Raw genomic sequence first — 72089 nt, 5'->3', positions numbered from 1 at the left:
TTTCTTACAATTATATAGCCTAAATTATCTTTGATTTAACTCTACTATATTGCGTTCCAATACTTTATAAACTACCTCATCTTTCATTTACAAATACAGCATTCCCTTACTATTACATATTCTACCTTTCGCTTAAATGTGCCACATTATGCATGCACTATACAGTGTAAATTACTTTTTATTTACCTGTTCTTATTAAATTATACTTGCCTCACCTTTCACTACTCCATATACCACATGCAACAAACAAATAAATATTTGACATGCTGAATCATTTCCATACAAATGTTCATTTGTAGAAACAATATTTTGATTGGCACATGCAGAGGCTTTCATTTCTGAATGTTAACTGCCCCTACATCATTTTTTGGCTATTTCTGCATAGCAACGCACTTTTCATACTATTGTAGTATATCTACACAAAAGCACTGAAAAAATCCACCAAGAAAGATAGTCCTAATTAAACAATATGACAGAAATTGGTATGTTAAGAGGCCAGGATTGACGCCCTAGTCTTTTGACTATTGACTTTTGAAAATTTCACGGTTATGTTACCTTGTCCCCTCCAAATTGTGACACCAGGTACCGGAAGTAGATTCCCAGCATCGTAAGTTTCTAGAAGTTCGTACAGCTCTGTGTGATCCGGTTGGGTATAACATGATCCCATCTCATGAACTACATCTCGGTAAGTAAGAGTCTTCGACTTTCCGCCTACTTTATCTTCCTTCTCAAACACTACAACGTTTCGGAATCCTGCCCTCTGAATAATATAAAACCATGAAATTGTATCATTTCAACGACTTTTTAGTTAATTTAAGCATACAAAAACTTTAAATCAACAAATGAGATAAAACTTAGCAATGCAACACATGTCTTATCGGTTGCTTATGCTTACAGCAAATAACCAACCACCACGACCCGTTCGGAAGTGATCGTCCGAACGAGAAAGGAGGGCCACTCCTTTATTTGAGTAAATAACAAATAGGTATCGAAGAGCTGTCTCCCATGCATAAAAGCTAGGGATAGGAAGAGTTACACGCCTTGATTTAAAAGCAGAGGATTGTGGGTAATCTGCATTGAGGGCGCCATTGATAAAAAATTGTAAACAGCGCGCCATTGTAAACATTTGTAAACAAAAAGGTCACACAGTACAGAACTATTGTGTTAACCATTCACCTAGTCTGGTATACCTTGGGTATTATTTGTTTGAAAATATATTAAAAGTCACCATACGGTGACCTTTTTCACTCATATATTCTTTTGGTTGTTTATGTGACATGCCGGAAAGTGCATAAAGTATATCAAACCTACAACTCTAGCGAGATTTAGACATTGTGGTATATTTGATCTTTCCATGCTTTGGCTTGTTAACGCTTTGGTGTGTGTTGTGTCACAGTATGCTGAGGTTGTGAATGTGGTATTCTACATGTATGTGTTGTGTCACAGTATGCTGGGGTTGTGAATGTGGTATTCTACATGTATGTGTTGTGTCATTGTATGCTGAGGTTGTGAATGTGGTAATTTACATGTATGTGTTGTGTCACTGTATTCTGAGGTTGTGAATGTGGTATTCTACATGTATGTGTTGTGTCACAGTATGCTGAGGTTCTGAATGTGGTATTCTACATGTATGTGTTGTGTCACAGTATGCTGGGGTTGTGAATGTGGTATTCTACATGTATGTGCTGTGGCACTGTATGCTGAGGTTGTGAATGTGGTATTCTACATGTATGTGTTTGTGTTCTAGAATGTGGTTTATTTCGTCCTTGTTTTGGAAATTTTGGAAAAACAACACCTCACGTGGGCTACATTTGACAAAGTATTTAATACTGGTCTGTTTAAATTAAAATACAGATTTCTAATAGACGACTTATAAAGTATATTTTCGCTTTTCAATCGAAAACATATTTCTCATGAATGCCATTAGGATGGAAATGTTACATTGAAATTCTCAGATTTGGCCTCGTAATTGCCAATTAAATAAACATGTTTTAAGTGTTTTTTGTCAACGCTTTAGATGTTCAACATTTTTTAATAATAAATAAGATGACTAATGATATTGTAATAAGCTGTAAGATAGCGGGACGAATTCACCGGTTGTAAATTTTATTTCGCTTGATAAATACATACATATGATGTTGGTATGTTGCGGTTGATTTGGTATTCAATAGCCTGCTCCGAATAACATGGTTTCTGTGAAAGAGGTCGACTGCTGTAGGACAAACTTACAACACAGTGTTTTGAAGATTCTTGTTTATGAAGACTATGGGCAAGCTTTATGATTGCCATCATGATCATTTGGAAAACATGGTTTTTCATGTGATATTAAGGCGGATTGTTTTATTTAATTCATTAACTTGCCTTGCGGTGTTTCTGTCGCTTACTCCACTTCCCCTATCAGCGGTATGATAACGTGAATTTGTTTCGATTTGAAATATATATAGATGGCGGGGGTCGTCGATAAAGCGAAGTACGCTTACCCTTTCAGAACACATGGCCCTTATATTTTCGTACTTTTTCAAGCATTTCCGTGTAAATATTTTCTTAGCTCATATTTTGCAATAGTAGTACTGATTTGAGTTCGAATTTTGGTTTTGCAGATTCTTAGGAATACTTGTTTTTTTGTGGGTTATTTTTAGGAATCTTTTGAGACATGGAATCCGGTTTAGTCGTCAATACAGATACTTACGATCGTGTGACCAGTTATCTCTAATCTATCTACATGTATTCATCATATTATCTTTCTTTTCCTTTTTCGAGTTCACAGTTTTAGTTAATATTTCTTTAGTTTTTGCGTTTTCGGTTGGAACAGTTCAGGTGGAACATACTTGGACTGAAGGTGGTTCACTGTACAACGGAAAAGGTATGCTAAAATAAGCACAATTTCGACTTCTATGCATTTGTGGGTCGTTATTCATATTTAATAATCGAGCTTGTTTGATTAAGAAACGCTGCCAATCAGCAATAATCAGCCATTAGTTATCGGCCAGGCACATCTAGATCCCTAACAGGCACATCTGGACCACTAACAGGCACATCTAGACCCCTGACAGGCACATCTAGACCCCTTACAGGTAAATCTAGACCCCTAACAGGCACATATAGACCCCTAACAGGCACACCTAGACCCCTACCAGGCACATGTAGACCCCTAATAGGAACATCTAGACCCCTGACAGGCACTCTAGACCCCTGACAGGCACATCTAGACTCCTAACAGGCACATCTAGACCCCTAACAGGCACATCTAGACCTCTAGCAGGCACATCTAGACCCCTAACATGCACATCTAGACACCTAACAGGAACATCAAGACCCCTAACAGACACATTAAGACCACTTACAGGCACATCTAGACCCCTAACAGGCACATTTAGACCTCTAGCAGGCACATATAGACCCCTAACAGGCATATCTAGACCCCTACCAGGCACATCTAGACTCCTAACAGGCACATCTAGACCCCTAACATGCACATCTAGACACCTAACAGGCACATCTAGACACCTAACAGGCACATCTAGACCTCTAACAGGCACATCTAGACCCCTAACAGGCATATATAGACCCCTAACAGGCATATCTAGACCCCTACCAGGCACATCTAGACTCCTAACAGGCACATCTTGACCCCTAACATGCACATCTAGACACCTAACAGGGACATCAAAACCCCTAACAGGCACAAATAGACCCCTAACAGGTACTGGCCGGATTTCCAAAAAGTCAATCTCTCTTTTCATCTGTGCCAACCGTTTTATTTCAGGTTCAATCATTTGAAAATGTTGAACAGGATAAACAAATTCGTCCATAATGGTAGAGAGATTTCATAGTCGGTTTTTATGCTAAAAAAAGAATCCCGCCATGTATTACATACATTTGAATCGGACTCTGTAAAAAGTGGTAATTTGAATTGTTCCTAACTATGACGTTACTATAGTAAGAATGATCTTTAAAATCAATGAAAGACTTAAATCTATATTTCTAAATCAACTTATCCTTTTCGGTTTGTTATTTAATATAAGTGTGCTATTGTTTTGGTCTGGTTATATTCATTCAATATTTTTCATTAAATGTTAAAATTTTCTATTTCGTTGATATAGTGTCATTTCTTTTAAAAGTTGATTCCGTTTAATGGGAGATTTGAAATCATTAAGTTCGTTTCTATTTTAATCAATTGTCATCTCTCCTATTCCATGGTACATGTACAAGCGATATTGTAAGACTATTCATCGTGAAACAGAGCCAGGTGAAGTTTTCGGGTAATAATAAAATAATAATAATTCTTATGTACCGCTTTATCTCAACCTAGTTCGTAGGGCGTATCAGAACGATTCACTTATTATTATCCGTGGTTATAGGGCCTTTGCACCCAGCCAATATCTTTCTCAACTCCCAGGGGAGCATTCGGCCGGTGCTGCCTTTTCGGCGCTCACAGGTAGCATTCATTTATTCTAGCACTGCCCAACCACGTACTTATTTACAGCTGAGTAGACTTGAACAAGAGAAGTACAGTATCTTGCTCAATCATACAACACAGTGCCGTGCCGTGACTCGAACCCACAACACTTCGGTCACGATCTCTCGGCGTCCTACCACTAGACTACCGTGCCTCCCTATAATCGATGACAGGAGGATCTCAATCATTCCTAGGATATGATGAAAGTGCCTTGCGGGGCCCACCTTGTTCCCACGGATCCATGTTTCACCAATTACTAATTGAACATATCCACACAAAACGACCATTTCGTGACAGTCGTACCATCCCAGGTATACAGATTGTTAAAGGTTATTTAAGATGTATTTGATGAAACTGATGAACCTTAAACTACTTGGTACCTAGTATAACAACGATTTATATCCATTTGACCTAGTACGTTTACATATACCTCTGTGCATTACTGAATGTAGAGTATACTAAAATCAATATAAACTAAAAACTGATTATATCTTGTTTACTGGAAACCTAGAGTAGAAAACGTTCTATATATCAATTTAAAATGTTATATCGTAGAAATATAGGTAATTGACGATAATGCGTAGCAGTTCCACTACTTGAACATTCTGATATCACTTTTACATTTGCTGTGAACATACAGGTTTATTCAGGCGATAGAGATTGAAGTTGGTAAACACTTACTTAGTCATCAGAATGATATTCATGGGAAGTTTCACATCAAAATACACAGCCTTTTAAATGAATATACGGCGATATGAAATTGACGACAGTGCAAAATAATGATGAGAACTGATCAGAAGAATTTGAATGCCCCATACTCTCTAGGACAGGGCATAACATCAATGACCGACTGAAGTTATACAATATCAAAAACAGGTTTTAACTAATCATCATATGACCACAGAATCTGTTGAAATGTTCTATTTCGTTGATATAGTGTCATTCCTTTTAAGAGTTGATTCCGTTTAATGGGAGGTTTGAAATCATTAAGTTCGTTTCTATTTCAATCAATTGTCATCTCTCCTATTCCAACATACATGTACAAGCGATATTGTAAGACTGTTCATCGTGAAACAGAGCCAGGTGAAGTTTTCGGGTAATAATAAAATAATAATAATTCTTATGTACCGCTTTATCTCAACCTAGTTCGAAGGGCGTAGCAAAGTGATTCACTAATTATTATCCGTGGTTATAGGGCCTTTGCACCCAGCCAATATCTTTCTCAACTCCCAGGGAAGCATTCGGCCGGTGCTGCCATTTCGGCGCTCACAGGTAGCATTCATTAATTCTAGCACTGCCCAACCACGTACTTATTTACAGCTGAGTAGACTTGAACAAGAGAAGTACAGTATCTTGCTCAATCATACAACACAGTGCCGTGCCGTGACTCGAACCCGCAACCCTTCGGTCACGATCTCTCGGCGTCCTACCACTAGACTACCGTGCCTCCCTATAACCGATGACAGGAGGATCTCAATCATTCCTAGGATATGATGAAAGTGCCTTGCGTACCTTGTTCCCACGGATCCGTGTTTATCCAATTATAAATTGAACATATCCACACAAAACGACCATTTCGTGACTTGACGTACCATCCCATGCATACAGATTGTTAAAGGTTATTTAAGATGTATTTGATGAAACCGTTGAACCTTAAACTACTTGATACCTAGTATAACAACGATTTATATCCATTTGGCCTAGTACGTTTATATATACCCTTGTGCAATACTTAATGTAGAGTATACTAAAATCAATATCAATTAAAAACTGATTATATCTTGTTTACTGGAAACCTAGAGTAGAAAACGTTCTATATATCAATTTAAAATGTTATATCGTAGAAATATAGGTAATTGACGATAATGCGTAGCAGTTCCACTTCTTGAACGCACTGATATCAATTTTAAATTTGCTGTGAACATACAGGTTTATTCAGGCGATAGAGATTGAAGTTGGTAAACACTTACTTAGTCATCAGAATGATATTCATAGGAAGTTTTACGTTAAAATACACAGCCTTTTAAATGAATATACGCCTATATGAAATTGACGACAGTTGATCACAAGAATGTGAATGCTCCATACTCTCTAGGACAGGGCATAATATCATTGACCGATTGAAGTCATACAATATCAATAAAAGGATTTAACTAATCATCATATGACCATTTTCATATTCTACTGTGTATCAGCCCTACACCTCCATATTAGTTCGAATGTTGATATGGGTCGATGTTTGACCACAGATTCTGAGGAGATACCAAAACATACGAAAAGACAACAAGAACAATTTTCATTTAGGTGTTTAAGCACCAACCGTATCACTAGAATAATGAAATAATCGGACGTAGGTCTTGTTAGAATTTGAAAGTGGTTGGATATGAATGTTGTGTTGTTGTTAACCTGTTGTTTCAGTATATGATTGTATACATCTTCTTGTTTATCTGTTGTGTCTTTATCTGATTTTATATATTATCTTGTTAATCTGTTGTTCCTGTATATGATTTTGTATATTTTCTGAATTATCTATTGTTTCTTAATTTGATTTTATATATCTTCTTGTTAACCTGTTAATTCTGTATCTGATTTTGTATATTTTCATGTTTACCTGTTGTTTCTGTATATGATTTTATATCTTTTCTTGTTAACCTGTTGTTTCAGTATATGATTGTATACATCTTCTTGCTTATCTGTTGTGTCTTTATCTGATTTTATATATTGTCCTGTTAACCTGTTGTTTCTGTATGTGATTTTATATATCTTCTTGTTAACCTGTTGTTTATGTATCAGACTTTATATATTGTCTTGTTAACCTGTTGTTATATGATTTTGTATATTTTCTTAATTATCTATTGTTTCTTAATTTGATTTTGTATATTTTCTTGTTAACCTGTTGCTTCTATATATGCTTTTGCATATTTTCTTGTTAACTTGTTGTTTCTGTATATGATTGTGTATATTTTGCTATTAACCTGTTGTGACTGTATATGATTGTGTATATTTTCTTGCTAACCAGTTGTTTCAATATATGATTTTATATATCTTCTTAATTATCTTTTGTTTCTTAATTTGATTTTGTATATTTTCTTGTTAACCTGTTTTTTTTGTATGTGATTTTATATATTTTCTTGTTAACCTGTTGTTTCTGTATGTGATTTTATATATTTACTTGTTAACCTGTTTTTTCTATATTTGCCTTGGTATATTTTCTTGTTAACCTCTTGCTTCTGTATATGTTTTTTATATTGTCTTGTTAACCAGTTGTTTCTGTATCTGATTTTATATATTGTCTTGTTAACCTGTTCTTTCTGTATATGATTTTGCAAATTTTCTTAAATATCTATTGTTTCTTTATATGATTTTGTATATTTTCTTGTTAACCTGTTTTTCTGTATATGATTGCATATATTTTCTTGTTAACCTGTTGTTTTGTATATAATTTTGTATATTTTCTTGTTTACCTGTTGTTTCTGTATATGATTTTGTATATTTTCTTGTTTACCTGTTGTTTCAGTATATGATTGTATACATCTTCTTGTTTATCTGTTGTGTCTTTATCTGATTTTATATATTGTCTTGTTAACCTGTTGTTTCTGTATGTGATTTTATATATCTTTTCTCGTTAACCTGTTGTTTATGTATCAGATTTTATATATTGTCTTGTTAACCTGTTGTTTCTGTATATGATTTTGTATATTTTCTTAATTATCTATTGTTTCTTTAAATGATTTTGTATATTTTCTTGTTAACCTTTTTTCTGTATCTGATTTTATATATTGTCTTGTTAACCTGTTGCTTCTATATATGCTTTTGTATATTTTCTTGTTAACCTGTTTTTTCTGTATATGATTGCATATATTTTCTTGTTAACCTGTTGTTTCTGTATATACTTTTGTATATTTTCTTGTTTACCTGTTGTTTCTGTATATGATTTTATATCTCTTCTTGTTAACCTGTTGTTTCAGTATATGATTGTATACATCTTCTTGTTAACCTGTTGTTTATGTATCTGATTTTGTATATTTTCTTGTTTACCTGTTGTTTCAGTATATGATTGTATACATCTTCTTGCTATCTGTTGTGTCTTTATCTGATTTTATATATTGTCTTGTTAACCTGTTGTTTCTGTATGTGATTTTATATATCTTTTCTTGTTAACCTGTTGTTTATGTATCAGATTTTATATATTGTCTTGTTAACCTGTTGTTTCTGTATATGATTTTGTATATTTTCTTAATTATCTATTGTTTCTTTAAATGATTTTGTATATTTTCTTGTTAACCTTTTTTTCTGTATGTGATTTTATATATTTTCTTGTTAACCTGTTGTTTCTGTATGTGATCTTATATATTTTCTTGTTAACCTGTTGTTTTTGTATATGATTGTGTATATTTTGCTATTAACCTGTTGTTACTGTATATGATTGTATATATTTTCTTGTTAACCTGTTGTTTCTGTATGTGATTTTATATATCTTTTCTTGTTAACCTGTTGTTTATGTATCAGATTTTATATATTGTCGTGTTAACCTGTTGTTTCTGTATATGATTTTGTATATTTTCTTAATTATCTATTGTTTCTTTAAATGATTTTGTATCTTTTCTTGTTAACCTTTTTTTCTGTATGTGATTTTATATATTTCTTGTTAACCTGTTGTCTATGTATCTGATTTTGTATATTTTCTTGTTTACCTGTTGTTTCTGTATATGATGTTATATATTTTCTTAATTATCTATTGTTTCTTAATTTGATTTTATGTATCTTTTTGTTAATCTGTTGTTTCTGTATATGATTTTATCCATCTTCTTGTTAACCTGTGGATTCAGTAAAGAATTTAATATATCTTCTTGTTAACCTGTTGTTTCAGTATATGATTTTACATATCTTCTTGTTAACCTCTTGTTTCAGTATATGATTGTAGACATCTTATTGTTTACATGTTGTGTCGGTATCTGATTTTGTATGTTTTCTTATAAACCTGAGGTTTCTGTATGTGATTTCATATATTGTCTTGTTAACCTGTTGTTTCTGTATCTGATTTTATATATTGTCTTGTTAACCTGTTGTTTCTGTATATGATTTTGCATATTTTCTTAATTATTTATTGTTTCTTTGTATGATTTTGTATATTTTCTTGTTAACCTGTTTTTTTCTGTATATGATACATATATTTTCCCCTTAGCCTGTTGTTTCTGTATGTGATTTTATATATTTTTCTTGTAAACCTGTTTTTTCTATATATGCCTTAGTATATTTTCTTGTTAACATGTTGTTTCTGTATATGATTGTATATATTTTGCTATTAACCTGTTGTTACTGTATATGACTGTGTATGTTTTCCTATCAACCTGTTGTTGGTGTATATAATTTTGTATATTTTCTGATAAACCTGTCATTTCTGTATGTGATTTTATATATTTTCTTGTTAACCTGTTTTTTCTATATATGCCTTGGTATATTTTCTTGTTAACATGTTGTTTCTGTATATGATTGTATATATTTTGCTATTAACCTGTTGTTACTGTATATGACTGTGTATGTTTTCCTATCAACCTGTTGTTGGTGTATATAATCTTGTATATTTTCTTATAAACCTGTCGTTTATGTATGTGATTTTATATATTTTCTTGTTAACTTGTTATTTCTGTATAAGAATTTATACATTTTCATGTTATCCTGTTGTTTCTGTATATGATTTGTATATTTGTTCATGTTGTTTTGACGATGTCTCACTTTCCAAGATACAAATTCATTCCGTTTTTCGGATATTTTTTTACATTAATTAACAGTGTAATCCGACAATCTTAAAAGTGTAAAAAAATACGATAGCCTTATGTTTAAAAAGTAGGTACGTGAACATACATATATAGAGTTATACCCTGTTACAGTGCAAAACCAACCTTCAGTTTCAAAGCCATGTGAACACCAGCAGGTCCAGCCCCTACAATGGCGATCCTATCATCGAAACTTTCAGGCCCTAAGATAGAGGGAAATCCCGGCTCCGAAATTTCTATTTCTTCTTCTGAGGACGATGAGGACGACGAGGACGATGAACTTGAATCGTGATTTTGATTATGCTTACGACCTCTTGCGACTATAAACGAAATATATTCAAACAGAATAGGTTATATACAAAAAACAGAAATACTCATAATGAGGTAGTTAAAGGAAATACACAGTTTTAGACAGACTTAAAAATCCAATTCATAATAAAATATTATTAATTCTTATTAAAGATCGTAACATAATTTTTCTTCTGACACCTTCACTATACTTATAATCTAACTATTTAGCGTTACTAGTAACATAACAACACTAAACAATTAAATATCTAAATTATTAAATCACTCAACACTTTTCTATTAAAGGGACATCACGTGAAAAGGCGTTTTTTTTTTTAATGAATGTATGTATTGTATGCACTTCCACTTATGTTACCTCGCTATCCCCATATTCATAGTCCGTTCCAAATGTCCAGTTTGACCACTTGAATTGTTCGGGAAAGCCCTGCTAAAAATAGCGCCGATAACGTCACCTGACTAGGCAGTTAGTTGAGCGATATGAAACGCTTTCCAAAGGGGCCCCCAGAGAGGGGCCGCCAGGCAACTGCAACTTCTTACCGCACTATGAAACCAAGTTATATCATTTCTAAGTCCGTATTCAAACTTATTGAACAGTAATTATTCATCATTAGAAGTTAATTGCACACTTGCCAATGAATTTAAATGTATTTAGCTTTAAACATAAATGTGTTGCCAATAACATTAAACAAGGGATGGGGCACAAGTTTTCACAATTTATCACAGCCTTCTCCCGTCATACATTTACAATTAAATGTCAACAATGATAATAGGCATAAACATAAAGTAGATATATTTAAATATATATTGAATTTAGTACCGGAATGTGGCCGGTACAGCTGTGCGGGGCTAAACAAAGGGACAAACTTTCTGATTTTTTTTTATATATTGCCGGGGCAGAGGAGGCCGGGTTTTCATATTAGTACTAATTTAAATCTTGAATGTAAAAACAAAAATAATCGTTTAATTCAGCAATATAATTAAATCATACCATTTTATTGAACCCGGTAATATTATAAATTATGTAAATCCGGTGACCCAGAAAATACGCCGTGGGCCATCTCAACAGTTATCCCTTGGAGGGCCTCATGGCAAAATCAAACTAACCAGTCACTTATCCCTTCCTTTCGCATAAACCACTGTATGATTATAGAAACACAAAGTAAACTCTCTCCAATACATGCCCATTAACATATTAAACTAAGTTCATCTATGTTCAAACTCAGACAAAGATACTAGCGAGCTTAATAGTGTTAGATATTTATTCATAACATAAACAGCGCTAGCATTTCTGTCGATTCCATTTCAGCTTAACCGGCTATCCGGAAGAATACATGCACCGTACTAACTGCTACGGCAGTTATTTTCTCCTTTGAATACTGCCCACCTGCAATAATGATTCCGTAACGTACTCCTTGCGCTATCTTTTGACCATTTGGCAACTTTTCGTTTCGTAGCTGACACGGTACAACACTTTTCTTTCGCTTACTTCACACGGCCAGTCATTTTGTTTACAAAGAAATGGTGTGTTATGCGCATGCGCTAGTAGAGGGAAATCCCTGAACAAAACGTTGGTCAGACAGGTAGAAATACCGATAATTTTCTTAGATTTAATCATTTTTATGAATCTATTTCAGCAAAATCCGATCGTTATTTTCCATAAGGAGTCTCACTTGATATGTTGACGTAGTATTTGAAAAAAAGACAAAAAATAAAGTTACTTCACCGTGATGCCCCTTTAACATATTTAAAAGTTGGTTTTTAGATCTTCTATGCTTAATTAGCGACTGAGCATATAGTTCAATTAAAAAGACGATATGGTACAGACAAAATGAGGTAAATCGTAAATTAAAAAAGGCTTATATGGTACAATTGATAAGACACATACAAATGTATGGTAAAATAAAAAGACGTTAATGGTACAATTAAGAGGACATTAGTGTAAAATAGGTATCGGTCGATACTACGTTCTCTGGACCATATAATCACTTACTCACCTCAACAAAAGTCCATAGTATATAAGTATTTCATACAATATTCGATGTTTTCTGATTTTATTGAGCTTTAACACTTTGTCTTAAAACTACCTTCCAAATACATGTTCGCTAAGACGTTTGAAATAGTGAATACAATATAGTGAATATAGACTTACTTTCCAACAACTCAATGAGATCTCGCTCTAAAGGTGGCATCCCTCCAATCGCCTATACAATAATAACAAAAAATGTCTAAATAAAATCATAATTAAGAAAGTGATATAACCATATATCTGAAACTATAATACTAAACGCTTTTTTTAATAATCGTCCATTTCTTCAAAAACTTAAGTTTCAAAATAATAAAGGAGAAATCAATTACTCATAATAGAAAATAGAAAAAAGTATTATAATTAAATATACAGATATTAAAAATTCATTGTATATTATAGAATAACGGGCAAATAATAATGATAAGCTTTATGCAAAAAAGCAAACACAATAACCTGATGCTGTTTCATATAAAATTGTTAACAAAATGTAACAGTTTGATAATTTAACGATACCAGAGCATAAAATAACGATAAATATGTACAGTATATGTGAACCTACCTGAAAACACCCGACTAGGATACACATCAGCATCACAAGCGTCCCCATCATGCTGTTGTGTGCGCCGTGTCAAGAAGTTGAAATAAACTTGTTAAACCAGTACGCATCTAGATATAATGTCTTTAAAGGGCGTGTTGATATCCACTTAGGCGTCAACTGTTTACCTGTTGACATTTGCGAAATGTTGTTTATATGAACACACACGCTAATTTCTAGAGTTCATCTATTCATACGCATCGGGATAGAATTCCCGTACTTTTGTGTTATTATTTTAAAGTTGGCTATGAACACTCTGAACCTTATTTTTCAGTTGTATTACATAATAGGATTGGAAATGACTTCAGAAAGATTCAGTTAATAAGATTACATTTGAGTTTTGTTTCTTTTTGCTGCTGTTCTATCCACGTGTTTATCAGGTATTCAAGGTCTTGGTATGAATATTACGATCATTGTGATGGATTTCAACGGCTGACGGATATATTAACAACAAAAGATTTCGTGAGATGCAGGTTGATGAAAACTATTGTCTCAATAATTATCTGAAAGAAAAATAATATATTTGCTTCAATGAAATTAGATCTTAGTGTTATAGTATGCTCATTAGTATGAGTTGGGGTTTCTTTATTACTAGCATCACTTTGATTTCATCTAGATTAACATGGCGGGTATCTTCAATGAAGAAGGAAACGCTGACCATTCCGAAACACTTGGTCTTAATATCCTTGACCTTGGTCTTGATATTCTATCATTTGTGCATATTCTGCACTACTTTTATGGATTTTGGGTTTGAATTCCAACAAATTTATTCACTTTCCAAATACAAAGTTATCTTAACAGAACGTAGGTTTTAAGAATTACGTGTAATACGAAATGTACCGTTAGTTTAAATTATATTGCCAATATATTACAATAGAAATAATAATAAACATAATACCAGGCTTCGAAAAAATTACAGATTACTAACATTTATCCGTCTTCTTACATTCGTTAAACGGCCATAGGACGGCATTGAGTGTTGTTGCATTAATACTTACAGGAAAAGAAGAGAAGGGATTCAAGACAGTTAGAAAATAGAGTTGGCTGAGGGGAGCGAATATATATCATGGTTACGCTATGGCGCTGTACAAACAGAATGTGTCAAAACATTTCCAATCGTCCATACAGTGTACCGTACAAAAGTACAGCGTACTTAAGTGGTGCTTGTCATGTGTGTGACCCTTTACTACTCCGATATATCGGAAAAAACTAATTTATTGCAATCTCCATTTTTGAAAAAGAATCAGATAACAAACCTGAGGGGGCCTAGTAATTTGTAAGAACCTGTGTCATATCCCTTTGACAGTTAAATGTCAATAAAATATGTATGTATGAACTAGCCCGTCACCCTGTCTATTAAGGCCGACTAGTCGTGACACAAGGGTATCAGACCGGACAAGCTCATCTGAATATAACATAAAAGCAAATATTAGCACTAGAAAACTATTTTTTTAAATAGTTTCGAGTTACCTATTAAATGTTGGACACAGTAAAAAGTATTCTCATTATACTGAATTGACACATTCGTACTACCATATGGTAGAATATTAACATTTTTGTCGTTGTATAGGTTACCTGGGATTACTAAACCATGGTAGTACTGGTTCTTTTTATCCTCAAGGTCCTGTGCCTGTAGTTTATATCTAATGATTAATATATGCTTTGCATTATCAATAAGCAAGAAATAACAGTCACAAACCTTAACACATGGTACAGATATGTATGATATATTAGCGATAGCATGTAGATACTATCGGTCTGATTCAGTAGAGTAGCCATCTTTGATTGCTGTTTACATTCACACAATAAAGGAGTGTCATAATATCTGATAAATATGCTAATGCTTTTGCTAAAATTGTCTTTCTCTGCAAAATTGATCCCGAGTTTGTTCGTAAAAAAATAGTAAATATTAAACAACAGTAGAGACAAACGACGTTGAGAAAGGAATTATGACGTCACGATACCATAGTAAGAAAGGTTCTTAATATATGCATTCTTACAGTCTATAATGATGTTGGGTATGTAGCATGTACAGTAGCGAGAAGTTAGGTGTTCTGATAGAGGAAAATGTTATAAGGAACGATGCTCTAAATGAGGGGTTTCATTTTACGACCTTTTGGTGGTTATTTGCGTCAAGTGTAATTGCTTGCATATATATACATTTAGGTCAAGTTATAACGACATGACTTAAAATTAAGATCGGTTAGAGAGGTTAAAATGGTGGACCAAACTCGTATTTGTTGGGTTTTTTGACAAACCACGTTACATTTTAAACTTCCTTCATAATTCATAAATGTGACGTTTTGTGAAATACTCAATTTGTATATCATTAGAATGACAAGCACATACAGCGTAGTTGAACAAAAGGTCACTGTGATATTGTTATATATAGGTCAATAGAACAATAGGTCACTGTGATAATGTTATCTATCGGCTTCAACAAAGAATGTATTTATAGGTATCTTAACCAAGAGAAATCGGGGTTGGTGGGAGCGCATTGCTTTCTCTATACTTTGTTTTCATCATTTTCATAATTGGTATATGTATTATATGTACACTTGCTTCTAAGACAGTTTTTAAGAATGGGAAATGGTATCTATTCTTTTGCACAATTAACAGCCATTGACTAGAAAGCAGGCGATTTACTCTTTAGTTCAGAGATACAATAATGCAAGTCTGATTGTCATGTATTATAAGTCATTACTATTTCATGGACTATGGGGCAAGTGTAAACATGTATAAGGAATGCACGGCAATTTTACGGCGTATACGGTAGTATGAAAGCAGTTGGCAACAAACATATTCTACGGTGCACGTAAGAATTTGCTTAGCTGAGGAAGGGAGGGATATAAGTATTTCTCTTTGACGGTAACGACATTCGACCGCGCTACTCCATGAACCATGTGTCAATGCGCGTTCATGAGGACTGTTATAAACAAAATACAATTGTTCGAAGGGCTTCTCCCATTACTTAATTTGAAATTCAAGTGCTATAACAGGAAGAAAAATAGTGTCGTATACTGTGGATTTTTTTTAATTTACTCTTTTATCGATGTAGATTCACTGTAACTATATTATCCTGACAACCACGGCTACCGAAGTTACCTTCGTATCAACCCGCTTCGACTGTGTTGTCTAGGTTTTGTAGCATTTAACATGTTCTGGGTGTAAATATAAGGATTGACCTTGAATTTGACGACGTATCATAGAATATACTCTTCGCCACCCGCGTTCACACTACTGTATACGCAGTAAAAATGAAGGTCAATCCTTATTTGCATGTGCATCCATGTAAAAACAGTTTGCAAGCATCCCTTTGTTTTATTATTAGACATAATGGATTCCGAATATGTTATATGCATTTAGATGTTGAATGAACCAACCAAATTGTCATCGGACTGTTACATTTATCTTGTTGAAGCATGAACGCAGCTATCTTTGAAACAAGTATCAATCCATCGAGCCCTTTTTCACTGCGTATACGCTACTTTATACGAAGTCAGAGTTTACTAACAGTGTAAGCTGAAGAAGGGAGAGACGTAAATATATAGGTATGTCAACAACCCACTCACAGATATTAGGACAATATAGATATGTTTTTCATTTACTGATGCAACCTCCTCCACACGCTCACTTCAAATATCTGTATCGAAATATGGTATGCTGTAAATAAGAAACTGTAAAATCAAAGTAGTCATACTATTTTTTATCAATTTGAAAGCATTGATAGGGTGTTACTTTCTGAATCATTATTTATAAATTTACTGATCGCAATAAGTATTGTTTTTATATGGCACTGATAAACTGATAGTACTGTCATATATTCTGTAACATAACAAGCAATAGCCTTGTAGAATTCTCAAAACCCCCGAAGGATCTGCAGGTTGAATATGTACAATTATTTGTACATAAATAAATTAAAATAATCTAAATTTTGTAAGTCTTGTAGGTACCCGAATTGGCATTATAATTCAATGTAAAATATAAAAGTTTGAAATATTGAATTGTGTTTTATGAATAGACTATAATTTCAATACAACGTTTATCATATCTTTACGTTATTAAATACATGTATCCATGATAAATTTAAAGCCACATATTGCAAAAGACAGCAGAATTTATAAAGGAAGTATGGATTAAAAGTACACCCTGTGAATTAAAGGTAAAAATGGGCAATGCTATAATACCATGTACATACCTAAAATAGCGCCACAACGTTAACTTTGGTCCTTTTTTTACAACAACCCACAAGGCTTTTGCGATAAAGCCGACATGTACCGGAGGGACCAAGTGATCAGTTCGTAAAGAAACGAATAAGCCGATCGAGGTGTTTACATATATTTACAATTGTTTCATACGTGTAGGCGCTTTTGAATATCACTCTTCCTTGAACAGTTAGTATTTTAATAGCACAGATAGAATAAATTTCACAGGCTTAATTGACATCAATTTAGGTTTAGCAGAATTATCGAAAGTTGTCGAGAGATACCCATTGATGAATTCAGCCACGAAATCATGCATGCCATATTGAATATGCATTTTTATTCTGCAGTGATACATAACTGCGTTGTCGGGATAGGGAGGAGTGAAGCGGTAGAAAGGTCGTTGACATAGGAGAAAATCCAGTAGTATTATACATGTATGTAATATTCGTCCTCTCCTAGGTAAACACGCTGGCTTGTTTTGTAAGCTTCCAAGCATGCGAGACAAGTACGCCAGAGATCATACGACCCGACTATCAAGTTTACATATTATTACTTTTATATTTCCACTTTGATGAAAGTCAGGTTTAATATCGGCTTTAACGAAATGTTCCTAACTTAATATGCTATAAAGAAATATCCAAACTCAAAAATAAATGCACATTTATTGAATTTTGTCAACTTGCGTCCGCTTATGTGGCATTACTAATCTAACTAATGTTTTATTTAGCATTAGTCAGGGTAATATGTAAGAGTTGTGTCCCTTGATGTTATTATGCTATTGTGAGAGATTGAAGTCAGAGGTTGTGATGAATTATACTTACAAGGTCTGTAACGTCAGAATTATAACAAACAAACTAACTCATCAGAGTTTGTGGAGTTAAAAATACAAGTAAAACTCGGAATAAGATTCATCAGTTTGGTATGATAAACAAAGACTAAGTTTGTTTTGAACACAAACAGGAATTGAACTTATTTTGCAAGCTTTCAAAAACGTCTGCTTCCTTTTGCGAGCAAATAGTGTAAATGACCAGTGTATCGACTCTAAACCGCTAAAAACAAATCATTAAGCCTCGAGTGGGCCGAATCAAGTATAGTTATCTGTCAAAAATCACAGAGACATTTCGCCCAATTGCACTCTAATACTGCAGGCAGTCAGGAGGACCGGTAACATGTTTACCCATTTCGCCCCTTTTCGGATGTAAAGGGGGTCAATAAAGATGGCTCAGCTGATGGTGCCATTGCTTGAGAAAGAACACAGACTTTTTTGAAAGCTAGCAAACATTATTGTCAATTCCTGTTAGCGTTCAAAACAAACTTGGTCTTCACAAGTAAGATTCGTTTACATTAAGTCATGATGCATAAAGGCTACATCATGCGTCTTCCCTGACATCCTCGATATCTAGGGGTTACGCTCACTTTTGCTCTCTGCACCCCTGAAATATATAATAGCAAAATTGAAGGAACGAAGATAACTGTTTGATTGGTCTCAGGTAAAAAAAACAAAAAAAAACTGACCAATCGCTAGGCTGATACCTGTCCTTTGAAGATTACAAAGGAGAGACGCCGACTTCAAAGCCTGTCATTTTTTTACCGTTACGTGACCGCGATATTCTTTTGATGTAAATCAAATAATCAAACTAGTGTTCTTGTTTCATCAACAAGGTGGCGCACACTGAGCCATCAAATTTGCTATGACATATTCCAGGGGTGCAGAATGCGGAAGTGAGCGTATAACCTCTGGATATCGAGGATGCTTCCCTGAAAGCGGGAGTTACTTCAATCAGGGTATACTATACCTTCGCCAATTGATGCAGTAAGCATACACATGTATATGCTTAATGTTATTTTAGTACATTAAGACACGTTGATACATAAGGGGGCATACCAATGTCACATCCATGTAAGTTAGAACGAAGTTTGGAAAATGATGTCGTTTTAATATGAAATAGAAATTATATTATTGAACTATAGTTCCCAAAAGGCATTCGCTTTGGATTTATTCATCGTGGCGAAATAAATTATAGATATAGTAAGTACGTCACCACGTCAAACTTTTATTGGATTCAGGAAACGTGTGATAGCAATAGGCAAGCCAGTGGTCAACAAAATGCAAATTTTACTTTGCGCGTGCAATTCCTTGATGTTGATTGGATGTGTATTCAGGGCACTCAAAATATAGAGAGATGTTAATAAAACATATTTTTATCAAAAGTTTTAGGTCGATACCAGGTATAGTACTCACTGATATGCGATCATAGTTATGCTACCGATGTCATTTCCAATTTCACGATGACTGAAATCTGTACAAATTTACTTAAGTCACATATGTGTTGAGTTTTTTTTCATTTATGTATAATTGTATTTTGTCAATATCTGAGGAATAAAATTAAAGGTGAACGAAGCTCGATGCAAGATTATATGAGCATTCCAGATAAAAGCACTGAACTGTGTTAATAAAATATTAATTTTAAGGAGTCACTGCCATCAGATAATATATAGACAGTCTACCTTCTGAGTTTTTAATGGTGGCCGCAATGTTATAAGAGCATTCCAGATAAAAGCACTGAACTGTGTCAATAAAATATTAATTTTAAGGAGTCACTGCCATCAGGTAACATATAGACAGTCTACCTTCTGAGTTTTTAATGGTGGCCGCAATGTTATAAGGGCATTCCAGATAAAAGCACTGAACTGTGTTAATAAAATATTAATTTTAAGGAGTCACTGCCATCAGATAACATATAGACAGTCTACCTTCTGAGTTTTTAATGGTGGCCGCAATGTATGTAAGTATCCCCCTGCCATTGTAGTGTCTTGACTCTAACACACATCATCATCAGCTGTTTGCGATCAATCTTTTTAAAATAGTCAAGTACGAGAATGCATCTAATGTTGATCTTATGTCAATTTTATTTATCTTTGCCATCTCTTCATTTTTCCTTTGCTTAACACCGGGCAACCAATATTTTTTTATGATTTACATGTACTAGTTCTCAGTAATTCGATTTAGTTCAAGCGATGTACATGTTTATATGAATAATAATAATGAAATATGATGTTTTTAATAGAAACGTCAGCATAGTAAAAATGCTCAGGGCATTCCCACTCGTCACATCTCGGCAGATTGATGAAAGGTACCGGAATCAGCCGAGGTTAGCCGAATGTGGGCATCCCGTACTTTTACATGACTCAGGGGAGACAACGCTTACATTGTTACTCTCTGAAGCTTTAATTGATCTGCGTCTAGTGCGAAATTAATCTCATTTGAATAAAACCTTAGTTCATGCACTGCACCCATATACTGTTTTTTGTATAGATGATATTGAAAGCGATTAATATGAGTTCTTGTGCGTAAAATCCTGTTTTATTTTTTATCTTTACTTCATAGAGACATGAATTCGTTTAAGAACGTTATTGCAAAACAGTTATTTTGTTTGTTTAACACGCACAGACTTCTTATGCATCATTTGTTTCACTCTTGTACAAATCACCACATTTCCCGGGAAAAATACGACCGAAGATGAAGACTAAAAAATCCATTTAACTCTTCTTTGATGTAGGAGCAATGAATTGATGTAGTAAAAAAATCAAACTCAGAATCAAAACAAAGAGGATACAAAGGAATTTGTATAATGAGTCATTGAGTCGCCCTGGAAAGGGCTAACTGACCACATTGCCAAGAGGAGTGATTCATTCTACAGATGTTTAATTACATTCTCTATCTGTTTTTATTATTTTAATACAAAGTGAGGTGACATTAATCAGGAATACCAAGTTTATTTATAGCTTTGACATATGATTAAAAAATACATAAAAAATGATACCTTAGATATGGACAAAGTGGTATTTTCACATACCATTCGAAAACACCATCACCGTGTTCACGATTTTGTCCTTATTTTTTATTATAATTCATTTTCGTTAATCATCTAAAGACGGAGTTACCTTTACACATAAAAAAAGCTTTCTGCTCGAGCTCCATGCCGGCCAAAATGAGTGGTTGTAACAATTTTGCTCTGTTTTATATTTTGTGTTTGTTATTGTTTCATGTGCATGCCTTGATAAAGGGACGGATATTCTCGAAAAGTTTATCATTTTTTGTAAGTGTCTGCACTGTCGCTGTTACCTCCCTCCCCGTGTAAATATTTGAATATGTGAGTTTAAATAGTATATTCCACTTCATCAATTAAGGACACGATGGCGACCTCCGTAAGCGTCTCTGCTACTGTTCTTACATTAGTTTTATCTATTTAATTATAAAACATAAACTAGAAATAATTTTATCTAAAGGCTGTCCCGCGAGAGAAAACAAAGCTAGAAATATCAAACACGCTGTTTATCAACGCCTAACATATATTTGGTTTGGAATATTTATGTTTTACGTCCCATTAACTGCTAAGGTCATTTAAGAACGTGCCAGGTGGTGGTGGAATTCCGAAGAAAAACCACCTACCTACGGCCAGTACCTAGCCACTGCCCCACGTAGGTCTCGAACCCGTAACCACTTGGCAACCGCGGCCTACCATACATTGTACGTTCTAAAACTCATGGCTTTAAGGCATGTATCCCACATAATTTAGTTTCTGGAATTTTTGAAATTTCGAATAAATTATCTACGTGATTTTTACTATTCTTTCAAATAACATCTTTTTCAGTTGGAAAATCTTGAAGCCGAACTTTTTTTTAAAAAGACGGAATATGAACCATTAAACATTAAGGAATTAATTGCAGCTAAATAAAAAGAAAACGAGTATAGAATTCTAATTGAGTGATGTCATGATTCCAGAACAGCATTTGTTCGAATTTAAGTGCTTGTATACCCTTTATGTAACGCTGTAATGCATCCGTAATGTATTAAAATTGAATTGTTTATCCCTGCCCATTATCACTACATTCAATGTGAATTTAGTTTATTTTTGACGCATATTTTATCTTCAGGTCTCCTTTTTAAGGAAAAACAGAATACTTATGGCAATGTTTCTTTTAAGATTTTTTTCTAGATGAGTGTATTAAGTCGATAATTTCTCCGTTCATCTCTTTGCGTGTCTGTCTTCCGATCTGAATAGGATCAAACGTGCATTTTGTTAACACAGTTCTCAATCCGACTGCTTGTCAAAAGATAACAAAAACAAAATCGAGATCTTCGAAATAATTTTAATTGTGTGCTTTCCTGGTCAATACTTACTCATGGCAGGTATACGTATAATATAAGTATAATATTTACAGTTTATTTCGATCTGAAGGATAGAATATCACTATGTATATGTGTTTTGTTCTTTGAATCACTTTCATGTCGTGGTGACATGTATATAGTCTGTCGATGTGATCGTGCCGTAAAGCCCAATGTTGTATTTAAATCTCGAGCAGTATCTAGGAGCATAGCTTTAGTATAACGTACAACGCGACCTGTCTCTCAAGTCCGACTATTAGTTTTTATTACGTATGAATAATTGTCTACTTTCTAAATCACACCCATCGATTTCAGTAAACGAGTATTATAATCAAATGTGACATCCGCATATGGGAAGCTAGCAGCGCGGCTAATGATCCACAACCCGTCTTCGCCCTGCTTGTGCATCAGCTTCCACAGATTTCCGGTCGCCATTTCTTTGTTACCAAACATTTCAACTTCCCAGCGTTGGAACGATTTTCGGGTGTCCTCGACGGAAGTATTGGAGTTGGGATTCATTAGACTGTAGTCCATTTCGGTAATATGCGAATACATTGCTTCCGCCAGCAGTGTGCGGTTGCTTAATTCAGACTCTTGTAAACAAACGGTGAACTTCTCGTTTGGATTGACATTTGGCCCCGTATGTTTTACATTATCCAAGCAAGATTGAACGTTGTAATCTCCATAGTTATTAAATGCGAACTGTTCATGCAGACGTTCACCCGGAGTAGTGATATTTGTCCTCAATAGGTTGTAAGTTTGAAATTTTGAAGTCATGGTATCTAACGTATTCATCAAATCAGCATTTGGTTTTGTTATGAGCGATTTAAATTCGTATGGTTCTGTAGCTATGAAGACATGGTCAAATTTACGTTTAAAGTATCCCTTTGAACATCTTGATTTTTTGGAATCGGTTTTAACATATTCCTTTTTGTAGTAGAGGTTAAAGTAACCTCTTGAACTTCTGTCAATTTCGTTCGTTTCGTGATCAAACTTCACGTCAACATTTAGCATTTTGGTAGCTTCTTCCATGACATGCTGGATTCCCTTCTTAAAAACACTGGCTATTGGTTTACCATTGCCAAGCTTTTCATACAGTACTGTAGCCATTCTACTGTTAATGAACATACATCCATACAGAGCAGGAAGTTCTGCGATGTCACCGCCACCGATAGAGGATAGCATAATTTGAAACACTGACTTTAGTGCTTCAATTTTATTGTCTTGCAATAACTTTAAGAAATTCTTTTTCGAAAGACGCGTAAGTTCGGAGTCGAGTGGACGGCGCATCATGTGCCCTTTATAATCGCCAAAATTGTTTTTGACGACTGCCATGTATGTGGACAGAAGTGTTTGGTAATGTTTTACAATATTACCGGAATTTAGATTAGCAGTTGGGCTGACGTCTTTCGCAACCTTCAACAGGTATTCCATGAACGAGAGCTTAGCTGCAATAAAAGTTTAAATCATTAAAAAAAAAATTAAAGTGGTACAAGTAAACGTTGGTATAAGATATTTATATCTTGACACAACTAAGTTTTAACGTTAAAGTTTTAGAAAACAAAACAAAATGCATCAGTGTCGTAAAAAGTTTCTAACGTAGTCTATGTTTCGATCACTTATCAAACAATATGAGAAGGGACTCCCAATCCGGTGATAAAAATATAAATGAAAACAAACATTCACATTGTTTAATCCCATCTGCCATATTAAAGAAAATACTCGTTCTTGTTATAAAAACGCAAATGTGCAATCATTTAAATTATTTCCTATTTAGAACCATAAAAGATACAACCAAATGATTAATTTATGTGAAACGTATCCCTAACCCCCAACCATCCATCACCTAACCCAAACCACATGTCTAATGTAACGGCACAGTATGTTGGGTTTTCTCCGGGTACTCCGGTTACCTCCCACAATACGATCCCCACACGCGAACATCCGGGCGACCAAGAGTGATTTATATAAGTTGGAATAACTTGTTTCATAATTGTTGTAAAATAAACAAAGTTTATATAGAATGTTGTACTGTACCTACAAAACTTAATCTCCTTTACACAATTCAACATTGTTTTTCTGTGCCTTTGAGTAAAGATGGTCGTACATTGGAAACAATTCTATGGATTGATCTGTACGATATATACTTTCATGTAATAAATGCAATCAGTATTCATATTTTGAGGAATCAAAACGAAATGAGTTATATTGACAGTTTGCCATTAAAGTTACATAAATCAAGCATCAACATGAAATTTACGATTGAGAATATTTCAATATTGAATAATGTTTAATTTGAAATTGATTTTCTCGAACGAGTCTTCTTACAAATGAGGCAAAATTGTATTTCTTTTTTAATTTTTACGTAGTTTTTATTATAATTCATTTGGATCATGTTAAAACAAAAAAGGAAACAGCTATCCATGAGAGAAAACAAACTTCCTTGTTCATATTTTGCCCTACTTTGATGACTTGAAGCTCAAATTACCGATTTCTCATTTATCGTAAACTACATTTCGAGTCAAAATCGGTACACAACAGCCAGTCGACACGCGAGTATAATTCAATTAGAATTAAATATTTTACAACAATTATGAAACAAGAATGTTTTTTAAACTATTCTTAATCACTCTTTTCGGCCAGGATAAAAGGACCAGACCAACTTAATATGGCGGAAAACCGGAGTACAGATGTGCATATACACAACAGTATGGTGACAGCAGAATACATCTTTCACACATGTTCCTATATAAGATCTTAATTAGGGCCACTCTAAGAAGTGACCATTACCTGTAAGTAACGCTGTTTATAGCCAATCATTGTAAAGGCTGTAATGTCGCCCTTGGACCTGGTTTGTATTACCATGGTATGTTTGGTCGTAGTCAGTTAATGTAGTGAACACTAGCTAAAGGTTTTAATTCCTATTTGTAGCCGGCTTGTTATTTGCAATGGGCGATTTGTTTGGATATTGTTTCAATTAGTAGGGCTGGCTGTAGTCAATTATCTCAACTTTTAGGAAAATATGTTTTTGGTAAATAAGGAAAACATATAATCAAAGACCGAAATATGGTTTTTGATTACACATTCGGTTGACAACATCTCGAGGTGAACGTATCTTTATGATGACCTCATTAATAAGAGCAACTATTGTATTATCATGCTAAATTAATCAATTTGACCAACATAGGAACGGAAAGGGTTTATGTTCCTTTTATGCAACGGTAATGCGTGAAAGAAGAGGGTAATGAAATATCGTTCAACTGTAGTTACAAAGACAAAATCCTGTTTATAGAGTGTCTTAGCTCATTTTTTCATAAAGATTATAATCTAACGATGTTAATCTATTAAAGTGTATTTATTCGAATCAGTTTTCTGTAGCTATCTGACATAGGTACTTTTAACTATAATCAACAGACAAATATGGCCCATTATCCCACTTTTGTTTACAGGCCGAGTGCTGCAGTACAAGGAACAATTATAATAGAAAAATAAAATACTGAGGACTCTTAATACAGATAAATCATGGAAATATGACATAGCTACTAACTTGTGTTGTTTATCCAGATCGATGGGTTAGGTACTGGCATGAGCGTTGTAGACTCAAACCGCTTGTTAAATTTTGCCGCAACCCCCTCTTCATCAAAGACATATGTTTCCCCGAGTAGAAAGGACTGCCCATTAAAGTAAACCGAAAATCCCTCGCCACCTATTCTGCGACTTGACTCATACACATTCACATCAGGAAAACCGGCATCCTTGATGAAGATAAAAAAAAAACACATAAAAACGGCATCTCATAGCCAGGTAACAAAACAAAATGCTAATGGTCTCTTGCATCCTCCGTAAAAGTAACCAATGTGATTACCATATAAGGCAGTCTGTGTTTGTGAAACTATGAAACAGTATTCGGTGTTAAAACTGACAAATTAAACTATGTTACATGCATGGAACCAAAACCCAACGAGTGTCGTTGTGTTCCAAATTGTCAATTTGAAAATTCCAAACGCACAACGGCATTTGCTTAGCAATAAACTAGTTAAAGGTATCCTACATGTATATATGATTTACAGTAGGTTTCTTTATGTAATAAATTTTCGCTTTGAACAATGTAAAAGGTAATTTCATTTCTTTTGCAATTTTTAAGTTGTACATTTCCTATTAAATTTGAGTCTACCTCCAAAATTAAAAAATGTTAACAGCATGAAACATATCACGTATCAATAGATATACATATAAGTCAACAACAAATACTTCCAATGACATATTACAGTCTCAATGGAATAATGCATTCGTAATAAAGGTACGTTGGATTTTGGCTTACTTACTTAATACACAAACACCTTGATTACATATTGCAAATATCGTACTTCTTTTTCTGTAGCTGTTATTAATTTAAACACCTAGCTAGCATCAGGAAACATCTAATTTAATTCAAAATGTAAGTCGTAAATCAAGTAAAATGATTAACTAACAGTGTAATCACAAATCGCCGAAACCGGACCTAAAGACAACATAAAAAGGCAACAACCGGAAATAAAAAGACATTAAAACCAAATTAATTTGATTTGTGTTAACATTTTTACTCTCTACAATATAAATAAATAAAACAAGCAATACCAGGTGCTTCGGAAGTGTTAAAATTGACAACCGTCATGTAGAAATATATGCAGTTCGCCCACTATCATACACGATTTTGTTTTGTGACGTTGTCATTACTGTTTTATGTTTGAAATGCTGTATAAGGTTGTTTTTTTTATTTAGCAAATAATCCTTATTTGTATCTCAAAACAATCATCACAATAGAAAACGAAATTAGGAGCACCTATTTTTAAAAAAAGTGTGTATCAAAGCAAGCCAAAAACCAAACAAACTACAAAATTGTTACATAAAAAAACGTGTTGGATCGCCACATCGTTAAAATAGTTACAACAACACTTTGTATTTATGTGACGTTTACCTAATCATATATACTTACCATCAAAGAAACTGCTAAATGTATCCCTTGAATTGTGGCGCCAACGATTGCGATCCTGTCATTTTTCTTTGGAGCTCTGCTGCGCAAGTCGGGGTAAGCCTTTACTAAATAAGGCGCTGAAACGGCAGTAAACATAGATAACGATTATTTACGTCTATTCTACATAAAACTCACCGCAAAAATAGAATTGAATAAGATTCATACGATGACAATATAGTATAAATGACATTATGACCCAAACTTAGCAATGATGTTACTGTTAACATCTTTAGGTGGTAAGTTGACAGCAATACGCTAAAACACGGTAAAATGAAACACAAAACAAAACAATTTTTAAGGGTGGCATATAAGGTAAGGTCTTTTCAATGAGGCAAATTTGATATATTTCTGTAAAGATGCTTCCACTAAACGGGGCCATTGAATATTTTCTTAAAAACGAGCAAAGAGGCCTTTGGCAAATCAGATTGTAGCTTTCATATGGTGCATATTAAAAGGGGGCTGTTGGCCAATCAAAAACCCAAAACACCGGAGAGGCACCAAGAAGGGAAAAGAGGTCCCCATAAGGGGCCAATTTTCGTAGAAACCTATTTACAACACCTGTCAAAAGTCTAAGGGCTGGTCTATGTGTCGCGACATGAAATCAGCTTTGTATAAAGCTTGTATTTACTGTTTGAATTAGTATAGGAGCTGTAATGGTATTTTTTATAAATAATGATTATCTGTTGATTAAATAACTGCAAAAGGAGTTTCATTGGTTATCATTCTAGCATAACTGTTATTATTTTTTGGGTGTGGACATTCGTATGACACGCCTAGTTCAAATTAACTAAAGAGGAAATCATGATAACAAAATCATCTTAGGTTTGGAATATGTTACTCTCTAATAACATTGACACTATGATAAGGACAGCTGCACACCACATTGTGCTCTATGGTTTCTGACTAGAGGGAAATAGAACAGATGTAGTATATAACAGCATCTTTTCTAACATGTCACATTTACAGAACAAGTAACATACACATTATATTGTTTATGTATTTGTAATGATTTATTTACTTATTTTCATTAATTAATTTATTTGTTTATTTATTTGTTATTTTATCATTAATTGATTGATTTATTTTAATTAATTTCTCTATTAATTTTAATTAATTGATTTGTTTCCATTTTATTCATTTATTCCATTTTCATAAATTCATTTTTTTTTTTATTTTTTTTTTTTTATTTAGCTATTTTTTTTAATTAATTGATATATTTTAATTTATTGATTTATTTATGGATTTTTTTATTTATTTATTTATTTTAAGGATTTTTTGTACACCATAATCTTAATAAACATTGAAGGCGACTTTCGACCATTGGCATATGTTCTTCCTTCAAGCTCGAATCAACATGAAAAATGAAAATATTTGTTTAGCCATAATCTTATGCGTTCCGTTGAGTGAGCGATACGTTTCACAGTAAAACAGAGGTCACAACGTACTTTGATATGTTTAACAACCGAAAAAGAAACCATGTTGAATTTTTGAAAGAGATAATCTGATGGCTTTTAAAATGCATCTTTATTGTATGTTGAATTAAATACGTAAAATAGAATACCTCTTACAATAGCAGTAGAAGTATTTAGAGATTTTGTCAAGGAAAAAGTCTTAAAACTAAGTTATGCACAACACACAATGAGGTTATTGGCCAACGTGTTTCCAATAAGTGATCACTTTAATTCTGCATTTCTAGTATCCATTTTCCATTGAAATGGCCTATCTTTTTAAGTAGTATTGTAACAAAATGAAAAATAGAACTTAATATATATCATATTAATCAATAGTGTGCGGAGACAAAACGATTTATATAATCTTCCCTTACCTTGAGGGTGTGACAGACAAATATATAACTCGAGGATAAATCTATGATTGTCTAAAAAGAGTCTTTGCCAATAGTTAGACAACCACCTAATGACCCCGAAGGTTAGACATTTCTTTTTTCCAACATCAGGATAGGGGGTGATTGTTTTTCTTCCATCCTTTGATTTCAGACAATATTCAACCGACAGTAGTCATGTTTGATTTGCATTTGACCCTTCGAAAGCTGGTTGTGACTTCTTTCCTCGTATTGTTTGTCATTCCCTAGGGGATGACGTAGAAATCATACCCTAGAGGATGACAGAGAACGGGCAAAACAGTCGACAATTCAGCGAAACATGGAAGAATAAATGCTTCTAAAAGACCATGCTGCCGACAGAGTCTGTCATAAAAATTATGTTTGAGATCCTCAAAAAACATAACACGACTGATTGAATGGAGTGGTAGTGATTCAATACCTTCTGTAGTAGTCGGTTTTACCGTAGTAGTTATAGGCACCGGAGTTGTAGTGGTAGTGGTAGTGGTAGGTGTTGTGGTGGTACTGGTGGTGGTTGTGCTGGTACTTGTAGATGCGTACGCAACCAGAAGCACCTGTAATAAGAGGGCAAAATATATGTTTATACAGTGACTTTTTTCTATATTATTGCTAGTACATTATTATATATTTGATTCTTTTTAGGTTCAAATTGGATTTTATTGCATCAGCATCTTAAGGGAGGGATGCCAGAGTTAAATTATGTATTACTAGAAACTGCTGTGAACAGTACTACAAATTTATATAAAGCTAAATTAATGTATTTCTAAGGATACATAAATATAACACTTTACTTATTAAGTGTTTTCTTTACTGAAGACAGATGTGCGCAGTTATATATACAGTTAAATAATTTTCCTATTGATAATCAACATTAGCATTACTATATATTTACAAAATTTGTACCGTTAGTAAGTAATGGATGAAATCAGCATCATGAACGCAAAAATTATCAAAACTCGAAATCTCCGAAAATGCCCCTAGACTCAATATGACTATTTTTATACAATAACGTACTGACTCGGTTTTGTAGATCACTGATAATCTTTTTCAGTAGGCATATATCCTATATAATGTTCATATTTTCGTTTCTAAGCCTCCATTAATCTCTAACCCCTGACCGTAAATTATTATGGCACGTCTTTTAACAACTCAAAATAATGGTCACGATTAAGCAATGCGAGAGCTGAAAAGGAACTTTTAGCACACCGGGATGCAAACACTGTCGAACACTCTAGAATTCTGAGCCGACAGGGGTTACTTAATGCATAAAGCAAGATATCTTAATTTCAGTATTATTAAGTATGCAAATACACAATGTATTCATCTTATGACATGTACATGACTCGGGGTCACTTTCCTACCAAACGAATACTGTCGCTAGATATTCAGCTTTTAAAACCATCGGAATGGAACCTAGACTCTAAGGTATAATTTTAAAATGTATGCCGTGATAATTACAACTTACGTTTTAATTGCATTGTACATGTATAAACATTACTTTCTTCGCAAAGGTTTTATTAATATAAGGAACAAATATAATTAATTGTGTTGTCACTTAGCGAAGATAAAGTAATGCATTATACATAGGTTATCCACCTATTAACACCAGCAGGGCGTTGTTATTCTGTATGGTGTCCTTCTACGTCGGGTTCGGTCACATAGACGAAATTATGTACAACACGAGTTATACTAAGGTAAATGCAAACGAGGCTTTTGCTTCTGCGAGCTAAAATGTTTTCAATGTCAACTGTTTTGCATGTAGTAGCACTATTTTACCTCACAAAGGGCTTTTGACGTTTCATTCCGAACAATTATAATGCATTCAACTTTACAATTATTTAAAAGGCTGAGTGGTATATCATTTCTTTATAGATTTAACTTACACTGACTTATAATCGCTTTGTGTATTGAATTAAATGTTGAATAATTCACTTAGTTGATATTTGTCCTGTTGTGTTGTATAGGAAAACTCAAAAGGAGACCGTTCTTTAGAATTAAGAATATTCTTATAATTGATAACACAAAGATAATTTTAATCAAGGCCTACTCTTAGATAAAACTCTTTTAATTAACCAATCATTAGTGATAAAAATTATTAAAAAAAAATCTATGTTATCAAAAAATATTCAAAAAAATACATTTCATTGAGGAAAAAAGCATGTATAAATTAATGTATGTTGTAACTACGTCTTACGTCTTAATTAACCAATCTCCAGTGATAAAAGTTTATTAAAAAAAATCTATGTTATCAAAAAATATATTTTAAAAATACATAACATTGAGGAAAAAAGCATATCTAAATTAATATATGTTGTAACTACGTCTTACGCAAATTAGTTGAGCCAGCTTTTTGAATGGTTTTTGATATTGTGAACCAAAAAACTGTCGCACGCTGTTCAATATTGTAAATGAGCCTAATGATATATAGGCACAACACCATCTACATAGCTCTTTGTTTTCATTCAGCTGTCCATTTGCCAGGAGTGTGATACTTTTTATACAACATAGCGTTTTGGGTGTCGAGAGTAACTAGAGACAATTTCCATTCTTGGAATCAATAATATAATGTTATTGTACGCAATATAAAAGGTGAATCATATAGCAATGGGAAAATATAAACAATAGGCATACTTACACACTGTAAAACACACAGGGCAGCAAAGCAACCTCCTACTTGGGAAGTCATGTTGGTAAGTGACGATTTCCTTGGCGTTTACCTGTGGTTAATTAATCTTGGTCAGTCTTGTGAGCAAAACATATACCTTCGGTTGACGCATGTCTATAACAAATTGTCGTATCTCATTAAGGGATGCCAGGGGATGTGTGAATATCATTAATTACACTACCCAGATATATTTTATTAACTTCCTGACACGGCCTGACAATCAATTAAGATCATCGCCAACCATCGGTGGGGTTTTTATTTGTGTATGGTATTTGAAACACAACGGTCATTTTCCTTTTTAAGCATTTGTGAGATTAAATTTTGCATACAAGCTTGTTTTCTTAGAAAAAAACAATGTTCTGATTTTTAAGTTTGTATGTTATGAGGATGACTGAACTTTATTGTTTTGTGTTGAAGACGTTTTAATTACGTGTTGTCAATGTATTGTTAGTTTAGTGAAAAAACTAATTTTCTTAATAATGCTTTTCATGTCAAATAATGAATTTCATACTCTATGTCATTTCTAAGAAAACAAAGCTATATTTTTTTTCTATAATCCTTTGAATATAACAAGGTTTAAAATATAGCTTACGTCGTTTCTTTTTATATTATAAAGCTATCAAATCATCCAGGCAATATTAAATGATGTATGTATTTTACTTAGAATAATGCTTTCCATGAATTGCTAATAATCCACCAAAAATTAGAATTTGTTGTTTATGGACATGACACATACACATATTATGATAATTTCTATGATAAGGATTATATACGTAGAAACAGAAACAATCCGGTATGTGTTTTGGAATTTTGATTTATTGGATGCACTTTTTATGATATAATGCTACTTAAATTTGTCATAATTCATATCCTAAGAAACTGCTCGCGAAAATTTATAATGTTTTGCTTAGATTAGCACAAACGAAACAATTAGCTCGGTAATCCGTTTATAATGTGCATTTCAAAATGGCAAATATTCATATTAAGTGTGGAGGAATTTGTACCAAATGATTCCACCTGTATATTGTATCATTATAAATTCTATATTATTACAGATTATGCTTTCATTCGTATCTATTAAAATATTGTAATATGATAATTGCCATTATAAGAACACTCTAATGCAGGGATCTATCTTTTTCTGTCATCTTCTTCTTTCACATTGTCGTCTTATGTGAAGCACATTTACAACTTCTAAAGTTTTACTTTATATTTCATTTGTTAACATATCTCGCAGCTGATAACAGCTTACTTTTGTCAAAATGTTTACCGTGTTTGTTTACTGTCTTATAATTAGTCTTTCTCTATGTCATTGTTTACTTAACAATTTAAGTTTGGGAAGAAAAAAGATCTGCACTATCGTACTGCATGATTGTATGGGGCGACTAATGCATGACTCCTGCAGAATCAGCTTAGACGACATCGGAAATACCATAACTGATATGTTCCTTTATCTTAATAATTGGGACCTATGCATGTGTTGTGTCACCTTGTCCAGGTTATGCCATTTGAGAGAGATAGCACTTATCATCTTTGGAGACGGTCACCATATATGTATGACCTTAGCCTTCGCGAGGACGTAAAAACGGAACAAAACAATATACTAAAGACCACGTTTGCTTATCATCTTTATTCAAAATATATGACATGAACCTGTGGCAAATTCATATCCTACATTGTTTATTTCCCCATATGACGTCATATTTATGTTACGGCGTCTACCCATGACGTCATTTACATGTACATGTAGTTGTCACAAAATGCTTGGGCGCCTGCTGTGGTAGGAACTCACAGGTATCTTTACCTGTACTTGGGGCCCCATCTAAGGTGCCCCAAGTAACAACTCCATGCACATGTAAATTGCGTCATTGTTAGGTTTGAAGAATATATTTTTTCGAACTTAAAAAATAAACAAAACAAAGTCGAAAAGTGCATACTAATTTATAGCTCGTGAAACTATGAAAAGCTCTAATCAAGATGACAAATCTGTATTTTATATGTTTAGTGTATGTCGAGTAATTAGTACGTACGTGTATTTAGACTTTCACCCACACACGTTTCTATATTACCTTAAGTGTGAGTGACATTTCATGTTATACAAGAAATATATATACATACCAAAATGACTACTAAGAGCCAACAGGTACGCAGGAATCTACGCATTTACCGACAAGTTACTATCGGTCTTTGACGTCAGTGACGTTGCTTATAATTAAATACGCGTCATAATTTGTAAAGTTTGACAAGCTATGAATACCTATTTACTGTCTTATGGGTACCGTAAATGATAGTTTTATTACTTTTTCATTATGATGTTTATCATAACGCAAAAAACAATGCCAGGAATGGCTTTTATTATTTCGTTTTTTGACATTTTTATAATCCCTATGCATATGGTGAAAAGACGTAGGTTTGGTTTTATTTCAATCCAGTGAATAAATTTATTAATTATTAAATATATATCAATCCATATACATTTAATGTTCTTCAAATCTATACCACAAAATGGTATTCTAGTTGTTTAATTGTGAATTACTCATAGTACTTAAATGATCATAGATCTCACATATAAAATTGTTTATATTCAGGTTCACCTTGCCATGTCGTTATAGAAAATATAGACAAGTTTTATGAATCTAGCCATTATTATTTTAATCAGGTTTATTTTATACGTAGAAACGGATATTTAATCATGCTTTATACTGAAATGCAATAGTTGGAAAAAAAGAAAAACACACAAACATAGGATCAGGTTCAAATCGATATAAAAATACCACAACGAAAAATCAGAAGACACTAACACAAAAAAGGAGGCTTTTATGAACCGTCACAAAAACTGATATGCTGGCAGTCTTGAGATATCATTAAAAAAACACTAGAATACCAAAGTATCAGTGTTAACCATAATGTGAACTCCAAATCAATAAAACTGGGGCAAAATGTTAACAAATGAAATAATTACAAGGAGTCCCTTCAAAAAACTACAACGAAAATAAGACCAGGTGATCTCAAAGGGTGAGCGTCTTCTTCTTCTTCATCGGTGACACCCGCCATGTAAATTTAGGTTAAAGTAATGTCGCGTTCTCACATCAAGAATAAAAACAACAAGGCTCACCAAAAAGCAAAACCAAAAACATCGGTGTTCAAATCACAAAAATAACATAGGATCATGATGGCGATCTCAAACGTTGTCCATATTCTTCATCAATCAGCATCGTTGGAAACCGTGAGTTGTACGTTTGTCCCTCAACTGTCGAGTAGATTTGGAGCGTCACACATAAAAAGTCTATTAAGTCGTATATTGGTCAACATGGCGCATATATTTAAAACTTTTGATGATTAAGAACAGGCAATAAACAATTGAATTAATTTTGACATTAAACTTAGTACATAGAGGACTTTGATATTAAGCTGTACTACTTAAAAAATAAAAATAAATATCAATGGTTCTTAATCGGTATTTTCTCCTTTGTGACGAAAAAGGTTTCTTTTGTAAATTCTAGATTCTCTTGTCTCTATCTTATCAACAAGACCATGTCAACATGGTTAAGAACAGGCCATCAATAAATAAATTTATTTTGAAATTAAAACTTAGTACATAGGCGACTTTGATATAAAGCTGTGCTATTTAAAACATAAAAAAATATCAATGTTTCTTAACCGATATTTTCTTCTTTGTGACGAAATTTTTTTCTTTTGTAAATTCTAGATTCTCTTGTCTTTATCCTATCTACAAGACCATGTCGACATGGTTTAGAACAGGTCATAAACAAGTGAATTAATTTTGACATTAACACTTAGTACATAGGAGACTTTGATAATAAGCTGTACTACTTAAAACATTAAAATAAACATCAATGTTTCTTAATCGATCTTTTCCCCTTTGTGACGAAATAGGTTTCTTTTGTAAATTCTAGATTCTCTTGTCTCTACCTGTTTGTTTTGATTGCAACAAGTTGTTATTTAATAAGTTATGCCCTTACCTTGTATATGCCGGGAGCTCTGTTACAATTACACAAAACGCCGACAGGTGACATCTTAACATCAACCTTCATTATTTGTGTTATTTATTGTTTCAAACGTGGTCTCCTGACGATTAATTATCACGGGCGCTGTCCCGACATGTGTCCTCAAATTGTCCTTGGAGCGTAATTTCTCTACGTGTACAACATATGGATACACATGTGTTAATAACCGCGCTTTGGTCAGTATGTTTGTGGTCACGCCAGGGGAGTTGGGCGGTTTTAATATATTATAAATGACAAGTGTTGTGCGGTTTTGTTTAATTAATGAAACTTACCATATCAACAGTGTACAATTGTATGTGTCATTAAGTGTACAGTTCAGAAATCGTATACACTTGAATGACATGGACCTACCAAAAGAAAAATAATTGCATTCTTTTTAATTTTCTTATGCCTCTGTTGTATTTCCTCTACGACCGCTGCTTACAATTAAATATGTATATGATCTGAGAGCAGTGAGTCCACGCGTCCCAACAAACTATTATTCTAGTGAGTGTTTTTGTTTATACTTAGAATCTGCGTGTCCGTTAACTGTAACAAATAGTTATGTTCGAACGCAGGACTTCGGAACTCTAAATGGGCGGCCCACAGAGTGACTTACCTGGTCCCCGATGTTTCCTCCAGTCCTATTTTGCTAGATGCTTATGTGTATGCTTATGCTTGGATCGTTTGATCATACCAAAGGAATCGCGTCACATCCACAGGCTGCTGTACTGGTTATGCTTATTTTTATGCTATTTTCAGTTTTCTGCATCATTAGTAATGTCCCTAACTTTTAGTTATTACTGTAGGTCCTAAGAAATGATAGGTTTAAGAGGATACTTATTTTCATATGCAGCAGATAGGACTCTCTTTCTAAAATGAGTATCGCGCATTCTTACCACACGGTTGGAGGTTTATCTTTGAAGACATTTTAGAACTGAATATTTTAACAAGGTGACTTTTCCTTACCTACACAAAACAATTGGCCCTGGTTCAGTAGAAAATTGTCTCGGATTGTTTGGTTTGGTTTGTTTGTGTTTTACGTCCTATTAACATATATGGTCATTTAAGGACGTGCTGGGTTTTGTTGGTAAAGGAAAACTGGAGTTCCCGGAGAAAAACCACCGACCTACGGTCAGTACCTGGCGTCTGACCAACGTAAGTNTATACGTATAATATAAGTATAATATTTACAGTTTATTTCGATCTGAAGGATAGAATATCACTATGTATATGTGTTTTGTTCTTTGAATCACTTTCATGTCGTGGTGACATGTATATAGTCTGTCGATGTGATCGTGCCGTAAAGCCCAATGTTGTATTTAAATCTCGAGCAGTATCTAGGAGCATAGCTTTAGTATAACGTACAACGCGACCTGTCTCTCAAGTCCGACTATTAGTTTTTATTACGTATGAATAATTGTCTACTTTCTAAATCACACCCATCGATTTCAGTAAACGAGTATTATAATCAAATGTGACATCCGCATATGGGAAGCTAGCAGCGCGGCTAATGATCCACAACCCGTCTTCGCCCTGCTTGTGCATCAGCTTCCACAGATTTCCGGTCGCCATTTCTTTGTTACCAAACATTTCAACTTCCCAGCGTTGGAACGATTTTCGGGTGTCCTCGACGGAAGTATTGGAGTTGGGATTCATTAGACTGTAGTCCATTTCGGTAATATGCGAATACATTGCTTCCGCCAGCAGTGTGCGGTTGCTTAATTCAGACTCTTGTAAACAAACGGTGAACTTCTCGTTTGGATTGACATTTGGCCCCGTATGTTTTACATTATCCAAGCAAGATTGAACGTTGTAATCTCCATAGTTATTAAATGCGAACTGTTCATGCAGACGTTCACCCGGAGTAGTGATATTTGTCCTCAATAGGTTGTAAGTTTGAAATTTTGAAGTCATGGTATCTAACGTATTCATCAAATCAGCATTTGGTTTTGTTATGAGCGATTTAAATTCGTATGGTTCTGTAGCTATGAAGACATGGTCAAATTTACGTTTAAAGTATCCCTTTGAACATCTTGATTTTTTGGAATCGGTTTTAACATATTCCTTTTTGTAGTAGAGGTTAAAGTAACCTCTTGAACTTCTGTCAATTTCGTTCGTTTCGTGATCAAACTTCACGTCAACATTTAGCATTTTGGTAGCTTCTTCCATGACATGCTGGATTCCCTTCTTAAAAACACTGGCTATTGGTTTACCATTGCCAAGCTTTTCATACAGTACTGTAGCCATTCTACTGTTAATGAACATACATCCATACAGAGCAGGAAGTTCTGCGATGTCACCGCCACCGATAGAGGATAGCATAATTTGAAACACTGACTTTAGTGCTTCAATTTTATTGTCTTGCAATAACTTTAAGAAATTCTTTTTCGAAAGACGCGTAAGTTCGGAGTCGAGTGGACGGCGCATCATGTGCCCTTTATAATCGCCAAAATTGTTTTTGACGACTGCCATGTATGTGGACAGAAGTGTTTGGTAATGTTTTACAATATTACCGGAATTTAGATTAGCAGTTGGGCTGACGTCTTTCGCAACCTTCAACAGGTATTCCATGAACGAGAGCTTAGCTGCAATAAAAGTTTAAATCATTAAAAAAAAAATTAAAGTGGTACAAGTAAACGTTGGTATAAGATATTTATATCTTGACACAACTAAGTTTTAACGTTAAAGTTTTAGAAAACAAAACAAAATGCATCAGTGTCGTAAAAAGTTTCTAACGTAGTCTATGTTTCGATCACTTATCAAACAATATGAGAAGGGACTCCCAATCCGGTGATAAAAATATAAATGAAAACAAACATTCACATTGTTTAATCCCATCTGCCATATTAAAGAAAATACTCGTTCTTGTTATAAAAACGCAAATGTGCAATCATTTAAATTATTTCCTATTTAGAACCATAAAAGATACAACCAAATGATTAATTTATGTGAAACGTATCCCTAACCCCCAACCATCCATCACCTAACCCAAACCACATGTCTAATGTAACGGCACAGTATGTTGGGTTTTCTCCGGGTACTCCGGTTACCTCCCACAATACGATCCCCACACGCGAACATCCGGGCGACCAAGAGTGATTTATATAAGTTGGAATAACTTGTTTCATAATTGTTGTAAAATAAACAAAGTTTATATAGAATGTTGTACTGTACCTACAAAACTTAATCTCCTTTACACAATTCAACATTGTTTTTCTGTGCCTTTGAGTAAAGATGGTCGTACATTGGAAACAATTCTATGGATTGATCTGTACGATATATACTTTCATGTAATAAATGCAATCAGTATTCATATTTTGAGGAATCAAAACGAAATGAGTTATATTGACAGTTTGCCATTAAAGTTACATAAATCAAGCATCAACATGAAATTTACGATTGAGAATATTTCAATATTGAATAATGTTTAATTTGAAATTGATTTTCTCGAACGAGTCTTCTTACAAATGAGGCAAAATTGTATTTCTTTTTTAATTTTTACGTAGTTTTTATTATAATTCATTTGGATCATGTTAAAACAAAAAAGGAAACAGCTATCCATGAGAGAAAACAAACTTCCTTGTTCATATTTTGCCCTACTTTGATGACTTGAAGCTCAAATTACCGATTTCTCATTTATCGTAAACTACATTTCGAGTCAAAATCGGTACACAACAGCCAGTCGACACGCGAGTATAATTCAATTAGAATTAAATATTTTACAACAATTATGAAACAAGAATGTTTTTTAAACTATTCTTAATCACTCTTTTCGGCCAGGATAAAAGGACCAGACCAACTTAATATGGCGGAAAACCGGAGTACAGATGTGCATATACACAACAGTATGGTGACAGCAGAATACATCTTTCACACATGTTCCTATATAAGATCTTAATTAGGGCCACTCTAAGAAGTGACCATTACCTGTAAGTAACGCTGTTTATAGCCAATCATTGTAAAGGCTGTAATGTCGCCCTTGGACCTGGTTTGTATTACCATGGTATGTTTGGTCGTAGTCAGTTAATGTAGTGAACACTAGCTAAAGGTTTTAATTCCTATTTGTAGCCGGCTTGTTATTTGCAATGGGCGATTTGTTTGGATATTGTTTCAATTAGTAGGGCTGGCTGTAGTCAATTATCTCAACTTTTAGGAAAATATGTTTTTGGTAAATAAGGAAAACATATAATCAAAGACCGAAATATGGTTTTTGATTACACATTCGGTTGACAACATCTCGAGGTGAACGTATCTTTATGATGACCTCATTAATAAGAGCAACTATTGTATTATCATGCTAAATTAATCAATTTGACCAACATAGGAACGGAAAGGGTTTATGTTCCTTTTATGCAACGGTAATGCGTGAAAGAAGAGGGTAATGAAATATCGTTCAACTGTAGTTACAAAGACAAAATCCTGTTTATAGAGTGTCTTAGCTCATTTTTTCATAAAGATTATAATCTAACGATGTTAATCTATTAAAGTGTATTTATTCGAATCAGTTTTCTGTAGCTATCTGACATAGGTACTTTTAACTATAATCAACAGACAAATATGGCCCATTATCCCACTTTTGTTTACAGGCCGAGTGCTGCAGTACAAGGAACAATTATAATAGAAAAATAAAATACTGAGGACTCTTAATACAGATAAATCATGGAAATATGACATAGCTACTAACTTGTGTTGTTTATCCAGATCGATGGGTTAGGTACTGGCATGAGCGTTGTAGACTCAAACCGCTTGTTAAATTTTGCCGCAACCCCCTCTTCATCAAAGACATATGTTTCCCCGAGTAGAAAGGACTGCCCATTAAAGTAAACCGAAAATCCCTCGCCACCTATTCTGCGACTTGACTCATACACATTCACATCAGGAAAACCGGCATCCTTGATGAAGATAAAAAAAAAACACATAAAAACGGCATCTCATAGCCAGGTAACAAAACAAAATGCTAATGGTCTCTTGCATCCTCCGTAAAAGTAACCAATGTGATTACCATATAAGGCAGTCTGTGTTTGTGAAACTATGAAACAGTATTCGGTGTTAAAACTGACAAATTAAACTATGTTACATGCATGGAACCAAAACCCAACGAGTGTCGTTGTGTTCCAAATTGTCAATTTGAAAATTCCAAACGCACAACGGCATTTGCTTAGCAATAAACTAGTTAAAGGTATCCTACATGTATATATGATTTACAGTAGGTTTCTTTATGTAATAAATTTTCGCTTTGAACAATGTAAAAGGTAATTTCATTTCTTTTGCAATTTTTAAGTTGTACATTTCCTATTAAATTTGAGTCTACCTCCAAAATTAAAAAATGTTAACAGCATGAAACATATCACGTATCAATAGATATACATATAAGTCAACAACAAATACTTCCAATGACATATTACAGTCTCAATGGAATAATGCATTCGTAATAAAGGTACGTTGGATTTTGGCTTACTTACTTAATACACAAACACCTTGATTACATATTGCAAATATCGTACTTCTTTTTCTGTAGCTGTTATTAATTTAAACACCTAGCTAGCATCAGGAAACATCTAATTTAATTCAAAATGTAAGTCGTAAATCAAGTAAAATGATTAACTAACAGTGTAATCACAAATCGCCGAAACCGGACCTAAAGACAACATAAAAAGGCAACAACCGGAAATAAAAAGACATTAAAACCAAATTAATTTGATTTGTGTTAACATTTTTACTCTCTACAATATAAATAAATAAAACAAGCAATACCAGGTGCTTCGGAAGTGTTAAAATTGACAACCGTCATGTAGAAATATATGCAGTTCGCCCACTATCATACACGATTTTGTTTTGTGACGTTGTCATTACTGTTTTATGTTTGAAATGCTGTATAAGGTTGTTTTTTTTATTTAGCAAATAATCCTTATTTGTATCTCAAAACAATCATCACAATAGAAAACGAAATTAGGAGCACCTATTTTTAAAAAAAGTGTGTATCAAAGCAAGCCAAAAACCAAACAAACTACAAAATTGTTACATAAAAAAACGTGTTGGATCGCCACATCGTTAAAATAGTTACAACAACACTTTGTATTTATGTGACGTTTACCTAATCATATATACTTACCATCAAAGAAACTGCTAAATGTATCCCTTGAATTGTGGCGCCAACGATTGCGATCCTGTCATTTTTCTTTGGAGCTCTGCTGCGCAAGTCGGGGTAAGCCTTTACTAAATAAGGCGCTGAAACGGCAGTAAACATAGATAACGATTATTTACGTCTATTCTACATAAAACTCACCGCAAAAATAGAATTGAATAAGATTCATACGATGACAATATAGTATAAATGACATTATGACCCAAACTTAGCAATGATGTTACTGTTAACATCTTTAGGTGGTAAGTTGACAGCAATACGCTAAAACACGGTAAAATGAAACACAAAACAAAACAATTTTTAAGGGTGGCATATAAGGTAAGGTCTTTTCAATGAGGCAAATTTGATATATTTCTGTAAAGATGCTTCCACTAAACGGGGCCATTGAATATTTTCTTAAAAACGAGCAAAGAGGCCTTTGGCAAATCAGATTGTAGCTTTCATATGGTGCATATTAAAAGGGGGCTGTTGGCCAATCAAAAACCCAAAACACCGGAGAGGCACCAAGAAGGGAAAAGAGGTCCCCATAAGGGGCCAATTTTCGTAGAAACCTATTTACAACACCTGTCAAAAGTCTAAGGGCTGGTCTATGTGTCGCGACATGAAATCAGCTTTGTATAAAGCTTGTATTTACTGTTTGAATTAGTATAGGAGCTGTAATGGTATTTTTTATAAATAATGATTATCTGTTGATTAAATAACTGCAAAAGGAGTTTCATTGGTTATCATTCTAGCATAACTGTTATTATTTTTTGGGTGTGGACATTCGTATGACACGCCTAGTTCAAATTAACTAAAGAGGAAATCATGATAACAAAATCATCTTAGGTTTGGAATATGTTACTCTCTAATAACATTGACACTATGATAAGGACAGCTGCACACCACATTGTGCTCTATGGTTTCTGACTAGAGGGAAATAGAACAGATGTAGTATATAACAGCATCTTTTCTAACATGTCACATTTACAGAACAAGTAACATACACATTATATTGTTTATGTATTTGTAATGATTTATTTACTTATTTTCATTAATTAATTTATTTGTTTATTTATTTGTTATTTTATCATTAATTGATTGATTTATTTTAATTAATTTCTCTATTAATTTTAATTAATTGATTTGTTTCCATTTTATTCATTTATTCCATTTTCATAAATTCATTTTTTTTTTTATTTTTTTTTTTTTATTTAGCTATTTTTTTTAATTAATTGATATATTTTAATTTATTGATTTATTTATGGATTTTTTTATTTATTTATTTATTTTAAGGATTTTTTGTACACCATAATCTTAATAAACATTGAAGGCGACTTTCGACCATTGGCATATGTTCTTCCTTCAAGCTCGAATCAACATGAAAAATGAAAATATTTGTTTAGCCATAATCTTATGCGTTCCGTTGAGTGAGCGATACGTTTCACAGTAAAACAGAGGTCACAACGTACTTTGATATGTTTAACAACCGAAAAAGAAACCATGTTGAATTTTTGAAAGAGATAATCTGATGGCTTTTAAAATGCATCTTTATTGTATGTTGAATTAAATACGTAAAATAGAATACCTCTTACAATAGCAGTAGAAGTATTTAGAGATTTTGTCAAGGAAAAAGTCTTAAAACTAAGTTATGCACAACACACAATGAGGTTATTGGCCAACGTGTTTCCAATAAGTGATCACTTTAATTCTGCATTTCTAGTATCCATTTTCCATTGAAATGGCCTATCTTTTTAAGTAGTATTGTAACAAAATGAAAAATAGAACTTAATATATATCATATTAATCAATAGTGTGCGGAGACAAAACGATTTATATAATCTTCCCTTACCTTGAGGGTGTGACAGACAAATATATAACTCGAGGATAAATCTATGATTGTCTAAAAAGAGTCTTTGCCAATAGTTAGACAACCACCTAATGACCCCGAAGGTTAGACATTTCTTTTTTCCAACATCAGGATAGGGGGTGATTGTTTTTCTTCCATCCTTTGATTTCAGACAATATTCAACCGACAGTAGTCATGTTTGATTTGCATTTGACCCTTCGAAAGCTGGTTGTGACTTCTTTCCTCGTATTGTTTGTCATTCCCTAGGGGATGACGTAGAAATCATACCCTAGAGGATGACAGAGAACGGGCAAAACAGTCGACAATTCAGCGAAACATGGAAGAATAAATGCTTCTAAAAGACCATGCTGCCGACAGAGTCTGTCATAAAAATTATGTTTGAGATCCTCAAAAAACATAACACGACTGATTGAATGGAGTGGTAGTGATTCAATACCTTCTGTAGTAGTCGGTTTTACCGTAGTAGTTATAGGCACCGGAGTTGTAGTGGTAGTGGTAGTGGTAGGTGTTGTGGTGGTACTGGTGGTGGTTGTGCTGGTACTTGTAGATGCGTACGCAACCAGAAGCACCTGTAATAAGAGGGCAAAATATATGTTTATACAGTGACTTTTTTCTATATTATTGCTAGTACATTATTATATATTTGATTCTTTTTAGGTTCAAATTGGATTTTATTGCATCAGCATCTTAAGGGAGGGATGCCAGAGTTAAATTATGTATTACTAGAAACTGCTGTGAACAGTACTACAAATTTATATAAAGCTAAATTAATGTATTTCTAAGGATACATAAATATAACACTTTACTTATTAAGTGTTTTCTTTACTGAAGACAGATGTGCGCAGTTATATATACAGTTAAATAATTTTCCTATTGATAATCAACATTAGCATTACTATATATTTACAAAATTTGTACCGTTAGTAAGTAATGGATGAAATCAGCATCATGAACGCAAAAATTATCAAAACTCGAAATCTCCGAAAATGCCCCTAGACTCAATATGACTATTTTTATACAATAACGTACTGACTCGGTTTTGTAGATCACTGATAATCTTTTTCAGTAGGCATATATCCTATATAATGTTCATATTTTCGTTTCTAAGCCTCCATTAATCTCTAACCCCTGACCGTAAATTATTATGGCACGTCTTTTAACAACTCAAAATAATGGTCACGATTAAGCAATGCGAGAGCTGAAAAGGAACTTTTAGCACACCGGGATGCAAACACTGTCGAACACTCTAGAATTCTGAGCCGACAGGGGTTACTTAATGCATAAAGCAAGATATCTTAATTTCAGTATTATTAAGTATGCAAATACACAATGTATTCATCTTATGACATGTACATGACTCGGGGTCACTTTCCTACCAAACGAATACTGTCGCTAGATATTCAGCTTTTAAAACCATCGGAATGGAACCTAGACTCTAAGGTATAATTTTAAAATGTATGCCGTGATAATTACAACTTACGTTTTAATTGCATTGTACATGTATAAACATTACTTTCTTCGCAAAGGTTTTATTAATATAAGGAACAAATATAATTAATTGTGTTGTCACTTAGCGAAGATAAAGTAATGCATTATACATAGGTTATCCACCTATTAACACCAGCAGGGCGTTGTTATTCTGTATGGTGTCCTTCTACGTCGGGTTCGGTCACATAGACGAAATTATGTACAACACGAGTTATACTAAGGTAAATGCAAACGAGGCTTTTGCTTCTGCGAGCTAAAATGTTTTCAATGTCAACTGTTTTGCATGTAGTAGCACTATTTTACCTCACAAAGGGCTTTTGACGTTTCATTCCGAACAATTATAATGCATTCAACTTTACAATTATTTAAAAGGCTGAGTGGTATATCATTTCTTTATAGATTTAACTTACACTGACTTATAATCGCTTTGTGTATTGAATTAAATGTTGAATAATTCACTTAGTTGATATTTGTCCTGTTGTGTTGTATAGGAAAACTCAAAAGGAGACCGTTCTTTAGAATTAAGAATATTCTTATAATTGATAACACAAAGATAATTTTAATCAAGGCCTACTCTTAGATAAAACTCTTTTAATTAACCAATCATTAGTGATAAAAATTATTAAAAAAAAATCTATGTTATCAAAAAATATTCAAAAAAATACATTTCATTGAGGAAAAAAGCATGTATAAATTAATGTATGTTGTAACTACGTCTTACGTCTTAATTAACCAATCTCCAGTGATAAAAGTTTATTAAAAAAAATCTATGTTATCAAAAAATATATTTTAAAAATACATAACATTGAGGAAAAAAGCATATCTAAATTAATATATGTTGTAACTACGTCTTACGCAAATTAGTTGAGCCAGCTTTTTGAATGGTTTTTGATATTGTGAACCAAAAAACTGTCGCACGCTGTTCAATATTGTAAATGAGCCTAATGATATATAGGCACAACACCATCTACATAGCTCTTTGTTTTCATTCAGCTGTCCATTTGCCAGGAGTGTGATACTTTTTATACAACATAGCGTTTTGGGTGTCGAGAGTAACTAGAGACAATTTCCATTCTTGGAATCAATAATATAATGTTATTGTACGCAATATAAAAGGTGAATCATATAGCAATGGGAAAATATAAACAATAGGCATACTTACACACTGTAAAACACACAGGGCAGCAAAGCAACCTCCTACTTGGGAAGTCATGTTGGTAAGTGACGATTTCCTTGGCGTTTACCTGTGGTTAATTAATCTTGGTCAGTCTTGTGAGCAAAACATATACCTTCGGTTGACGCATGTCTATAACAAATTGTCGTATCTCATTAAGGGATGCCAGGGGATGTGTGAATATCATTAATTACACTACCCAGATATATTTTATTAACTTCCTGACACGGCCTGACAATCAATTAAGATCATCGCCAACCATCGGTGGGGTTTTTATTTGTGTATGGTATTTGAAACACAACGGTCATTTTCCTTTTTAAGCATTTGTGAGATTAAATTTTGCATACAAGCTTGTTTTCTTAGAAAAAAACAATGTTCTGATTTTTAAGTTTGTATGTTATGAGGATGACTGAACTTTATTGTTTTGTGTTGAAGACGTTTTAATTACGTGTTGTCAATGTATTGTTAGTTTAGTGAAAAAACTAATTTTCTTAATAATGCTTTTCATGTCAAATAATGAATTTCATACTCTATGTCATTTCTAAGAAAACAAAGCTATATTTTTTTTCTATAATCCTTTGAATATAACAAGGTTTAAAATATAGCTTACGTCGTTTCTTTTTATATTATAAAGCTATCAAATCATCCAGGCAATATTAAATGATGTATGTATTTTACTTAGAATAATGCTTTCCATGAATTGCTAATAATCCACCAAAAATTAGAATTTGTTGTTTATGGACATGACACATACACATATTATGATAATTTCTATGATAAGGATTATATACGTAGAAACAGAAACAATCCGGTATGTGTTTTGGAATTTTGATTTATTGGATGCACTTTTTATGATATAATGCTACTTAAATTTGTCATAATTCATATCCTAAGAAACTGCTCGCGAAAATTTATAATGTTTTGCTTAGATTAGCACAAACGAAACAATTAGCTCGGTAATCCGTTTATAATGTGCATTTCAAAATGGCAAATATTCATATTAAGTGTGGAGGAATTTGTACCAAATGATTCCACCTGTATATTGTATCATTATAAATTCTATATTATTACAGATTATGCTTTCATTCGTATCTATTAAAATATTGTAATATGATAATTGCCATTATAAGAACACTCTAATGCAGGGATCTATCTTTTTCTGTCATCTTCTTCTTTCACATTGTCGTCTTATGTGAAGCACATTTACAACTTCTAAAGTTTTACTTTATATTTCATTTGTTAACATATCTCGCAGCTGATAACAGCTTACTTTTGTCAAAATGTTTACCGTGTTTGTTTACTGTCTTATAATTAGTCTTTCTCTATGTCATTGTTTACTTAACAATTTAAGTTTGGGAAGAAAAAAGATCTGCACTATCGTACTGCATGATTGTATGGGGCGACTAATGCATGACTCCTGCAGAATCAGCTTAGACGACATCGGAAATACCATAACTGATATGTTCCTTTATCTTAATAATTGGGACCTATGCATGTGTTGTGTCACCTTGTCCAGGTTATGCCATTTGAGAGAGATAGCACTTATCATCTTTGGAGACGGTCACCATATATGTATGACCTTAGCCTTCGCGAGGACGTAAAAACGGAACAAAACAATATACTAAAGACCACGTTTGCTTATCATCTTTATTCAAAATATATGACATGAACCTGTGGCAAATTCATATCCTACATTGTTTATTTCCCCATATGACGTCATATTTATGTTACGGCGTCTACCCATGACGTCATTTACATGTACATGTAGTTGTCACAAAATGCTTGGGCGCCTGCTGTGGTAGGAACTCACAGGTATCTTTACCTGTACTTGGGGCCCCATCTAAGGTGCCCCAAGTAACAACTCCATGCACATGTAAATTGCGTCATTGTTAGGTTTGAAGAATATATTTTTTCGAACTTAAAAAATAAACAAAACAAAGTCGAAAAGTGCATACTAATTTATAGCTCGTGAAACTATGAAAAGCTCTAATCAAGATGACAAATCTGTATTTTATATGTTTAGTGTATGTCGAGTAATTAGTACGTACGTGTATTTAGACTTTCACCCACACACGTTTCTATATTACCTTAAGTGTGAGTGACATTTCATGTTATACAAGAAATATATATACATACCAAAATGACTACTAAGAGCCAACAGGTACGCAGGAATCTACGCATTTACCGACAAGTTACTATCGGTCTTTGACGTCAGTGACGTTGCTTATAATTAAATACGCGTCATAATTTGTAAAGTTTGACAAGCTATGAATACCTATTTACTGTCTTATGGGTACCGTAAATGATAGTTTTATTACTTTTTCATTATGATGTTTATCATAACGCAAAAAACAATGCCAGGAATGGCTTTTATTATTTCGTTTTTTGACATTTTTATAATCCCTATGCATATGGTGAAAAGACGTAGGTTTGGTTTTATTTCAATCCAGTGAATAAATTTATTAATTATTAAATATATATCAATCCATATACATTTAATGTTCTTCAAATCTATACCACAAAATGGTATTCTAGTTGTTTAATTGTGAATTACTCATAGTACTTAAATGATCATAGATCTCACATATAAAATTGTTTATATTCAGGTTCACCTTGCCATGTCGTTATAGAAAATATAGACAAGTTTTATGAATCTAGCCATTATTATTTTAATCAGGTTTATTTTATACGTAGAAACGGATATTTAATCATGCTTTATACTGAAATGCAATAGTTGGAAAAAAAGAAAAACACACAAACATAGGATCAGGTTCAAATCGATATAAAAATACCACAACGAAAAATCAGAAGACACTAACACAAAAAAGGAGGCTTTTATGAACCGTCACAAAAACTGATATGCTGGCAGTCTTGAGATATCATTAAAAAAACACTAGAATACCAAAGTATCAGTGTTAACCATAATGTGAACTCCAAATCAATAAAACTGGGGCAAAATGTTAACAAATGAAATAATTACAAGGAGTCCCTTCAAAAAACTACAACGAAAATAAGACCAGGTGATCTCAAAGGGTGAGCGTCTTCTTCTTCTTCATCGGTGACACCCGCCATGTAAATTTAGGTTAAAGTAATGTCGCGTTCTCACATCAAGAATAAAAACAACAAGGCTCACCAAAAAGCAAAACCAAAAACATCGGTGTTCAAATCACAAAAATAACATAGGATCATGATGGCGATCTCAAACGTTGTCCATATTCTTCATCAATCAGCATCGTTGGAAACCGTGAGTTGTACGTTTGTCCCTCAACTGTCGAGTAGATTTGGAGCGTCACACATAAAAAGTCTATTAAGTCGTATATTGGTCAACATGGCGCATATATTTAAAACTTTTGATGATTAAGAACAGGCAATAAACAATTGAATTAATTTTGACATTAAACTTAGTACATAGAGGACTTTGATATTAAGCTGTACTACTTAAAAAATAAAAATAAATATCAATGGTTCTTAATCGGTATTTTCTCCTTTGTGACGAAAAAGGTTTCTTTTGTAAATTCTAGATTCTCTTGTCTCTATCTTATCAACAAGACCATGTCAACATGGTTAAGAACAGGCCATCAATAAATAAATTTATTTTGAAATTAAAACTTAGTACATAGGCGACTTTGATATAAAGCTGTGCTATTTAAAACATAAAAAAATATCAATGTTTCTTAACCGATATTTTCTTCTTTGTGACGAAATTTTTTTCTTTTGTAAATTCTAGATTCTCTTGTCTTTATCCTATCTACAAGACCATGTCGACATGGTTTAGAACAGGTCATAAACAAGTGAATTAATTTTGACATTAACACTTAGTACATAGGAGACTTTGATAATAAGCTGTACTACTTAAAACATTAAAATAAACATCAATGTTTCTTAATCGATCTTTTCCCCTTTGTGACGAAATAGGTTTCTTTTGTAAATTCTAGATTCTCTTGTCTCTACCTGTTTGTTTTGATTGCAACAAGTTGTTATTTAATAAGTTATGCCCTTACCTTGTATATGCCGGGAGCTCTGTTACAATTACACAAAACGCCGACAGGTGACATCTTAACATCAACCTTCATTATTTGTGTTATTTATTGTTTCAAACGTGGTCTCCTGACGATTAATTATCACGGGCGCTGTCCCGACATGTGTCCTCAAATTGTCCTTGGAGCGTAATTTCTCTACGTGTACAACATATGGATACACATGTGTTAATAACCGCGCTTTGGTCAGTATGTTTGTGGTCACGCCAGGGGAGTTGGGCGGTTTTAATATATTATAAATGACAAGTGTTGTGCGGTTTTGTTTAATTAATGAAACTTACCATATCAACAGTGTACAATTGTATGTGTCATTAAGTGTACAGTTCAGAAATCGTATACACTTGAATGACATGGACCTACCAAAAGAAAAATAATTGCATTCTTTTTAATTTTCTTATGCCTCTGTTGTATTTCCTCTACGACCGCTGCTTACAATTAAATATGTATATGATCTGAGAGCAGTGAGTCCACGCGTCCCAACAAACTATTATTCTAGTGAGTGTTTTTGTTTATACTTAGAATCTGCGTGTCCGTTAACTGTAACAAATAGTTATGTTCGAACGCAGGACTTCGGAACTCTAAATGGGCGGCCCACAGAGTGACTTACCTGGTCCCCGATGTTTCCTCCAGTCCTATTTTGCTAGATGCTTATGTGTATGCTTATGCTTGGATCGTTTGATCATACCAAAGGAATCGCGTCACATCCACAGGCTGCTGTACTGGTTATGCTTATTTTTATGCTATTTTCAGTTTTCTGCATCATTAGTAATGTCCCTAACTTTTAGTTATTACTGTAGGTCCTAAGAAATGATAGGTTTAAGAGGATACTTATTTTCATATGCAGCAGATAGGACTCTCTTTCTAAAATGAGTATCGCGCATTCTTACCACACGGTTGGAGGTTTATCTTTGAAGACATTTTAGAACTGAATATTTTAACAAGGTGACTTTTCCTTACCTACACAAAACAATTGGCCCTGGTTCAGTAGAAAATTGTCTCGGATTGTTTGGTTTGGTTTGTTTGTGTTTTACGTCCTATTAACATATATGGTCATTTAAGGACGTGCTGGGTTTTGTTGGTAAAGGAAAACTGGAGTTCCCGGAGAAAAACCACCGACCTACGGTCAGTACCTGGCGTCTGACCAACGTAAGTCTCGAAACCGCGACCCAGTGGTGGAGGGCTAGTGGTAGCAGAATGTCAGACGCCTTAACCACTTGGCCACCGTGGCCCCTTGTCGTTACTCGGAATAGTACTCAAGCGTATGTTTAATATCAGTCAATTGCATTGATACTTTTGCAAACATGCTGTAATGATTGTTTATAATATACGAGATTGGGTAAAATGGCGAGTTGTTGTATTCAAACTTTTTTCCGCCGAATTAGATAAAAGGAAACTTGCTCAAACGGAAACAAATGCAACACCTTTGGCAAATGACCCTACAAAATCACTGAATTACTGTTTTCATTCTGACATGTGTTGTGTCACTGCAAACCACACAAATATATATATATTCATTATAAAAGTTTCAGGACATGGGTATTTCATCAATTAAAAAATAAATGGGAAAAAAATATAACTTCGAAATACATGGATGACAAATGAAATGAGTGGCATCATATCGAAATTTTACTGTCAATTTTGATCTTGATAGACAATACAACCTATCAGACTCTGCACATTTTTTTATAATTGCGTTTTGTTTCCATTTTACCTAGTCATAAAATGTGAATTAGTCGTTCATTTCAAGGCATAATACCACGTTCGTTGTTATACCTGGGCAGTCAAATCGACCTTTGAAAACCCAAATAGTATGTCAGTGTTCGTCCTAGATTGGATTAGAAAAAAATAGTTACAATTTTATATAAGAACGCATGAAGAAACACAACATGAAATTGATAACAGTCCCCTATTAATTCTCAATTAACTTTGCTCATTAGTATATAAACATTTACATAAGGCACATATTAACATATACAAAATGTACACAAAAAAAGATAACACCATTCATAATGAAATCTATCTTAAATTGTACAATTATTCCAGAAGGCTAAATATAAAACATATAATAAACATTTTATAAATTACGAGTTTGTGTTTCAGAAAACATATTTATACAATTATAGATTTAGTTTCAGTTATGAATTTCCCTAACAAATCAATTCCTCTTAGTAGCGTATGTAATGACTGAAGTACTTTCCAAACCATAGCTTTTATCTTTTACATATATCTGCCTTCCTAATATCTGAATACTCTAAACATTTCAATATAAAAAGGAATTAAGGTGCTCGCGAATGTATTTTTTACTTTAACCAGGAAATTATTTGTCCGCAGAAATTAAAAGCAGTTTCTTCATCTGCTATTCTGTCATTTTTTTACAACAAACGTTGACCCTAACAATGTTTCTATACCTTCCGGTTTCCGGTGCCAGTTAATGTGCCGATAATCCTAGTTTGATTGTCACAAAACTACGTCCTTTGCCACATGCGAAGGGCGAAATATGACTGCGCTAAAATTACCTGGTTTACAGTAGGCAATTTCAAGTAACCCTTTTTAATACTTTGGCGAGTTATCCAAGTGTATTTCATGCAAACAATTAATTTTACCAAAATAGACATGGGCAGTGAAAGATTGTGCATACAGTGTAAGCAGTTACACAATATATTGCATTGGAGACAGCATATCAACTGTGATTATTAATAACCTCATTAAGCGAGAAGTTATATACAGTAGGTGTATTTTTCCCTTGCACCTGCACAAGTCAAACGCTCATATTAGTTTGAACATAAACAAAACATAAACAAATGTTACCATAAAAAATGCATCCTGCTTGTGACTGTTCTTTTTATGATTTACACAACATACACGGAATGGAAGTCGAAGCCAGGGAGAAATGTAAAAATCTTAAAAATGGTTATGTAGATACAGGAAACTAAGGGCAAATCTGATCAGATTAATTTCGGATTTCAGCTTTCAGCAGTTATATTCAGAATATTATGATCTTCCAGACGTCAAAACAAACTAGCCTGCTTTCTTCCACTACATGATATCTGATCTTTAGGTTTTGGGGTTATTTTTGTTTTTGTTTTTTTGCGTGCTGTTTGTTGTTGGTTTCCTTTTACACTGCCTGTTAGGCTTCAGACAGAGCCGGATCGTATGCCTAGGAAGATTACGGCCATGTTTACCGGCTGTCATGGGACGTACTACGACTTGTGCTGACCGTCCTATCACTAAAATGACCACCCAGTGTGACCAGAACTTATTGTTCTTACATCGACCGCGTTATTATCATTTCGTTCATTCTGTATCTCTTTCACGTTCATTGTAATAGGCTTTATGTCTGCTTTAGGACTGACAGCTCGCATTATGTTATGTATAAATGATTATTGTTTTCTTTCTTGTCACTCTCAGTTCTTAAATGTGTCTTTGGATGTTTTCCTATGCATGTTTTACCGATTGTCCGTCCTCCTGTGACTCTGGCTGTTGTGAGAACAATTAACCCCACTCAAACAAATACTTTACGAATTGTAAAGTTTTGCCATAACACACTATAGTTTATACTAGGCCTATGCATATAAACCTATCCCGTAGATAAGGATACCAGAGTGTACGGTGTATGTACACTTGTGCTAGACACATAATAAAATGATGTGTATATACTATGTTTATAAGAAAATATAAGTAACGGTAAGTTCATTCCAATGTCGCAATTGTTAATCCAGTCATCAAGTTATTCAGCTTGTAAATTAACTGCAATCTAATTTACTGGACGTCTAAGTTAAAGAAGGGAATCGTAGAGATATATTGTTGGTTCTAAAGGACCATAATGCACTACAATCTCCTTGGAGCAAACTTAAGGCTTTCATTCGTACATGAGGTCCTTGCTGAACCTGTGTTACCAGTGTAATTATTTTATTTTTATTTTTGTAGATGAACATGTGTATATCTGTTTAACTGCTGTATACCTGGTTATACACAGTCGGGACAAACTTTATTGTTTACTGCTGTATACCTGGTTATACACAGTCGGGACACACTTTATTGTTTACTGCTGTATAGCTGGTTATACACAGTCGGGACACACTTTATTGTTTACTGCTGTATACCTGGTTATACAGAGTCGGGACAAACTTTATTGTTTACTGCCGTATACTTGGTTATACACAGTCGGGACAAACTTTATTGTTAACTGCTGTATACCTGGTTATACAGAGTCGGGACAAACTTTATTGTTTACTGCTGTATATCTGTTTATACACATTCAGGACAAACTTTATTGTTTACTGCTGTATATCTGTTTATACACATTCAGGACAAACTTTATTGTTTACTGCTGTATATCTGTTTATACACATTCAGGACAAACTTTATTGTTTACTGCTGTATATCTGTTTATACACATTCAGGACAAACTTTATTGTTTACTGCTGTATATCTGTTTATACACATTCAGGACAAACTTTATTGTTTACTGCTGTATACCGGTTATACAGAGTCGGGACAAACTTTATTGTTTACTGACGTATACTTGGTTATACACAGTCGGGACAAACTTTATTGTTAACTGCTGTAAACCTGGTTATACACAGTCGGGACAAACTTTATTGTTAACTGCAGTATACCTGGTTATACACAATCGGTACAAACTTTATTGTTACCTGCTGTAAACCTGTTTATACACAATCGGGACAAATTTTATTGTTAATTGCTGAATACCTGATTATACACAGTCGACACAAACTTTATTGTTTACTGCTGTATACCTGGTTATACACAGTCGGGACACACTTTATTGTTTACTGCTGTATACCTTTTTATACACAATCGGGACAAACTTTATTGTTAACTGCTGTAAAACGGTTATACATAGTCTGGACAAACGTTATTGTTAACTGCTGTAAATCTGGTTATACACAGTCGGGACAAACTTCATTGTTTACTGCTGTATACCTGGTTGTACACAGTCGGTACAAACTTTATTGTTTACTGGTGTATACCTGGTTATACACAGTCGGTACAAACTTTATTGTGAACTGCCGTATACCTGGTTATACACAATCGGGACAAACTTTATTGTTAACTGCTGTATACATTTACCTGGTTATACACAGTCGGGACAAACTTTATTGTTTACTGCTGTATACCTGGTTATACACAATCGGGACAAACTTTATTGTTAACTGCTGTATACATTTACCTGGTTATACACAGTCGGGACAAACTTTATTGTTTACTGCTGTATACCTGGTTATACACAATCGGGACAAACTTTATTGTTTACTGCTGTATACCTGGTTATACACAGTCGGGACAAACTTCATTGTTTACTGCTGTATACCTGGTTATACACAGTCGGTACAAACTTCATTGTTTACTGCTGCATACCTGGTTATACACAGTCGGTACAAACTTTATCGTTAACTGCTGTATACCTGGTTATACACAGTCGGGACAAACTTTATTGTTTACTGCTGTATACCTTGTTATACACAGTCGGGACATACTTGATTGTTTACTGCTGTATACCTTGTTATACACAGTCGGGACATACTTGATTGTTTACTGCTGTATACCTTTTTATGCACAATCGGGACAAACTTTGTTGTTTACTGCTGTATACCTGGTTATACGGTTATACACAACCGGGACAAACTTTATTGTTAGCTGCTGTAAAACGGTTATACATAGTTTGGACAAACTTTATTGTTAACTGCTGTAAATCTGGTTATACACGGTCGGGACAAACTTTATTGTTAATTGCTGTAAATCTGGTTATACACAGTCGGGATAAACTTTATTGTTTACTGCTGTATACCTTGTTATACACAGTCGGGACAAACTCTATTGTTGACTGCTGTATACCTGGTTACACACAGTCGGGACAAACTTGATTGTTTACTGCTGTATACCTTTTTATACACAATCGGGACAAACTTTATTGTTAGCTGCTGTAAAACGGTTATACATAGTCTGGACAAACTTTATTGTTAACTGCTGTAAATCTGGTTATACACAGTCGGGATAAACTTTATTTTTTACTGCTGTATACGGGACAAACTTTATTGTTAACTGCTGTAAAACGGTTATACATAGTCTGGACAAACTTTATTGTTAACTGCTGTAAATCTGGTTATACACGGGACAAACTTTATTGTTTACTGCTGTATACCTGGTTATACACAATCGGGACAAACTTTATTGTTAGCTGCTGTAAAACGGTTATACATAGTCTGGACAAACTTTATTGTAAACTGCTGTAAATCTGGTTATACACAGTCGGGATAAACTTTATTTTTTACTGCTGTATTCCTTGTTATACACAGTCGGGACAAACTCTATTGTTGACTGCTCTATACCTGGTTACACACAGTCGGGACAAACTTGATTGTTTACTGCTGTATGCCTTTTTATACACAATCGGGACAAACTTTATTGTTAACTGCTGCATATCTGGTTATACACAATCGGGACAAACTTTATTGTTAACTGCTGCATATCTGGTTATACACAATCGGGACAAACTTTATTGTTAGCTGCTGTAAAACGGTTATACATAGTCTGGACAAACTTTATTGTAAACTGCTGTAAATCTGGTTATACACAGTCGGGATAAACTTTATTTTTTACTGCTGTATCCCTTGTTATACACAGTCGGGACAAACTTTATTGTTTCCTGCTGTATACCTTGTTATGCACAGTCAGGACAAACTTTATTGTTTACTGCTGTATACCTGGTTATACACAATCGGGACAAACTTTATTGTTAACTGCTGCATATCTGGTTATACACAATCGGGACAAACTTTATTGTTAACTGCTGTAAACCTGGTTATACACAGTCGGTGCAAACTTTATTGTTAACTGTTGTATACCTGGTTATACAGAGTCGGGACAAACTTTATTGTTTACTCCTGTAAACCTGGTTATACACAGTCGGGACAAACTTTATTGTTTACTGCTGTATACCTGCATGAAACCGTTCTCATGCTCAAGTTTGGATTTTGTGCTCAAGCCTAATTTCTTGTTTTGTTCATAAACTAATAAATTAAACATGGTTATACGCGGTCGGGAAAATGTATACTTTAAAGCGGTAAAACTATGGTGATATTCAGTTGAGCAAAAAGTTTCCGTTTAACTTTTTTCAGACTAAATGTACCGTTACCATCTATAAGAAATGTTTACAAACTCCGAAACAAGATATACTGTAAGCGTGGTTACACTTATTTGGGACAAAATTATTGTAAACTGCTGTAACCACGGTTCCTATTTGTGTATAAGTTATTTATTAGCATTATCTTCATGAGCAACTTATCATACATGTAATTACATCATGATTCTTGTAGATACAAGATACATTAAACTTTATTTAAAGTCGCCTACATGTAAACAAGGAACATTAGTTCTTAAGAGCTATTATTGCGACAAACATATGTAAAATAACAATAGCACATTATATTACAAGTAAAGGGGAATGATCACATATATTAATAAAAAGCAATAATAGATAGCACAGAAAAAGGAAGTATCATATCTGAGGTTTCTAAGTGATTGATGTTGAGGGCACCAATATATCGACCTCTTGTGTTGAGGGCATTGCGCACAAATTTATATGATGTCTTTTTTTACGTTTTATATATTATACATGTATATGCAATTAGCTGACTAATCATTACGAACTACTACTATAATAATCTGATATTATTGCTATTTTTAAACATATATATCATTTTCAGCATTTTTTTGTAATAATAAATATACTCTTTACAAGTCAAAAAAAAAAAAAAAAAACTTAAGGCTTTCATTTGTACATGAGGTCCTTGCTGAACCTGTGCTACCAGTATAATTTTTATATTTTTATTTTTGTAGATGAATATGTGTATATCTTTGATAAACAAAAAATTATCATTTCTAGAAGAAGTTTTCTCTAATCTGTGAACGTTATATTGTTGGAAAATTTTGTTGGTAAGTAGCATTGTCTTCTATCTACTCGTACCTCTCTAACGTCTTAGTGTAAATTATAGTCGAGAGAATACGGTTTAAGAGAGGGCTCTGTTCATTCACTGCGAGTATGGCCCAAAATAAAATGAAACATTTCTACTGAAAACAAGTACAAGTTTTGCCAATATACAGTTTTAAGGAGAAATCAACTATTAGTGAAATGAATCTAGGTATTGTTATTTTTTTAACGTGGGTTATCTCTCTTTCAACGATATGTTTGTACTATATATTCTTTGCGATAAGAATAGGGTCAATTGACAGGGTACATGTTAATAGACCAGATTTTCAAAAAAATGCTTTAATGCTTTTAACTCATCTCAAACTTTTCATCTCATGCACGTTTCTAAGTTAAACAAGTCGAAAATTTTAAGCGCAATCCAATCCAATAAATCGTCAAGCATTAACCGTAAGCATCAGCTGGGCAGGATCCTGATGATAATGGCGGATGAAACCAACTTTCGTATCGATGAAGTGAAGCTTATGAAAGATACATGTATATTGTTAAATCATGAAATCCATTGTTTTTAAAAGGCATGCATTTTCATCAGCAAATGACTAGGGCCGTTAAGGGTCATTTACGGCCTCATCGGGGATTTATAAATAGTAACTATATTCGAAATTTGAAATAAATGAGGTACGCAAATATGAAATTTCAAATTCATTCGACAACTGGTTAAGGCAATACGGCATCTACGCATGCGCATTGGGAAACAAATCTGTACAAAGAAAGAAAGCCCTAATTTACAAATATGATGCTTATAACAGAAATTGGTTGATACATTCAAGCTGAAATTTTTACTTTTAATGAACGCCGTAAGTCCTTTATTGCTGCTCAGATCATCAGTCTTTCACATAATGGTACATAAGGTCTGTGTATCACCTTTTTAAAACAGATGCATTACTTTGACTGTGCATGTAACTGTATGTTTGACACACGTGTAGCTAACTTTGCCGCTAGATACATCTTTTTGGTTTAAATTCTTCGGGTAAAATACACATCTTTCATAATAACGAATTCGGATGGGCATTATTTGTCGACTCTGAAAAAGAATGAACAAAAACTTAAATCAGAATATCGTCATGAAACACACAAGTTTGAATGCATTAGTTCCCAATTACATCTATGCTATTCCAGATTTCAAAGAACATTTTGTAAACTTGTTTCTATTAGCGCACTCAAGTTTTGTGCATTAAATAATTTTAATATAACAGCAGCTGCTTGGCGCAATCATTATACATTTCTCATAAAACCGAAATTTAGAGTCATGCACTATCGCTATGATTTTTATTTTCAGTTTCATCTTTGTTCTGGAAAAGAATACGTCTGCTACATGTATACATCCCACGGTATGTTAGGGTTAAAAATGAGCTTTGCGGAGTCCTATGCAGAATTGGGGTTTTCCTCTGTTCCTTCTTCATCGTAAAAACCAAAATTGATCCCTGCACTTCTGAAGCAACACTTCAGACCTCTGTTTTTCTCCACCATACCTACTTTTCTACTTGCCATAAGCACACTTGAAATGAAAACCTTGAACAAAACAAAACACACAAATTCGACGTATATCGCAGATGGTTTTCTGCCATTTTATAAAGGGCGCGGTTACCAAATATAATGAGATCATACGTGTTTCACATGAATATATTACTTTAAATAAATAATATACAATAAGAGTTATACAACAAGAGAATTGAAGGACTGTACAAAATTTTCCTGAGCATCAACATTTAATTCAATTTATTTAAAACTCAGTCATACTAAACAATACTGTACACACGCTCACATATCATGGCGATGCCATTGTTATAACCAACATTTTACTTTATTGTAGAGTAAGTGTACCATATATATTTTCTCATATTAAAATGATGATATAAAATTACGTAAAAGAACACTTATATAATACATTTTCTTGAAACGTTGTATTAATGAATGAGAAAGTTTCATATTAAGACTGTATCCATCAGATAACTCTTTTGCCACATGGATTTGTTCATGTTCATTACGAACCTTAACGCAATTTTACAATGTAAACAAATAAAATTGAAAGATAATCTTTGAATATTTAACGAAGTTTCGGCCTTGACTACAAGAATGATACATGGTGTACGCAAACTTATACTCCATGTCCCTATTAAGATATACTTTCACATAAACTTGCATGGCGACAGCAGCAGTCATAATGCAGTCATGGTTTCTAAGACTATAACTGCACATCTCTGTCCTCGTGCATTTTACCAATCATGTCAAGCGTTTGAGTGCTAATGCTGTTTCCGTTTGTAAACGTCTGGGTTGCACTAGTTGACCTGCTAAAGGCGCTGCTAAAGGAACCAGAAGGCCGTAAGCGGTGAGTCAGCTCCATACATGTATCTGTAAACAAATGCAAACTTATGTTAACAATTATACTGTTATCGTGAGCTTACACGACTAAGCACTATCTACGAATAACTGTTCTCTATGCAACCTCGTAGTGGATATAGGAATAATTCCTTCCTTATCTGAACATGAGTTCAGTGACCAAGCGGGCAGTACACTCATGCATCTGGTAATGCTTTATGGCAATGAACATTTTGTTGCATAGCTCTATTTTGTTTTTAAAGTGTATTCATTTACACAAAAGAAACACACATTCTAATGAAAGAAAGTAGACTGAAAATCACGAAATTTCAACTTTTAAATACTGTGCTAAATGGAACTATGGACAATTATTAAACCAATGTCGAAAATACGCTACAACGAATTTTTGCGTCGATAAATTAAGTCAATATATGATAAGTGTATCTGCTCTGACATAGGTGAACAAAAGGATGCAATGCTACTACAAATCATACGCAAAATAGTACCTTTTCAGTATTTGCTCCTTATACTTGGTAAATTGTAATGAAGAGGACATAGTCAAACTGGTTTTTTTACTTAGAGCCAGTTATGCAAGTTGCAAAACTGTTTTGGTAACAACCTATCTGATAAAGATTTCCCCAGCGTTCTATTCAAGGTACCTTCAATGTCGGGTTACATGGTTGTGACAGTTGGTTTAGTTCTGTGTTGAAGGCTTTAACGCTCCATTAATAGCTACGGTCATTTTAAGGTGTATCTTCATGTGTGAAATGTATTCGAGCATGTGCTTATGTGTGCTGGAAGCAAGTTATGTTGGTGTAGCTGCCTCTTTGCCATAGGATCTGATGCCGACTTTAAAGTGCTATCTCACTGAAATACCATTCCACTCAGTATAGCATTCCGCCAAGTCACAATAGTTGACGCAGTTATTGCCAGTATCATTAGTGCTATAACCAGGTAAATATTTATCTTCAAACCGCTTTTCACATTGAAGAGTGTGTAGAAGTTTGACGATCCGTATAACGAATTAGATATTATATTTCTAATGGAAAAATAAGAAAAGTGCCAGTTTCATCAAGTGTCTCATTCAATCCTGCCCTCTCCTTCACCTCATTATTTGAAATGGGCAAATGAGACAAGAGAGGTATTTTTACAACTGATTTTTATTAGGCTTATGTTTATGTTTTTTTAATAAATCTACATAGTGTAAAAGCTATGCTTGATTTTTATTTGTTCCTATTTTCTCACTTTCACTTTTGCGATGACACATACCAATGCAGAAAAGATTAAATGGCTTGTGTACAAAACGTACATACATGTACACATGTATCTAAGATTTTCCAAGACAAGCGCCAGCCAAACCCTAAATTATAGACAAGCAACCCACATTAAACATCTTATAAAAACTGAATGGTATAACTCCAGAAAGTCCAGAAAAGTGCACAGAAGTACCACAGAGTGATCAATGAACGATGTTTAGATATGCCTATAAGCTCCCAGTGAGTGGGGACAACAATCGCCATTTCATCGTCCATTATTGCTCCCTTCAACGATCCATTTTGCCTGATAATTGACAAACAGAGAGACGTTCCTCCGTTTGGAATCCATCATGATGGCGGAGAGATACCGAAAATGTCGTTACCGGTCAGTTATGGCCAGTGTCCGTCCAACCCGTAGTCATCATACTGACAATGAGGCATCGCTTACCTTGCCACTAGAACCCCATCCATTGATATATGATTATTCTACAAGGTTTCAGAATTATTGGTTTTTGTTTTTCGCGATTCCCATCCGGGTTTTCGTGTCTGACGGATTTACCGTTATGCAATAGATTGTTTCATGTGTCAGTTACAATACAGTATACTACGTAACATTAAACTTTGTATGTCTAATCTTTCGCAATTTTTACGTTTACAAAACATTTTCGTGATTTACAATGCGTTTCGTGCTATCCCAATTATATATTTCATGTTCGACGGATTTATCGTCATTCAGTGGGTTGTTGGACAACATTCTGTCATATTTTCTTGCATAAAATATTAGACATTCAATCATTGTGAAAATGATGTGATAGAGAATACTTGCAAATAAAATCGTGATGATGTTTTAAGTTTAAGTGATGGTCAGCCAATAATAACAAAAAACTCCCTAAAGATCTGTCAACTGAAGATTGTTTTCCAAACTTTGCAAACTTTTAGCTTCATTCCAATACATGTATAATTAGCATTCTCATGACCATGTATCGTACAATTTTATGGTAACGAATGCCAATATATAATAGTATATATGTATTTGCAAATAGGTTTCAGAAACGTCAGCTCGGGAAATTAGGCTTTCGCAAAATAAATGAAATCATATGTACAATATATTCGGTATTTTATGTACATATAATGTTAGTAAGGAATGTCTCGGGTTGAGAATTTGTGTCCGTCTCTCAAGGCAGGGACATATTTTATTCATTTTTTAGCTGTTTATTGCTCGGAGTGAGACGAAACATAAACGACTTCTTTTAGCAATAACGTAAATAATGGGCCTTATAATCACTGCAGAAGAGCATTCTTATTACTTAAATCGCAGGGGAAACATTTCACAACGGACCCGTGTAAACCTTAGCCTCTTATACCAAACAGATCCCTTGTGCTGTAAAACATCGTATCTATATCTAACCAGTCTCATCCTATGAATCTTAAATTATTTCATTGAGCCTTTCTTCTTGCTTTTCTTATATCTCTTCCTATTGAATACTGTTCACACATAAGCTGCAATAGGACGAATCAATGTTGTAACGAAAACTGACCGTTTGATGACCGATCCCTCCCGCCATCAGTATTGACCCCTGACAGCGATACATAACTCTAGTTCTTCGCCTATCACGTTACCTCTTTGACAGATACGTGATGTATATGATGCACATGTGACCCATTGGATAGACTTTCGAACTCTTTGGCAGATTTTGATCAGGTGGCTAAGACAAAAATAATTGATCTAGCTTTCGGAAGTTTGTTTCATGTTTTCCTCTCCCACACAACCTTTCACACCTTGACAGTTAAATCAACACTTACATATTGACATATTGAAACGGTAACATTTACATCAGGGCGCAATAAATCAATAAATTTTCTTTTTTTCTTTCTTTTCCTATTTTTTGCGGTCGATATCAAACAGATGCACTGTTGTTTTGGATTGAGCAACCCGTCACTAAGTATTGAAAGAGTTTTACAATGAACGATTTCTCGATTTAAAAAGATAAAATAATTTGAATTTCGCAAGAGTTGATCAACAGCGTCAAAAACATACATTAATCAGATGTCAATCTTGGCTTGGTCATACGGATTTCCTTAATTAAATCAACGGTCTCCTCTCCTTAAATAATATTAACAAATGCTGTAATATTAATAGGACGGTGATTATTCATACGACTAGTTCCTGTAACGTAAATTTTGATATAAGAACACAAGGACGACTTTCCGTAGGGAATGGCTTAAGAGGGTCCTTATTGGAATGAATGTCGTCTGGAGAAGTCTGTTCCAGCAGATTGCATAGAAATTGCGTAATTACTTCTAGACCTGTTTGTCCGAGATTTAGACTGGTCAATGAATCTACACGTTGATACCGTGTGAAACAGACCTGAGCTATCACTATCGTCTGTCAGTGATGCAGTGAATGGGGAGAACCTAACATCATCGCCAGTTCTTAGGTGTTATTTAATAAGTAAATGCTTTTCTAGTTAGTATAAATGTTAAAAAGCGTATTCTGGCAATAAATCCAAGGTATCTCGAAGCGTGGTATTTTATATTTAATAAGATCAGAAGAAAATAGAACGACATTTCAGAGTAAAATTTGTCAAATCATGTGATGCAGGACACGATTTAAGGATGTCCTGGAACAGTTCTAGTGTAAAACTTTCACAATTTCATTTTCGCGTTGTCTGACTGATTCTACGATGTATAAATAACTATTCTGGGCTTTATAACACATCATACACCGGTAAACTTTAGAAACAGTTTCAGTTTTGAGCTCTCTTTATCAATAAAGGCTAGGTTTGATTTGAACACTAACAGGAAGTAAAAACTTAGTTTGCATCCTTTCGAAGACGTCTGTTTCCTTTGTCAAGCAAAAAGGGAAAATGACCGTTGTAACTAAACAGGAAAACATGATAGTTGAAGAGCGATATATCAAACAGGCCCTGACAACATGTGGATAAACAGAATTGCGATAAAGAGAGTAGGGAAACAAATGGAAAATAAATCCAATGCAGATGGCCCCAAGAAACAAAAACACACAAACACAAAGAGAAAAACTAACGTCATGTTCACTATCCCATAAACTTTCAAGATATCACATCAGCACGCCCATGCTACTATACAACACCATCAAGCACGTATCAGTTAATCCGAAAGATAAATTGCCGGATGGAAGACAAAACAGGGTCGGTTTACCAAATATCATGTAACAGCTGCTACCTTGCAACCATCGGGGAAACAGACCGGGAATTTGGGAAACGCTTTAAAGAACATCAGAAAGACGATGAAGCTATAAAACTGCAAGTGTTCACTTGAATTATAAAGATGTAGGAGATCCGGAAAATCAAAGAATCCATCTGGGTTAGGAGGGAAGGGAATTCGATGGACAGAGACACGGGAGCAACCAGCTTAGTCATCTTTCTGACCCATTTTTAACAACCACTAAGTGGTGGAATGGGTAAACATGTTTACCCACCCCCTGACTGCCTGCAGTATTGGAGTGCTATTGGGTGAGATGTCTCTATGATTTTTGACAGCTGGCTTTACTGATACACCACACTGCAGCTTATTGAGTTGGTTTCAGCGGTTTAGAGTCAAGACAATGGTTTTTTTCCACTCTTTTCTTGAAAAAAGAAACAGACGTTTTCGAAAGCTCGCAAAAAAAGTTCAAAACAAACTTAACCTTTATCATTTATACTAAACAAATGAACCTTATTCCGAATCTCTTCATTAATATCTATGTATTTACAATTGAAATGAACTAATCAACTGGCCTGTACCTAAATAAATATTTGGCACAAAAATATGTTTTCAAATTTACAGTTATATTGCACGTTTCAGTGGACTATAACCATATGCATACCGTGCAAACTGTTAAGTTCTCAAGAAATGTTTAGCATTTTGTCCAAGGAAAAGACGTTACAATTTTGGGATAAGAACATTTCATTTCTTAGATTCCATTTCTTTGAAAAGCTATTGATAAGGACATTTCATAACATGATTTTTGAAAAACTGCAAGATGACATCAGGAATAGAGCTTTGCTAATGTTGATATTTGATTTTGATAATTTATACCCGAGCATGATAGAAAATAATAATTTGTGTGTAATGGTGATAATATCTCACGTGGATCATACATTGGGGTAAAATCTTGCTTATGGGTTTACCCTATACAATGGTCTCTTCAGAAGATATCCTCTCTTAAAGATCTTACATTGGGGAAATGAAAAATCTTTCGTTTATTCATATTTGCCCTTTGTCTGTATCTATGACCCCCACACCATTTAAATTTTCTATCTTTCACAGAAAAATCGGTCGTATAATACAAACCTTCTGATTGAGTTGCTGACTCTATCCGGCACGTTGAGTAGTAATTGTTCTGTATCTGTACCGGCATTACAGGTTTGGACGCCATGATGGACTGTCGGACATTCTGGTCCGGATGTAGAATGATGATGGTTAGTTTTGAGGTAAACATACACACTAGCCCCACAGTTGCACTGAGACTGATGGAGAAACACATGGTGGCGATGCGGATCTGTATATTGTCCGCCGTGCTGAAGTAAATGGGCACAAACGCCAACCATATAATGCAGGTTGTATACATTGTAAGTCCTATATACTTAGATTCATTAAAAGCCTCGGGAATATTTCTAGTCCAAAATGCATAAAAAGTACAAACAATTATAAGAAATATGGGATACGTGAACCCGATCATGTACCAAGACTCCACGGCGTCGTGACACACCAGTTGGTGGTCCTCTCTGTTAGCGTAGAACGGCACGGCCTTCGGTGGTCGTAACAAGATCCACACTATTCCAACTGCGTTCTGCAATGCTACAAACGCACCACATATTACAAGTTGCGACTTTGGACTGATGAACTTTGGCCTTTTGCTAGTTCGTCTTCCTGCCCGAAATATCCTAGATATTCGGTTTGTTTTTGTCAAGATTGCTGAATAAACAATTGAAAAACACAACCCGATTCCGTATTGTTGTGCTCCACATGTGATCGGATTCGGTTTTGATACTAGTATGAAGGTCATTCCGTAACACAGAAATATTCCAATTAACAACACGAAACTCAGTTCTCGCCCGGAAGCTTTCACAATAGGCGAGTCGTTGAAGCGGAGGAATATCATCATAACGAATCCTGTTGCGAAGATTCCTAAAGTTGCGAATGCCATGGCAGTTACTGCAATAGGGTTAGAATAATTCAGATACGTCATGGGGATGGTAGAACATCGTTTCCTGTCAAAACTCGGGAGGGTCCCCATGGGGCAAGAGACACAGTTAAATTTGGTAGGTAAATAGCGATGGCCGTCACATTTCACACATGACCAACAACATGTGTCACCATCTATTATCTTATACGCTTCGTCGAAAGCACAATCCTTGCTGCATACAGATTCCGGATGTCCTGGCTCCTCGTCCATTCGGAACACCAAATCATCCACCTACACGTACATACAATATAGGAGACTTGTGGATCATTTCGTAAGGTGTAAAAACAATGACATATAAGAAATGGTTACAATTACATTATGTAATACATGTGAACGCCATTTAAATATGATATACAGGTAATTCGTACAGACGTAATTAAACTTGAAAATGTCAAAAACAGGCTGCTTTGAAAGACGTTTGCACTCTTACATAAACTTTGTGTGTAAGCAACTCGGAAAATATTCACTATGCATAAACATTATAACAAAATAGCAAAGAAATAGTACATTTCTGTATAAAGGGATCATTACACATTATTGATCCATCGCGCAAAAATACATCATATCTGTAAGATTTCAAGAGTGTTTCCTTTCCTCAATTATATAGATATAGTACTTTGTATGCTCAATCAAAATTAAAGATAAAATACTCCACAACTTCACTGCTATAAATAGCTTTCTACTTTACTCATATCAACGTATTACTACTTGCTAAAATGAGAAATCTCTATAACCTTAGCAATGCAAAAAGTACTTCTTGGTAGATGCTGTTCTTCAAGTGTGACAGTGTTAATTATTATTTATGTTACATCGTTCGAAAAAGCAGGGATTCTGTCTTCTTTTTGGCGTTTATTTAACGCACATTGATTTTCAGACAAAAGCTTTCCTAATTCACAATTGCATTCAGCCTTATGAAGTATGCATGAATATAGGTAATCCGAAATTCTGATGAAACTTTCTCAATATGTACCGACAGAAACATTCTGGACAATAATTTCTCATAATGCTTATGGAATTTAAATATTTTTTGTATGTTCTAGCATAACCAAGATACTCAGGCTAAGTTTGAAAATGAATAGAACCTATGCATTTTTGTTCAAGATACGGGCATAGCCAAAACTCTTATTGGTTACCGTCTCCGTACATCATCACAGCGGGTTTGCTTGTTAACTTGAAAATCAAAGAACGTAAAATATTTTGTTTGTCCAGTAGTTAGTAAACTTATTTCTGATTCATTTTCTAAAACCTATACTAAATTTGAAACGCTCAAACCAAACCCTAGTTCAACGAAACATCTTGTTTTGATAGCATTTTTAATTCTAAAAACGATTTACAATTACTTTACAGAACATTCTGCTTCCGGATCCGAGTTCTTTATAATCGAATACGAGGTTGATGAGGTTTATTTCATACATTGTACATATGTATGCAGGCAACAAAACGGACATGTTACGGTGGCATAGAAATGAATGTGATATATATCACCGATGTTGTGTATTGATTAATCTGTCTAGCCTCTTCTGCCCCGCATTGTTGTTAGCTTACCAAACCTAATCTGTCACTTCCTTGAAAGGTTACTTTTTGAAATTACTTCTAACATGTTTAAAATCGACTTGAAATTGGATTCAATTTCACTGAGACAGATACTGAGACAGTATATTCATGTATATCGTTATTGCTAGTGTGACTTTTAAATGGAGTTTAACCTACTGCGCTTGTATTGAAATTTGTACTCATGTGTCGAAATAAATAAATTGATACTCATTTATTAGAACATAGACGATTTAATTAAACATTATCAACAATTAAGAGAATGTTTAGAATTAACAGGCGTAATGAATAAGCAATAATTATCACTAAAAGAATAATATTAATATGATTGATATCTGACCGTTTTAAAAATTAACATGATTAACCATGACACTTTTTAACTATTAACTGGGTTAATACGAGCATGTGTAGCATTTGACAGGTAAACAGAGGGGGGTTCACGATACATCGACCTTTGTATCCTGCTTTAACCAATTATTAGCCAGAGGCTCGCTGAATTAAATTTTTTATAGACTCGTTTCATAAATCTCATATGAAATGGAACCTCATGTAAGTGTAATGATACTGTTCGATACTGTCAAACAGAGAAACCTATATCTTGTTTAATCACTGATTTAACCATACGGATTCACAAATCTATCAATCATGGTATTTACAATCGTGAAAAAAATGCACTTATGTTTCATAAACAACAATGAATTTTAGTCCCTAATAAAATATCGTGTTATATTCCGATTTATTTACTCCTTTAAGAAAAGCACGTCTCCTGACTTACACCAATCAAGCTGCCGTTCTTGAAGAATCCAACTGTGTCCCAAGAAAATTCTCCTGTTGTTTTCTTCCGGAAGTTCAAAATTCTGTACCTGGCCGGTCCGTCTCCGTTAGCTAGGAACGAGAACTCTTGTCCTGATAAACCTGTTGATACAGATACAATGTAATCAGTCCGTAACGTAAAGATTTTTTTGCATCTACACCCAATTATTTTTTTTTACATTGTGTTGCTCACTTTCCACAGTTTTTAAAGGTAACTAGGGAAAATAATATTAAATAATAGTAATGGAAAAATAAAATTTGAAAACAGCTGTGGGAACGAAACTTTCTTTTAGCAAAACATTGAATTTTGTTGTATATTTCATGTTATGATTTTACAAATAACGGTTTTTAAAGTTCCTTAGAAAGTCATATTTTACAAACATTAGTGAGTTCAGGTTGTGATACTTAACATAAACATTGTATACAAATCGTTGCTTACCGAGGGATACGTGCCATATCTATCAGCACTTATCCATACATTTCTACAATTATTTTAGACTCTTGCAATTATCCGTACCTCTCTGTGCTTATCCATACGTTCTACATTTATCCATACCTCTTGCAATAGCAACTACTCGTACCTCTCTGCGCTTATCCATTCATCTCCCTACTTAAAGATATAGAGCGTAACCCTTGGTAAGCTGGTACGTTGAGTTCAACATATACAAGTGCTAAACATTACCTGTAAAGCTAACGTTGAGCAGGAATCGTTTGAGAACCTCTCCCTCGACAGGATCCATGTTAGCACAGAGTCCAGGCTTCCCTTCACACAATACTTGATGCATGTCCTGTGTCAGTAAATTTGCATAATTTGGTTTCAAACGTAATTTCACACATAAAATTTATCGGGCGTTCAAAACTATGAACAGGGCAAGCATTATACGTGTGTATTCTCTGGAACAAAAGTTTTTTGACAACTGTCCCCTTTCTTTTAACCTAACATTTCGGCGCAGTTGTATGCGTATCACACGGTCTAACCGAAATGGAATTGTCAATGCTGTTTAACATATTTAAGATTTATTGCTCTAATGAGTGAACAAGGTGCACTCGTAGCTCTACTTATCTTGTCTTGGTAGATGCTTCACCATAACAATCGTGTATAACCTTTTATACATTTACATATGACTTATCGTAGAGATACAATTTACGCCGACAATACGATAATAATGGTTATTGTTAAAAATCAATTTATTTATTTCACAGCAATTATAAAGCAAGATTGTTTAACTTATGTAAATCAGTATTGTTGGCACGGATGACGCCATCACTTAGTGTGGGAAGATACCGAAATACACAAAGAAAACCTTTAGCTTTATGCAATGGCAGAAAAGAACAGGTATTGGACTAATTCTGAACTCGTAAAATATCAAGAAAGCTGATAAAACAGGAAAGTCAGCCATCGCACAATACAGAATTTAACGTTCTTTGTTGACCTGCCGTTTGGATATAAATTGATATCCATCATATTACTAAACATTACTTCAACGACAATAACAACAGAACAATATACCTTAAAAGCATAGGCAAAAGCTAACACGGAGTCACTGACGAATTGTAACTGAGCCTCCATATCAAAGTCTTTCTCTGACATCACTTCCTGTCCCGTGCACGGGTTTCCCGCGAACTCTTCATTATAAGGAGTCCAGCTACTCCTAGGGTATTTACATTTAAATTGTTGTTCCCAGTATTCAACGAACCATGGATTCCGCGTGTTCGTTTCCGGTTTAAGGTTTAAAAAGTACTCTCTGAACCCAATAACTTCAAAGGCCAAAGGTTGAACTGTGACTGCGCCCTCTACCTAAAACACAGAATGTGATAAATAAAGTATCTTATACATTTTATTTGTTATTAGTTGATTAAGATTTTTTACGCCTCAAATGGTCATATAAAAGGCAATGTTCAGAAAATGGCAGGATTACTTAAGTGGCGGTTTGTATGTTTGTATCATTGTTTTAGTTTTGTTATTTAAATTAATGAAGTATGTTTGAATTTGAAAGCAAAAGTTGGTCCTTACAATATAAATCAGACAAGCGCGTGTTTAACTAAACATGCCTGGGAGTGATCAGACTTAAATCCTCATTTCTACATGCACAGTGTAAGGGCAACATTGATTCACAATGTACCATTGTGTTATACATATATTCTGTAG

The 72089-nt window shown here is 34.1% G+C and overlaps 4 protein-coding genes across 4 annotated transcripts in view; all 4 read right to left on the bottom strand.

Annotated features, from left to right (window-relative positions):
- LOC110455300 (polyenoic fatty acid isomerase-like) overlaps window positions 1–13212 on the bottom strand; it is a 17719-nt gene extending 4507 nt beyond the window's left edge. Inside the window, exons 1-4 of the mRNA XM_021505350.1 lie at window positions 13131–13212; window positions 12695–12746; window positions 10363–10556; window positions 556–760 (exon numbers count right to left, since the gene is read on the bottom strand). Coding sequence (XP_021361025.1) covers window positions 556–760; window positions 10363–10556; window positions 12695–12746; window positions 13131–13181 — 502 coding nt within the window. The 5' untranslated portion in view covers window positions 13182–13212. The remainder of the gene's footprint in view (window positions 1–555; window positions 761–10362; window positions 10557–12694; window positions 12747–13130) is intronic.
- Window positions 13213–22507: 9295 nt separating this feature from the next.
- Window positions 22508–32136, bottom strand: LOC110455277. The gene is made up of 5 exons (XM_021505302.1): window positions 32049–32136; window positions 29835–29967; window positions 27517–27632; window positions 26089–26296; window positions 22508–23989 (listed from the first exon to the last, which is right to left on the bottom strand). Exons 1-5 carry the CDS (start codon window positions 32097–32099, stop codon window positions 22833–22835), a joined length of 1665 nt encoding a protein of 554 aa, XP_021360977.1. The 5' UTR covers window positions 32100–32136; the 3' UTR covers window positions 22508–22832.
- Window positions 32137–37508: 5372 nt separating this feature from the next.
- Window positions 37509–53283, bottom strand: LOC110455276. Its single transcript, XM_021505300.1, has 6 exons — window positions 53190–53283; window positions 46733–46814; window positions 44519–44651; window positions 42201–42316; window positions 40773–40980; window positions 37509–38673 (listed from the first exon to the last, which is right to left on the bottom strand). The coding sequence occupies exons 2-6, from the start codon at window positions 46781–46783 to the stop codon at window positions 37517–37519; spliced, it is 1665 nt and encodes a 554-aa protein (XP_021360975.1). The 5' UTR covers window positions 46784–46814; window positions 53190–53283; the 3' UTR covers window positions 37509–37516.
- A 7056-nt stretch (window positions 53284–60339) lies between these two features.
- The window catches only part of LOC110455340 (metabotropic glutamate receptor 2-like), a 70170-nt gene continuing 58420 nt past the window's right edge, over window positions 60340–72089 (bottom strand). Inside the window, exons 6-10 of the mRNA XM_021505422.1 lie at window positions 71451–71738; window positions 70623–70728; window positions 69903–70042; window positions 66682–67807; window positions 60340–61144 (exon numbers count right to left, since the gene is read on the bottom strand). Of these exons, the coding sequence (XP_021361097.1) occupies window positions 60978–61144; window positions 66682–67807; window positions 69903–70042; window positions 70623–70728; window positions 71451–71738 (1827 nt within the window). The 3' untranslated portion in view covers window positions 60340–60977. The remainder of the gene's footprint in view (window positions 61145–66681; window positions 67808–69902; window positions 70043–70622; window positions 70729–71450; window positions 71739–72089) is intronic.

Source organism: Mizuhopecten yessoensis, unplaced genomic scaffold, assembly GCF_002113885.1.
Source record: "Mizuhopecten yessoensis strain PY_sf001 unplaced genomic scaffold, ASM211388v2 scaffold8195, whole genome shotgun sequence".
NCBI classification, from domain to species: Eukaryota; Metazoa; Mollusca; class Bivalvia; order Pectinida; family Pectinidae; genus Mizuhopecten; species Mizuhopecten yessoensis.
The sequence above is the reverse complement of the archived record's forward strand: the minus strand, read 5'-3'. Positions and strand labels throughout refer to the sequence as shown.

Coding starts and splice junctions, on each gene's coding strand:
- LOC110455277 (XM_021505302.1), bottom strand. CDS start 32,099: ATGACTTCCCAAGTAGGAGGTTGCTTTGCTGCCCTGTGTGTTTTACAG. Junction 26,297..27,516: donor ATTTAGCAGTTTCTTTGATG/GTAAGTATATAT, acceptor ATCTTCATCAAG/GATGCCGGTTTTCCTGATGT. Junction 23,990..26,088: donor GATCTGGATAAACAACACAA/GTTAGTAGCTAT, acceptor CTTTTATTGCAG/CTAAGCTCTCGTTCATGGAA.
- LOC110455276 (XM_021505300.1), bottom strand. CDS start 46,783: ATGACTTCCCAAGTAGGAGGTTGCTTTGCTGCCCTGTGTGTTTTACAG. Junction 40,981..42,200: donor ATTTAGCAGTTTCTTTGATG/GTAAGTATATAT, acceptor ATCTTCATCAAG/GATGCCGGTTTTCCTGATGT. Junction 38,674..40,772: donor GATCTGGATAAACAACACAA/GTTAGTAGCTAT, acceptor CTTTTATTGCAG/CTAAGCTCTCGTTCATGGAA.